This window comes from Somniosus microcephalus, unplaced genomic scaffold (genome assembly GCF_052327205.1).
Source record: "Somniosus microcephalus isolate GS21.2 unplaced genomic scaffold, FLI_Smic_1.0 unresolved_chr1, whole genome shotgun sequence".
Lineage (NCBI taxonomy): Eukaryota > Metazoa > Chordata > Chondrichthyes > Squaliformes > Somniosidae > Somniosus > Somniosus microcephalus.
Window position 1 is genome coordinate 136,530,130 of NW_028225179.1, and position 71,830 is coordinate 136,601,959.

A 71,830-nucleotide genomic window follows, 5' to 3' on the forward strand; every position below is an offset into this window, starting at 1 on the left:
AGAGAACAAATCCAGGGAACTACATTCCAGTTTGCTTAATGTTGGTGGTAGGAAAGATGATGGAATCTTTACTCAAGGATGTGGTAGAAGAAAACCTAGAAACCAAAATATAATAAAGAATAGTCAGCATAGATTTCAAAAGGGAAGGTCATGCTAGATGAACTTATTGAATTCTTTGAAGAAGTAACAGGAAGTGTAGACAAGGGTAAGGCAATAAACACTTCAATTTTCAAAAGGCCTTTGATAAGGTACCGCATGATAGTCTCATGACTAAGGTCAGAGCATGTGGAGTCAGGGGACAAGCAGCAGAATGGATAGTAAACTGACTACTTGAGCACGTAAATCTAGGCCGACACTCCCAGTGCAGTAGCACAATAGCAAAATACTGCGGATGCTGGAAATCCGAAATAACAACGGAAAATGCTGGAAAAACTCAGCAGGCCAGGCAACATCCCTGGAGAGAAAATAGAGTCAACGTTTCAAGTTAAACTCTTTATCAAGACTGGAAAGGCACAGGAAATGAAATCTATTGAGAGGCCAGGCTGGGAGAGAACAAAAGAGAAGAAGAGACATTAAGAGGTATTCAAAACGAGATGAGATGGTGATAGGTCTAGTGGAGACAAAAGACAGCTCTAGATTAGGTGCACTCGCAGTGCAGTGCTGAGGGAGTGCTGCACTGTCGGAGGTGCTGTCTTTCAGGTGAGATGTTAAAGCGAGGCACCATCTGCTCTCTCACATGGACGTAAAAGATCCCATGGCACTATTTCGAAGAACAGCAGGGGCGTTATCCCTGGTGTCCTGGCCAACATTTATCCCTCAATCAACATCACTAAAACAGATTATCTGGTCATTATCACATTGCTGTTTGTGGGAGCTTGCTGTGTGCAAATTGGCTGCTGCGATTGCTACATTACAATAGTGACTACACTCCAAAAGTGCTTCATTGGCTGTAAAGTGCTTTGAGATGTTCAGTGGTCATGAAAGGTGCTATATCAATGCAAATCTTTCTTTTACTAAACAGAAAACAGAGAGTAGGGGTTAAAGGTAGTTACTTAGGCTGGTAGGAAATGGGGTGTTCCACAGGGATCGATGCCGGGACCACTGTTGTTCACCATTTACGGAAATGATTTGGACTCGGGAATTGGAAGTACAATATTAGCATTTGCCGATATAGTTAATACTGAGGAGGACTGTGATAAAATACAAGAAGTCGTTAACAAGCTTGCAGAAACTTGTAAATGGCAAATGAATTTCAATATAGATAAGTGCGAGGTGGTGCATTTTGCTGGAAGCACTAAGGAGGCCACCTACACCTTGGAAAATAAGAGTCTAAATGGTGTAGTGGAGCAAAGGGATCTAGGGGTACAGATTCACAAACCATTAAAAGTAGCAATGCAGGTCCCCAAAGCCATAGAAATTGTAAATAAATCACTGGGGTTCATTTGTAGAGAACTAGAATTCAAAAGCAGGGAAGTTATGTTACACTTATATAGAACATTGGTTAGACCACACTTAGAGCACTGTGCTCAGTTCTGGTCTCCATATTATAAGAAGGATATAAAGGCACTGGAGAAGGTGCAAAAAAAATTACAATGGTAATACCAGAACTGAGATGTTCTCTATCAAGAAAGAAGGAATAAGCTGGGCGTCTTTTCTCTAGAAAGGAGAAGGCTGAGAGGTGACCTGGTAAGAGATCTTTAAAATGATGAAAGGGTTCGATAGAGTAGATGTCGAGAAGATGTTTCCACTTGTGGGGAGTCCAAAACTAGGGGCCATAAATATAAGATAGTCATTAATAAATCCAATAGGGAATTCAGGAGAAACTTCTCTCCCCAGAGATTGGTGAGATTGTGGAACTCGCTACCACAGGGAGTGGTTGAGGTGAATAACATAGCTGCATTTAAGGGGAAGCTGGATAAGTACACGAGGGAGAAAGGAATCGAAGGACGTGTTGATGGGGTGAGATGAAGTAAGGTGGGAGGAGGCTCGTGTGGAGTATAAACACCGGCAGCACCAGTTGGGCCGAATGGCCTGTTTCTGTGCTGTAAATACTATGTAACACTATGTACTATGTAATATTATGTGACAATAGGAACAGGAGGGGCCATTCAGGCCCTCAGGCCTGCTCCGCTATTCAATTAGATCATGGCTGATTTTTTTACCTCAACTCCATAGACCCGCCTTAGCTCCATATTCCCAACAAAAATCTATCTAGCTCAGTCCTAAAAGCTCCAATTCTCCCGGCATCCACAATCTTTTGGGGAAGAGGATTCCAGATTTCTACTACTTTTTGTGTGAAAAACTGCTTCCTGATTTCCCTCCTAAATGGCCAAGTTCTCATTTTAAGATTATGACCCCATGTTCTTGATTTCTCCCAGCAAAAAGACAGACTTCTATTTATACAACACCTTTCACGACCACCGGACATCCCAAAGCACTTTACAGCCACTTTACTTTTGGAGTGTAGTCACTGTTGTAATGTGGGAAACACAGCAGCCAATTTGCGCACAGCAAGCTCCCACAAACAGCAACGTGATAATGACCAGATAATCTGTTTGAGTGATATTGATTGAGGGGTAAGTATTGGCCAGGGCACCAGGGATAACCAATACAATAGCAAAATACTGCGGATGCTGGAAATCTGAAATAACAACAGAAAATGCTGGAAACACTCTGACATGAATCTTTTATTCATGAAAGAAAGAGTTATAAAATAATACTGAGTGGCATACGGGTGGCGCTGTCCAGGGAGAGTATAAATACTCGGGCACGGGCCCAGTTTGCGCAGGACATTCTTAACAGAAACTAGTGAAGGACACAACTAGACCTCCATGTTGTAAAACAGTTGATTAAAGCTTTGCTTAATGCTGAGACCAAGTGCCTAGTAGTTTTCTTACATCATACTCAGCAGGCCAGGCAGCATCTGTGGAGAGAGAAACAGAGTTAAGGTTTCAGGTCTGGGACTCTTCATCAGAACTGGAAAAAGCTGGAGATGTAGCAGATATTAAGCAGGTGCAGAGACAGGGTGGGAGGGGATGAAGGAATAAAAGTAATATACTGTGCTGAGGTAAGAGGCAGGAAAGATAAAATGTTGCTAAGGGGATGGCAACATCATACAGCATGCAAAATGGGAACAGGGGTTATAATTTGAAATTGTTGAACTCAATGTTGAGTCCAGAAGACTGTAAAGTGCCTGATCGAAAGATGAGGTGCTGTTCCTCGAGCTTACGTTGAGCTTCATTGGAACAATGCAATAGCCCGAGGACAGAGAGATCAGATTGGGAGTGGAGCGGAGAATTAAAGTGACAGGCGACAGGAAGCTCAGGGTCTCACTTATGGACTGAACGGAGGTGTTCCACAAAGCGGTCACCCAATCTGCTTTTGGTCTCCCCAATGTAGAGGAGACCGCATCGTGAGCAGCGAATACAGTATACTAAATTGTAAGAAGTACAAGTAAATCGCTGTTTCACCTGGAAGGGGTATTTGGGGTCCTGAACATTGGGAAGGGAGGAGGTAAAAGGGCAGGTGTTGCATCTCCTGTGCATGCACGGGAAGGTGTCGGGTGAAGGGGAAGAGCTGTTAGGGGTGATTGGGGAGTTCACCAGAGTGTCGCGGAGGGAGCGGTCCCTTCGGAATGCTGAAAGGGGAGGTGAGGGGAAGATACGTTTGGTGGTGGGATCACATTAGATGTGCCGGAAATGGCGGAGAATGATTCATTGAATGTGGACGCTGGTGGGGTAAAAGGTGATGCCAAGGGGAACCCTATCATGGTTCCGGGAGGGAGGGGAAGGGGTGAGAGCAGAAGTGCCGGAAATGGAACGGACGCAGTCAAGGGCCGTGTCAACCACAGTAGAGGGGAATCCTCGGTTGAGGAAAAAGGAAGACATGTCGGAAGCACTGGTATGGAAGGTGGCATCATCAGAACAGACGCGGCGGAGTTAGAGAATCTGGGAGAATGGAATAGAGTCCTTACAGGAAGCGGGGTGGGAGGAAGTGTAGTCCAGGTAGCTGTGGGAGTCAGTGGGCTTGTAGTAGATGTTTGTCGATAGCCGATCGCCAGAAATGGAGACAGAGAAATCAAGGAAGGGAAGAGATGAGTCGGAGATGGACCATGTGAAGGTGAGGGAAGGGTGGAAATTGGAAGTAAAGTGAATGAACTTTTCTAGTTCAGGGCGAGAGCAGGAAATGGCACAGATACAGTCATCGATGTACTGGAAAAAGAGGTGAGGGAGGGAGGGGACCTGAGTAGGACTGGAACAAAGAATGTTCCACATATCCCATGAAAAGGCAGGCATAGCTAGGGCCCATGTGGGTTCCCATAGCAACACCTTTAATTTGAAGGAAGTGAGTGGAGTCAGAGGAGAAGTTGTTCAAGGTGTAAGCATCAACGCAGGCCCCAAGGATTTTTGTTTTGTATCGGACATTTTGAATGACTGTTACTGCTGATTTGACCAACTGCCTGTTTGGAGACGATGGGAGGGGCCCAGGTGTTCGTGATGAACAGGAGATTCCAGCCAGGCCTATAAACTAATTATGGGAGAATGTCTGGGCAGACAGAATTCTCTGGAAAGACAATGGGTGACACATATGGTGACGAGTACCCAGATGAGATAGCCCCGAAAGGCGGGAACCAGACAAAAGAGGACCATTGTAAATTAATGGGAAGCCACTTAACCCAGGATCAGGTGAAAAGTGCGGCCCATCATCTGCCATTACCACCAGCACCTAAATGGAATAGCTCTGAAAGGTGGGAACCGGACAAAAGAGGACCATTGTAAATGAATGGGAAGCCACTTAACCCAGGATCAGGTGAAAAGTGCGGCCCATCATCTGCCATTAACACCAGCACCGAGATGAGCTAGCCCCGAAAGGCGGGAAGCCAGACAACGAAGACAAAGAATGGTGATTAAAAAGACATCACTGCAGCTACACAGACCTGAATGAACTTTCAGGATATCCAGAGAAGGCAGCTTTGGCCATTCGCTCTCTCTCTCGCTTGCTCTAAACCACCACGAGCGACAAGAGCCTTGCCTTGCTCTTCGACTGTAGGAACGAACCTCGAAACTGGGACTTGGACACTGCATCGGCGATACGGAACCAGGAGACATGTTCTACACAGGGAAGCAGCGAGCAAGAAACAGACAATCAGGGTGAGCATTGTCCAAGCCCACGCATCCTTAAGACCACCGGTATTGTGTGAGGGGGTGTTGCGTGTCCCAACCAATCCAGAGGGGTTTAGTGGGGAGGTTTTGTGTGTATTATATAGTGTATGTTCCGGGGTTTGTGGGACAAGTCCGTGTTATCATCATCGGCGACCACTCGAATTCGAGTATGGTATGTCCTTCATCAGTCATCTACTTGTGGGTCTTCAGGTGGCTGTGGAGGCCAATCCGAGATCCACAGACTCTACTACAGTGTGGACATGTAAGACTATTGGTAGTGACTGGAGTATGGGTCTTCTTAAGTTGTTGTCTCTCTTTACGGCGCTGGCATTTATCCTCAGCGGCACGCTGGAGATTCTTTTCATGTAGTGCGGCACCGTTGTGGATGCATTTTCTCCAATTGTCTCTGTCCAGTGCGATTTCCTCTCAGTTATTAATATCAATATGGAAATTTTTAAGGATTACTTTGATGTTATCTTTCACAGAATCACAGAAATCACAGAAACCCCACAGTGCAGATAGAGGCCATTTCGGCCCATCGAGCCTGCACCGACACATATCCCACCCGATCCCTGTAACCCCTACACCAACACATATCCCACCCTATCCCCGTAACCCCACGTATTTAATCCCCCTAACACTAAGGGTCAATTTATCATAGCCAATCAACCTAACCTGCACATCTTTGGACTGTGGGAGGAAACCGGAGCACCCGGAGAAAACCCACGCAAACACGGGGAGAATGTGCAAACTCCACACAGACAGTCACCCGAGGCCGGATTCGAACCCGGGTCCCTGGCGCTGTGAGGCAACAGTGCTAACCACTATGCCACACGAGGACAAGTGCGTTTTCAACACCACGCGCCTCTGCATACTAGGCAGCGTGGTGGAGAATGGGGAAATTGGACCAGACCCCGACCGATTGCGCCCCCTACGGGAGCTGCCCCTGCCCAACACTCCCAAAGCCCACTATCAGCGGCCTACCAATGAGGTGTACGCCAGGCACCTGCTTACTACCTGCACACAGCGACCCGGAGAGTTGTAACGCTTCTTTTGACCACCAGGAGACCTCTGCCCTTCCTTCAACTGGGAGTACAGAACCTGTTTTGGGAGACGTGAGTCTGACATGCGAATGACATGTCCAGTCCATCAGAGTTGATGCTGCATGATGAGCGTAGTGATGCTGTAGATATTGGCCTCTTCAAGTATACTCCAGTTGGTACGCTTGTCCTCCCAGCTGGCCCTCAGGATTTTGCGTAGAGAGCGTTGGTGGTATTGCTCTAAGGCTTTGAGATGTCTACTGTACGTAGTCCAGGTTTCAGCTCCATATAAAAGGGTGGGAAGGATGGTGGCTTTGTATACAAGAATTTTAGTTTGGACTTGGAGGTCATGATTTTCAAAGACTCTCCTCCTCAGTTTAGAAAAGGCTGTGCTTGCACAACTCAGGCGGTGATGGATTTCAGAATCAATGTCAGCTTTGGAGGATAAATGGCTACCAAGATATGGAAAGGGGTTGATATTTTCAAGGGTGTTATTATCAATCTTTATAGAGGGAGGAGTTGCAAGCTGATTAGGTGATGGCTGGTGGAGCACCTGGGTTTTCTTTATATTCATAGTGTATGTTCCGGGGTTTGTGGGACAAGTCCGTGTTATACTCTGTATAGCAGCACAGTGTGATTTTAGGCATCTTAATACGAGACAGGGGCCTGTTCAACGGGCCAAGTTGTATTATTGTGCTGTTTGTTTTTACGCCACCAGGCATTTTACGTACTGGAGATGGGTGTGTGTGTTAACCTTATTAAACACCGTACGGTTGAGTCTGAAAAGCTTGTCTGTGTCCCAATCCTGTTCACTGTAACTCCTGTCGTATAGAACTAAGTAGGAGGGGTGATTCGAAACACCAAGGCAAACCACCTACAAATGTGAGAACAAGTTCAGCCAGGCGGAGGAGGGTGGTGGTGGATGGGGACTGGTTGGGCCTCTGTTCAAGGAAGCAGCGGAGCGCCCTCAGGCCATCCTGGTGGGGGATGGAGGTGCAGAGGGATTGTATGTCCAAAGGTTGGGGCCCGGAAACTGGAAACTGTTGAAGTGGCGGAGGGCGTCGGAAGAGTTGCGAAAGTAGGTGGGAATAGACTGGACAAGGGGAGAAAAAATAGAGTTGAGATAGGAAGAGATAAGTTCTGTGGGGCAAGAATAGGCTGAAATGATGGGTCTACCAGGGCAGTCCTGTTTGTGGATCTTGGGAAGGAGGTAGAAGTGGACTATGCGGGGTTGGGGAACCATGAGTGTGGGGCCATGGAGGGAAGAGCTCCAGAGGAGATGAGGTCAGTGACAGTCTTGGAAACAATGGCCTGATGTTTGCTAGTGGGGTCATGGTCCAGGCAGAGGTAGGAGGAGGATTCGGAGAGTTGGCGTTCAGCTTCCGCATGGTAGAGGTCGGTTTGCCAAACAACAACAGCACCACCCTTGTCAGCGGGTTTAATGACAATGTCGGGGTTGGATCTGAGAGAATGGAGTGCTGCAAGTTCAGAGGGAGGTAGGTTGGAGTGAGTGAGGGGAGCAGAGAAATTGAGACAGCCGATGTCCCACCGGCAGTTAGCAATGAAAAGATCTAGAGAGGGTAAGAGGCCAGAGGGAGGGGTCCAGGTAGAGCGAGAATTCTGAAAATGGGAGAAAGGATCAGCCGTGCGGGGGGGGAAGACTGGCCAAAGAAGTGGGCACGGAAATAAAGGCGACGGAAAAAGAGCTCAACATCGTGCCGAGCTCGAAATTCATTGAGATGGGGGTGTAAGGGGATGAAGCTCAGGCCTTTGCTGAGGACTGATTGTTCGGGGTCAGAGAGAGGAAGGTCAGACAGAGGGGATAGTGAAAATACAGCAGGGGATGAAATTTGAAGGAGGGATGGGGTCAGAGGAAGGTGAAGGGGAAGAAGGTTCCAGAGGGGCATTGGTGTCCAAGAGTTGATGAAGCTTGCGACCCTTGACATCAGAAAGGAAAAAAAAAAGTTTGTTGTTGAAGTGTCAGATGAGTCGAAGGATGAAATGGAACTGTGGACCTGGACAGCTTTGAGAAAGAGTGCGTCGGTGCTGCTGAAGAGAAAGGTCGAGAGTGTTCATGTGGCAGCGCATGGCGTTGAGTGTGGATCTTGGGATGCGGCGAGAGCAGTAGGTTGAGGAACGTTGATTATCTTGGAGATGTTTGTAATCCTGGGTGGATATGAAACACAAAGGGTGAAAGTTCAGTTGGAATCCACGTGGAATAAGTCAGAACTGGAGACAGTTGCTGAGGAAAGAGATGTGGCTGTGAAACCGAGTCTTGGCAGATACCTGATCAGACACGAGAAGGGAAACTGAAAGCAATGAAGATGAACAAGGTTGAAGAGACAAACGGAAATCCCGTCGGAGAGAAGAGCAGAACTTCTTCAAGGTGGGCAGTCCTAGAAGAGAGGTGGCAGTGAACCAAACACTAATACAATAGCAAAATACTGCGGATGCTGGAAATCCGAAACAGCAACAGAAAACGCTGGAAGCGCCCAGCAGGCCAGACAGCATCCGTGGAAAGAGAAACAGAGTTAACATTTCAATTCTGGGACCCTTCATCAGAACTGGAAAAAGCTGCAGAGACAGGGTGGGAGGGGAGGAAGGAATTGAAGGAATATACTGTGCTGAGGTAAGAGGCAGGAAAGATAAAATAACTCCCCAGCTCTTCTTCAAATTAGTGGCATTGGAACTTTTACGTCCACCTGGGAGAGCAGACAGGTTTAAGATCTCATCTGAAAGATGACACCACTGACAGTGCAGCACTCCCTCAGCACTGCACTGGAGTGTCAGCCTAGATTTTTATGCTCAAGTCTCTGGAGTGGGACTTGAATCCATGACGTTCTGACTCAGAGGTGTGAGTGCTGCCCACTGAGCCACCGCTGACGCTTAAGGTGATAGTTTCTCTGTATCTACCCTATCAAATCCATTTAACATTTTAAACACCTCGATCAGGTCACCCCTCAATACTCGAGGGAATACAAGCCTAGTCTATGCAACCTCTGCTCATAATTTAACTCTCTGAGCCTTGGTATTGTTGTGGTGAATCTGTGCTGCACCTCCGCCAAGGTCAATATAGCCTTCATGAGGTGCGGAGCCCAGAACAGAGTGCAGTGCTCCAGGTGGGATCTGACCAAAGCCAATTCTCAATCTTTGTTTGGAAATGAATGTTGGGTCTGATATCATAACCTTGAACTTACTCCCTTATCTTAGAATGTTTTGACAAACAAGTAGGGTGAAATCAAACTTCGGTGACAGCGCAGAACAGGCCATAGCATTTCAGTAGCCTGTTTTGTATTCCAGGCTGATTTTCTTTTCCACTGAAGTCAATGTCTTTACCACACAATAGATGAAAGTTCTAGACAGGTTAAAGGGGCTCAAAACAAATAAATCCCCCCTTTATGAAACACCGGTTCGGACCCAGCTGCTATATTATGTTCAATTCTGCACAGCACACTTTATAGGAAGCATGCCAAGGCTTTAGAGAGGGTGGAGAAGAGATTTACTAGAATGGTACCAGGGATGACAGGCTTCAGTTATGTGGAAGAGATTGGAGTTGTGCACCTTACAGCAGAGATGGATTGATAGTGTTCAAAATCATGAAGTTTTGATAGATATGAATAAGGAGAAACTATATCCAGTGGCAAAAGGGTCAGTAACTAAAGGAAAGAGATTTAAGGTAATTGGCAAAAGAAATCAAGGATAAAGAAATTACACTGCGAGTCATAGTTATACAGCACTGAAAAAGGCCCTTCGGCCCATTGTGTCCGTGCCAGCCATCAAGCCCTGTCTATTCTAATCCCATTTTCCAACACTTGGTCCGTAGCCTTGTATGCTATGGCGTTTCAAGTGCTCATCTAAATGCTTCTTGAATGTTGTGAGGGTTCCTGCCTCTACCACCATTTCAGGCAGTGAGTTACAGATTCCAACCACCCTCTGGGGGAAAAGTTTTTCCTCAAATCCCCTCTAAACCTCCTACCCCTTACCTTAAAACTATGCCCCCTGGTTATTGACCCCTCTACTAAGGGGAAAAGTTCCTTTCTATCTACCCTATCTATGCCACTCATAATTTTGTACACCTCAATCAGGTCCCCCCTCAGCCTTCTCTGCTCGAAGGAAAACAACCCCAGCCTGTCCAGACTCTCTTCATAGCTGAAGCACTCCAGCCCAGGTAACATCCTGGTGAATCTCCTCTGCACCCTCTCCAATGCAATCACACCCTTCCTATAGTGTGGTGACCACAACTGCACACAGTATTCCAGCTGTGGCCTAACTAGTGTTTTGTACAGCTCCATCAGAACCTCCCTGCTCTTATATTCTATGCCTTGGCTAATGAAGGCAAGTATCCCATATGCCTTCTTAACCACCTTATCTACCTGTCCTGCTGCCTTCAGGGATCTATGTACATGCACACAAAGATCCCTCTGATCCTCTGTCCTTCCTAGGGTCCTACCATTCATCGTGTATTCCCTTGCCTTGTTAGTCCTCCCAAAATGCATCACCTCACACTTTTCAGAGTTAAATTCCATTTGCCACTGTTCTGCCCATCTAACCAACCCGTCTATATCGTCCTGTAGCCTGAGGCTTCCCTCCTCGCTATTTACCACTCCACCAATTTTCTTGTCATCTGTGAACTTACTGATCATACTTGCTACATTCCTATCTAAATCATTAATGTACACTACAAACAGCAAGGGACCCAGCTCCGATCCCTGCGGTACACCACTGGACACAGGCTTCCAGTCACAAAAACAACCTTCGACCATCATCCTCTGCCTCCTGCCACTAAGCCAATTTTGGATCCAATGTGCCAAATTGCCTTGGATCCCATGGGCTCTCACCTTCCTGACCAGTCTCCCATTCGGGACTTTGCCAAAAGCCTTACTGAAGTCCATGTAGACTACATCAACTGCACTACCCTCATCCAAACACCTAGTCACCCCCTCGAAAAATTCAATCAAATTGGGCAGACATGATCTCCCCGACAATGCTATGCTGATTATCCCTGATTAATCCTTGCCTCTCCAAGTGGAGACTAATCTGAAACGCACTGCCTGAAGGGGCGGTGGAAGCAGATTCAATAGTAACTTTCAAAAAGGGAATTGGATAAATACTTGAAGGGGGAAAAAAAAAACCACAGGAAAGAGCAGGGGAGTGGGAATAATTGCATAAATCTACCAAAGAGCAGGCACAGGTGCGATGGGCCGAATAGCCTTCTGTGCGGTTACCATTCTATGAGGAGAAAGTGAACATCAGACGTGTCGTAGAAGGGACGGCGAAAGCAACGCCAGCCGTGTTATGTCCCCGCCCAATGACAACTTTGCTGCTCAAAAAGGCAGCACTCAAATGTAAAGTCAATGTGTTATTTGTTTAATAAAGGAAACCCTCTAATCTTAGCTCGAAACACACGTCAGTAGTCGTCATCTGCTCGCAGAGACAGAAAAAACACAGCCACATCGACAAAAGTTTTTATAACAAGAGGGCAGTTTTCTTTTTAAATCCGTTTTATTACAATGATGAATAATTGTTCACAGAACATACTAGCATCAAAATGGAAGAGACACCTCGAGATACACGACTGGCTGATCCATTAACAACCCCAGACTTAGTTACAAAGTGAGTTTTCTTGTCCCACTGCAAGGCGAGATCTTCAACACAAACTGATACAGTAAGAGAGATACTTATAAAACAAGTCCTCTCCACACAATAAATAATATTAATTAAAAATTGCCCCAAGTCTTCCACACAATAAATAGTATTAATTTAAAATTGCCATAACACTTCTACATTAAATATTAATTTAAAATTGCCATAAATAAAGGAATCATCAATAAATATACAAGTTTTCATAATCCGTTTCAACAATATTGCATTCAAGGTAATTAGTATTGAGGTAACCACTACAGAATCAATTATCGGGGTTTTAAGATATTACTACAGCCGAAAATTGGAGTCCTTCGGTCTTCCCTTGAAGGTGGAAGGCCCGCTCCCCACCCTTCTCATGTCTGCCTGTGGGAAACACAGGTCCAGGTATCGCTGGGTGGGGGTTCCCCCCATTACATTTGCATCCACTTGCCACAGGCAGCAACCCTGCGTGGAGCTCTGGGCAGTTCACGCTGGAGACCGTTCCGACAACGACCATCGTTATCATTTTACGGTTTCACATCCTACAGGATCGGACGACTCTGGTGATCTGGAGCGAGTCTCCTGCTGCAGGCTGCTGGGTGCAGTTGGTTTCAGCTCCCGGAGCCGTGAGGAGTAACACGACGGAGGGAGCGGCGGCGGCGAAGCCCGACGAGGAAGGGGCCTGGACAGACGCCGAGACTAGTTGTGCAACGGCGCCCAGATCCGTCGAGGGGAGGCTCAGCTCCTCTTCAGTCGCACTGTAGACCTGGAAGAGGACGACCGAGACTAAAAGCAGCAGCATCCGCTTAGCCATGTCCTTCTCCGTAGGAAGTGACCTTCTAACCTAGAGAGACAGAAGAGAGAGAGCAGGTTAAACGAGCGATCCAATGCTTTATACGACTAGAAATTAATACAATGTGAACTCGGTTTTATTTTTGCAGTAATATTGACAGATTGCTACCTGGCCAGGTGGATAGAGAACTTTAAGAGTGCGTCTCTTGCGTCGAATAGGTTTCTTACTTTCCCGGATGGGTTCGAAAGTGAAGACCTGGGGCATTGTCGGCTTGCGGCCGGCGAACCCCATGGCCTGCCGTTCGGAGATAGCCTGCTGGCTCAATTCGCAGCCCGCGGTGAAGGACATGGTTCTTGTAGTGTAAATGATGTCCATTGCTGTTGTTGATTTTATGAATGAATCTCAATCGCCATGCCGCTCGTTCTTTTATGCCCGTCTCCGGGCCTCCGGCCCCGTTCCGATTGGCCAGCTCTAACCGACGTCACAATGCCAAGGCCCGCCCCCACCCACTCGTTTAATCACGCCGCTTGTGATTGGTTAGAAAGAGCTGCTTATTGGCTCAGAGTTCGCCGCCCAAGATTTTAATAGTTGAGTGAAAGGGTAAGGAGGAAGCGGTAGGAAAATTCCCAAATTGTGCACTTTTTTTAGATGCAACTGCGTAGGTGGGAGAGAGAGAGAGAGGGAAAAATACCAGCTCTTCTCTCTTCTATCCTATAGGAAAATATATTAAAGCGAAGCAACTTTGAAAATGAAACATCAACTGGAAATAAAAGTTGGACAAAAAATAAAGCAATAAAACAAATACTGCAGGAAATCTGAAACCGATAAACTAGAAAAGGGGGGGGGATAATTGATCAACTAATCAAACTTAGAGAGGATAAAATCCCTGGTCTGGATGGATTGCACCAGTGCATACTAAAATAAACTACAACAACTTGTATTTATATAGCGCCTTGAAAAAGAAAGACTTGCATTTACATAGAAACATAGAAGATAGGAGCAGAAGTAGGCCATTCGAGCCTGCTCCTCCATTCAATGAGATCATGGCTGATCATCGAAATTCAGTACCCTGTCCCTGCCTTCTCCCCATATCCATTGATCCCTTAAGCCTTAAGAAATATTTCTAACTCCTTCTTGAATATATTTAATGAATTGGCCTCAACTGCTTCTGTGGTAGAGAATTCCACAGGTTCACCACTCTCTGGGTGAAGAAATTCCTCCTCATCTCAGTCCTAAATGGCTTACCTTAGACTGTGACCCCTGGTTCTGGACTCCCTGGCCATCGGGAACATCCTTCCTGCATCAATCTGTCTAGTCCTGTTATGCAAATTCTTTCATGACCACCAGCCATCTCAAAATGCTTTACAGCCAATGAGGTACTTTTTGAAGTGGAGTCACTGTTGTAATGTGGGAAACGCTGCAGCCAATTTGCACGCAGCAAGGTCCCACAAACAGCAATGCGATAATGGCTAGATAATCTGTTGTTCTTATTTTGGTTGAGGGATAAATATTGGTCAGGACACCAAGGGTAACTCCCCTGCTCTTCTTCGAAATAGTCCCAGGGGATCTTTTATATCCACCTGAGAGAGCAGACGGTGCCTCGGTTTAACGACTCATCTGAAAGACGGCACCTCCGACAGTGCAGCGCTCCCTCAGCACTGCTCTGGAGTGTCGGCCTAGATTTGATGTGCTCAAGTCCCTGAAGTGGGACTTGAACCCACAACCTTCTGACACAGAGGTGGGTGTGCTACCAACTGATCCACAGCTAACACTTAATGCAGTAAAACATCCCAAGGTGATTCATAGGAATATAATAAGACCATAAAATTTGACACCGAGCCACATAAGGAGATATTAGGGCAGATGACCAAAAGCTTGGTCAAAGAGGTAGGTTTTAAGGAGCGTCTTAATGGAGGGAAGAGGTAGAGAGGCAGAGAGGTTTAGGCAGGGAATTCCAGGGCTTAGGGCCTAGGCATCAGAAGGCAAGGCTGCCAAAGGTTGAGCGATTATAATCAGGGATGCTCAAGAGGGCAGAATTAGAGGAGCACAGATATCTCTGGGGGTTGTGGGGCTGAAGGAGATTACAGAGATAGGGAGGGGCAAGGCCAAGGAGGGATTTGAAAACAAGAATGAGAACTAGGGAAGAGATGGCAGAGGCATTATGATATATTTGTACAAATTAATTGGAAATGGGAATAATTCCAGAGGAATGGCGGACAGCTAATGTTGGTCGTGTATTTAAAAAGGGAGAGAACAAATCCAGGGAACTACATTCCAGTTTGCTTAATGTTGGTGGTAGGAAAGATGATGGAATCTTTACTCAAGGATGTGGTAGAAGAAAACCTAGAAACCAAAATATAATAAAGAATAGTCAGCATAGATTTCAAAAGGGAAGGTCATGCTAGATGAACTTATTGAATTCTTTGAAGAAGTAACAGGAAGTGTAGACAAGGGTAAGGCAATAAACACTTCAATTTTCAAAAGGCCTTTGATAAGGTACCGCATGATAGTCTCATGACTAAGGTCAGAGCATGTGGAGTCAGGGGACAAGCAGCAGAATGGATAGTAAACTGACTACTTGAGCACGTAAATCTAGGCCGACACTCCCAGTGCAGTAGCACAATAGCAAAATACTGCGGATGCTGGAAATCCGAAATAACAACGGAAAATGCTGGAAAAACTCAGCAGGCCAGGCAACATCCCTGGAGAGAAAATAGAGTCAACGTTTCAAGTTAAACTCTTTATCAAGACTGGAAAGGCACAGGAAATGAAATCTATTGAGAGGCCAGGCTGGGAGAGAACAAAAGAGAAGAAGAGACATTAAGAGGTATTCAAAACGAGATGAGATGGTGATAGGTCTAGTGGAGACAAAAGACAGCTCTAGATTAGGTGCACTCGCAGTGCAGTGCTGAGGGAGTGCTGCACTGTCGGAGGTGCTGTCTTTCAGGTGAGATGTTAAAGCGAGGCACCATCTGCTCTCTCACATGGACGTAAAAGATCCCATGGCACTATTTCGAAGAACAGCAGGGGCGTTATCCCTGGTGTCCTGGCCAACATTTATCCCTCAATCAACATCACTAAAACAGATTATCTGGTCATTATCACATTGCTGTTTGTGGGAGCTTGCTGTGTGCAAATTGGCTGCTGCGATTGCTACATTACAATAGTGACTACACTCCAAAAGTGCTTCATTGGCTGTAAAGTGCTTTGAGATGTTCAGTGGTCATGAAAGGTGCTATATCAATGCAAATCTTTCTTTTACTAAACAGAAAACAGAGAGTAGGGGTTAAAGGTAGTTACTTAGGCTGGTAGGAAATGGGGTGTTCCACAGGGATCGATGCCGGGACCACTGTTGTTCACCATTTACGGAAATGATTTGGACTCGGGAATTGGAAGTACAATATTAGCATTTGCCGATATAGTTAATACTGAGGAGGACTGTGATAAAATACAAGAAGTCGTTAACAAGCTTGCAGAAACTTGTAAATGGCAAATGAATTTCAATATAGATAAGTGCGAGGTGGTGCATTTTCCTGGAAGCACTAAGGAGGCCACCTACACCTTGGAAAATAAGAGTCTAAATGGTGTAGTGGAGCAAAGGGATCTAGGGGTACAGATTCACAAACCATTAAAAGTAGCAATGCAGGTCCCCAAAGCCATAGAAATTGTAAATAAATCACTGGGGTTCATTTGTAGAGAACTAGAATTCAAAAGCAGGGAAGTTATGTTACACTTATATAGAACATTGGTTAGACCACACTTAGAGCACTGTGCTCAGTTCTGGTCTCCATATTATAAGAAGGATATAAAGGCACTGGAGAAGGTGCAAAAAAAATTACAATGGTAATACCAGAACTGAGATGTTCTCTATCAAGAAAGAAGGAATAAGCTGGGCGTCTTTTCTCTAGAAAGGAGAAGGCTGAGAGGTGACCTGGTAAGAGATCTTTAAAATGATGAAAGGGTTCGATAGAGTAGATGTCGAGAAGATGTTTCCACTTGTGGGGAGTCCAAAACTAGGGGCCATAAATATAAGATAGTCATTAATAAATCCAATAGGGAATTCAGGAGAAACTTCTCTCCCCAGAGATTGGTGAGATTGTGGAACTCGCTACCACAGGGAGTGGTTGAGGTGAATAACATAGCTGCATTTAAGGGGAAGCTGGATAAGTACACGAGGGAGAAAGGAATCGAAGGACGTGTTGATGGGGTGAGATGAAGTAAGGTGGGAGGAGGCTCGTGTGGAGTATAAACACCGGCAGCACCAGTTGGGCCGAATGGCCTGTTTCTGTGCTGTAAATACTATGTAACACTATGTACTATGTAATATTATGTGACAATAGGAACAGGAGGGGCCATTCAGGCCCTCAGGCCTGCTCCGCTATTCAATTAGATCATGGCTGATTTTTTTACCTCAACTCCATAGACCCGCCTTAGCTCCATATTCCCAACAAAAATCTATCTAGCTCAGTCCTAAAAGCTCCAATTCTCCCGGCATCCACAATCTTTTGGGGAAGAGGATTCCAGATTTCTACTACTTTTTGTGTGAAAAACTGCTTCCTGATTTCCCTCCTAAATGGCCAAGTTCTCATTTTAAGATTATGACCCCATGTTCTTGATTTCTCCCAGCAAAAAGACAGACTTCTATTTATACAACACCTTTCACGACCACCGGACATCCCAAAGCACTTTACAGCCACTTTACTTTTGGAGTGTAGTCACTGTTGTAATGTGGGAAACACAGCAGCCAATTTGCGCACAGCAAGCTCCCACAAACAGCAACGTGATAATGACCAGATAATCTGTTTGAGTGATATTGATTGAGGGGTAAGTATTGGCCAGGGCACCAGGGATAACCAATACAATAGCAAAATACTGCGGATGCTGGAAATCTGAAATAACAACAGAAAATGCTGGAAACACTCTGACATGAATCTTTTATTCATGAAAGAAAGAGTTATAAAATAATACTGAGTGGCATACGGGTGGCGCTGTCCAGGGAGAGTATAAATACTCGGGCACGGGCCCAGTTTGCGCAGGACATTCTTAACAGAAACTAGTGAAGGACACAACTAGACCTCCATGTTGTAAAACAGTTGATTAAAGCTTTGCTTAATGCTGAGACCAAGTGCCTAGTAGTTTTCTTACATCATACTCAGCAGGCCAGGCAGCATCTGTGGAGAGAGAAACAGAGTTAAGGTTTCAGGTCTGGGACTCTTCATCAGAACTGGAAAAAGCTGGAGATGTAGCAGATATTAAGCAGGTGCAGAGACAGGGTGGGAGGGGATGAAGGAATAAAAGTAATATACTGTGCTGAGGTAAGAGGCAGGAAAGATAAAATGTTGCTAAGGGGATGGCAACATCATACAGCATGCAAAATGGGAACAGGGGTTATAATTTGAAATTGTTGAACTCAATGTTGAGTCCAGAAGACTGTAAAGTGCCTGATCGAAAGATGAGGTGCTGTTCCTCGAGCTTACGTTGAGCTTCATTGGAACAATGCAATAGCCCGAGGACAGAGAGATCAGATTGGGAGTGGAGCGGAGAATTAAAGTGACAGGCGACAGGAAGCTCAGGGTCTCACTTATGGACTGAACGGAGGTGTTCCACAAAGCGGTCACCCAATCTGCTTTTGGTCTCCCCAATGTAGAGGAGACCGCATCGTGAGCAGCGAATACAGTATACTAAATTGTAAGAAGTACAAGTAAATCGCTGTTTCACCTGGAAGGGGTATTTGGGGTCCTGAACATTGGGAAGGGAGGAGGTAAAAGGGCAGGTGTTGCATCTCCTGTGCTTGCACGGGAAGGTGTCGGGTGAAGGGGAAGAGCTGTTAGGGGTGATTGGGGAGTTCACCAGAGTGTCGCGGAGGGAGCGGTCCCTTCGGAATGCTGAAAGGGGAGGTGAGGGGAAGATACGTTTGGTGGTGGGATCACATTAGATGTGCCGGAAATGGCGGAGAATGATTCATTGAATGTGGACGCTGGTGGGGTAAAAGGTGATGCCAAGGGGAACCCTATCATGGTTCCGGGAGGGAGGGGAAGGGGTGAGAGCAGAAGTGCCGGAAATGGAACGGACGCAGTCAAGGGCCGTGTCAACCACAGTAGAGGGGAATCCTCGGTTGAGGAAAAAGGAAGACATGTCGGAAGCACTGGTATGGAAGGTGGCATCATCAGAACAGACGCGGCGGAGTTAGAGAATCTGGGAGAATGGAATAGAGTCCTTACAGGAAGCGGGGTGGGAGGAAGTGTAGTCCAGGTAGCTGTGGGAGTCAGTGGGCTTGTAGTAGATGTTTGTCGATAGCCGATCGCCAGAAATGGAGACAGAGAAATCAAGGAAGGGAAGAGATGAGTCGGAGATGGACCATGTGAAGGTGAGGGAAGGGTGGAAATTGGAAGTAAAGTGAATGAACTTTTCTAGTTCAGGGCGAGAGCAGGAAATGGCACAGATACAGTCATCGATGTACTGGAAAAAGAGGTGAGGGAGGGAGGGGACCTGAGTAGGACTGGAACAAAGAATGTTCCACATATCCCATGAAAAGGCAGGCATAGCTAGGGCCCATGTGGGTTCCCATAGCAACACCTTTAATTTGAAGGAAGTGAGTGGAGTCAGAGGAGAAGTTGTTCAAGGTGTAAGCATCAACGCAGGCCCCAAGGATTTTTGTTTTGTATCGGACATTTTGAATGACTGTTACTGCTGATTTGACCAACTGCCTGTTTGGAGACGATGGGAGGGGCCCAGGTGTTCGTGATGAACAGGAGATTCCAGCCAGGCCTATAAACTAATTATGGGAGAATGTCTGGGCAGACAGAATTCTCTGGAAAGACAATGGGTGACACATATGGTGACGAGTACCCAGATGAGATAGCCCCGAAAGGCGGGAACCAGACAAAAGAGGACCATTGTAAATGAATGGGAAGCCACTTAACCCAGGATCAGGTGAAAAGTGCGGCCCATCATCTGCCATTAACACCAGCACCGAGATGAGCTAGCCCCGAAAGGCGGGAAGCCAGACAACGAAGACAAAGAATGGTGATTAAAAAGACATCACTGCAGCTACACAGACCTGAATGAACTTTCAGGATATCCAGAGAAGGCAGCTTTGGCCATTCGCTCTCTCTCTCGCTTGCTCTAAACCACCACGAGCGACAAGAGCCTTGCCTTGCTCTTCGACTGTAGGAACGAACCTCGAAACTGGGACTTGGACACTGCATCGGCGATACGGAACCAGGAGACATGTTCTACACAGGGAAGCAGCGAGCAAGAAACAGACAATCAGGGTGAGCATTGTCCAAGCCCACGCATCCTTAAGACCACCGGTATTGTGTGAGGGGGTGTTGCGTGTCCCAACCAATCCAGAGGGGTTTAGTGGGGAGGTTTTGTGTGTATTATATAGTGTATGTTCCGGGGTTTGTGGGACAAGTCCGTGTTATCATCATCGGCGACCACTCGAATTCGAGTATGGTATGTCCTTCATCAGTCATCTACTTGTGGGTCTTCAGGTGGCTGTGGAGGCCAATCCGAGATCCACAGACTCTACTACAGTGTGGACATGTAAGACTATTGGTAGTGACTGGAGTATGGGTCTTCTTAAGTTGTTGTCTCTCTTTACGGCGCTGGCATTTATCCTCAGCGGCACGCTGGAGATTCTTTTCATGTAGTGCGGCACCGTTGTGGATGCATTTTCTCCAATTGTCTCTGTCCAGTGCGATTTCCTCTCAGTTATTAATATCAATATGGAAATTTTTAAGGATTACTTTGATGTTATCTTTCACAGAATCACAGAAATCACAGAAACCCCACAGTGCAGATAGAGGCCATTTCGGCCCATCGAGCCTGCACCGACACATATCCCACCCGATCCCTGTAACCCCTACACCAACACATATCCCACCCTATCCCCGTAACCCCACGTATTTAATCCCCCTAACACTAAGGGTCAATTTATCATAGCCAATCAACCTAACCTGCACATCTTTGGACTGTGGGAGGAAACCGGAGCACCCGGAGAAAACCCACGCAAACACGGGGAGAATGTGCAAACTCCACACAGACAGTCACCCGAGGCCGGATTCGAACCCGGGTCCCTGGCGCTGTGAGGCAACAGTGCTAACCACTATGCCACACGAGGACAAGTGCGTTTTCAACACCACGCGCCTCTGCATACTAGGCAGCGTGGTGGAGAATGGGGAAATTGGACCAGACCCCGACCGATTGCGCCCCCTACGGGAGCTGCCCCTGCCCAACACTCCCAAAGCCCACTATCAGCGGCCTACCAATGAGGTGTACGCCAGGCACCTGCTTACTACCTGCACACAGCGACCCGGAGAGTTGTAACGCTTCTTTTGACCACCAGGAGACCTCTGCCCTTCCTTCAACTGGGAGTACAGAACCTGTTTTGGGAGACGTGAGTCTGACATGCGAATGACATGTCCAGTCCATCAGAGTTGATGCTGCATGATGAGCGTAGTGATGCTGTAGATATTGGCCTCTTCAAGTATACTCCAGTTGGTACGCTTGTCCTCCCAGCTGGCCCTCAGGATTTTGCGTAGAGAGCGTTGGTGGTATTGCTCTAAGGCTTTGAGATGTCTACTGTACGTAGTCCAGGTTTCAGCTCCATATAAAAGGGTGGGAAGGATGGTGGCTTTGTATACAAGAATTTTAGTTTGGACTTGGAGGTCATGATTTTCAAAGACTCTCCTCCTCAGTTTAGAAAAGGCTGTGCTTGCACAACTCAGGCGGTGATGGATTTCAGAATCAATGTCAGCTTTGGAGGATAAATGGCTACCAAGATATGGAAAGGGGTTGATATTTTCAAGGGTGTTATTATCAATCTTTATAGAGGGAGGAGTTGCAAGCTGATTAGGTGATGGCTGGTGGAGCACCTGGGTTTTCTTTATATTCATAGTGTATGTTCCGGGGTTTGTGGGACAAGTCCGTGTTATACTCTGTATAGCAGCACAGTGTGATTTTAGGCATCTTAATACGAGACAGGGGCCTGTTCAACGGGCCAAGTTGTATTATTGTGCTGTTTGTTTTTACGCCACCAGGCATTTTACGTACTGGAGATGGGTGTGTGTGTTAACCTTATTAAACACCGTACGGTTGAGTCTGAAAAGCTTGTCTGTGTCCCAATCCTGTTCACTGTAACTCCTGTCGTATAGAACTAAGTAGGAGGGGTGATTCGAAACACCAAGGCAAACCACCTACAAATGTGAGAACAAGTTCAGCCAGGCGGAGGAGGGTGGTGGTGGATGGGGACTGGTTGGGCCTCTGTTCAAGGAAGCAGCGGAGCGCCCTCAGGCCATCCTGGTGGGGGATGGAGGTGCAGAGGGATTGTATGTCCAAAGGTTGGGGCCCGGAAACTGGAAACTGTTGAAGTGGCGGAGGGCGTCGGAAGAGTTGCGAAAGTAGGTGGGAATAGACTGGACAAGGGGAGAAAAAATAGAGTTGAGATAGGAAGAGATAAGTTCTGTGGGGCAAGAATAGGCTGAAATGATGGGTCTACCAGGGCAGTCCTGTTTGTGGATCTTGGGAAGGAGGTAGAAGTGGACTATGCGGGGTTGGGGAACCATGAGTGTGGGGCCATGGAGGGAAGAGCTCCAGAGGAGATGAGGTCAGTGACAGTCTTGGAAACAATGGCCTGATGTTTGCTAGTGGGGTCATGGTCCAGGCAGAGGTAGGAGGAGGATTCGGAGAGTTGGCGTTCAGCTTCCGCATGGTAGAGGTCGGTTTGCCAAACAACAACAGCACCACCCTTGTCAGCGGGTTTAATGACAATGTCGGGGTTGGATCTGAGAGAATGGAGTGCTGCAAGTTCAGAGGGAGGTAGGTTGGAGTGAGTGAGGGGAGCAGAGAAATTGAGACAGCCGATGTCCCACCGGCAGTTAGCAATGAAAAGATCTAGAGAGGGTAAGAGGCCAGAGGGAGGGGTCCAGGTAGAGCGAGAATTCTGAAAATGGGAGAAAGGATCAGCCGTGCGGGGGGGGAAGACTGGCCAAAGAAGTGGGCACGGAAATAAAGGCGACGGAAAAAGAGCTCAACATCGTGCCGAGCTCGAAATTCATTGAGATGGGGGTGTAAGGGGATGAAGCTCAGGCCTTTGCTGAGGACTGATTGTTCGGGGTCAGAGAGAGGAAGGTCAGACAGAGGGGATAGTGAAAATACAGCAGGGGATGAAATTTGAAGGAGGGATGGGGTCAGAGGAAGGTGAAGGGGAAGAAGGTTCCAGAGGGGCATTGGTGTCCAAGAGTTGATGAAGCTTGCGACCCTTGACATCAGAAAGGAAAAAAAAAAGTTTGTTGTTGAAGTGTCAGATGAGTCGAAGGATGAAATGGAACTGTGGACCTGGACAGCTTTGAGAAAGAGTGCGTCGGTGCTGCTGAAGAGAAAGGTCGAGAGTGTTCATGTGGCAGCGCATGGCGTTGAGTGTGGATCTTGGGATGCGGCGAGAGCAGTAGGTTGAGGAACGTTGATTATCTTGGAGATGTTTGTAATCCTGGGTGGATATGAAACACAAAGGGTGAAAGTTCAGTTGGAATCCACGTGGAATAAGTCAGAACTGGAGACAGTTGCTGAGGAAAGAGATGTGGCTGTGAAACCGAGTCTTGGCAGATACCTGATCAGACACGAGAAGGGAAACTGAAAGCAATGAAGATGAACAAGGTTGAAGAGACAAACGGAAATCCCGTCGGAGAGAAGAGCAGAACTTCTTCAAGGTGGGCAGTCCTAGAAGAGAGGTGGCAGTGAACCAAACACTAATACAATAGCAAAATACTGCGGATGCTGGAAATCCGAAACAGCAACAGAAAACGCTGGAAGCGCCCAGCAGGCCAGACAGCATCCGTGGAAAGAGAAACAGAGTTAACATTTCAATTCTGGGACCCTTCATCAGAACTGGAAAAAGCTGCAGAGACAGGGTGGGAGGGGAGGAAGGAATTGAAGGAATATACTGTGCTGAGGTAAGAGGCAGGAAAGATAAAATAACTCCCCAGCTCTTCTTCAAATTAGTGGCATTGGAACTTTTACGTCCACCTGGGAGAGCAGACAGGTTTAAGATCTCATCTGAAAGATGACACCACTGACAGTGCAGCACTCCCTCAGCACTGCACTGGAGTGTCAGCCTAGATTTTTATGCTCAAGTCTCTGGAGTGGGACTTGAATCCATGACGTTCTGACTCAGAGGTGTGAGTGCTGCCCACTGAGCCACCGCTGACGCTTAAGGTGATAGTTTCTCTGTATCTACCCTATCAAATCCATTTAACATTTTAAACACCTCGATCAGGTCACCCCTCAATACTCGAGGGAATACAAGCCTAGTCTATGCAACCTCTGCTCATAATTTAACTCTCTGAGCCTTGGTATTGTTGTGGTGAATCTGTGCTGCACCTCCGCCAAGGTCAATATAGCCTTCATGAGGTGCGGAGCCCAGAACAGAGTGCAGTGCTCCAGGTGGGATCTGACCAAAGCCAATTCTCAATCTTTGTTTGGAAATGAATGTTGGGTCTGATATCATAACCTTGAACTTACTCCCTTATCTTAGAATGTTTTGACAAACAAGTAGGGTGAAATCAAACTTCGGTGACAGCGCAGAACAGGCCATAGCATTTCAGTAGCCTGTTTTGTATTCCAGGCTGATTTTCTTTTCCACTGAAGTCAATGTCTTTACCACACAATAGATGAAAGTTCTAGACAGGTTAAAGGGGCTCAAAACAAATAAATCCCCCCTTTATGAAACACCGGTTCGGACCCAGCTGCTATATTATGTTCAATTCTGCACAGCACACTTTATAGGAAGCATGCCAAGGCTTTAGAGAGGGTGGAGAAGAGATTTACTAGAATGGTACCAGGGATGACAGGCTTCAGTTATGTGGAAGAGATTGGAGTTGTGCACCTTACAGCAGAGATGGATTGATAGTGTTCAAAATCATGAAGTTTTGATAGATATGAATAAGGAGAAACTATATCCAGTGGCAAAAGGGTCAGTAACTAAAGGAAAGAGATTTAAGGTAATTGGCAAAAGAAATCAAGGATAAAGAAATTACACTGCGAGTCATAGTTATACAGCACTGAAAAAGGCCCTTCGGCCCATTGTGTCCGTGCCAGCCATCAAGCCCTGTCTATTCTAATCCCATTTTCCAACACTTGGTCCGTAGCCTTGTATGCTATGGCGTTTCAAGTGCTCATCTAAATGCTTCTTGAATGTTGTGAGGGTTCCTGCCTCTACCACCATTTCAGGCAGTGAGTTACAGATTCCAACCACCCTCTGGGGGAAAAGTTTTTCCTCAAATCCCCTCTAAACCTCCTACCCCTTACCTTAAAACTATGCCCCCTGGTTATTGACCCCTCTACTAAGGGGAAAAGTTCCTTTCTATCTACCCTATCTATGCCACTCATAATTTTGTACACCTCAATCAGGTCCCCCCTCAGCCTTCTCTGCTCGAAGGAAAACAACCCCAGCCTGTCCAGACTCTCTTCATAGCTGAAGCACTCCAGCCCAGGTAACATCCTGGTGAATCTCCTCTGCACCCTCTCCAATGCAATCACACCCTTCCTATAGTGTGGTGACCACAACTGCACACAGTATTCCAGCTGTGGCCTAACTAGTGTTTTGTACAGCTCCATCAGAACCTCCCTGCTCTTATATTCTATGCCTTGGCTAATGAAGGCAAGTATCCCATATGCCTTCTTAACCACCTTATCTACCTGTCCTGCTGCCTTCAGGGATCTATGTACATGCACACAAAGATCCCTCTGATCCTCTGTCCTTCCTAGGGTCCTACCATTCATCGTGTATTCCCTTGCCTTGTTAGTCCTCCCAAAATGCATCACCTCACACTTTTCAGAGTTAAATTCCATTTGCCACTGTTCTGCCCATCTAACCAACCCGTCTATATCGTCCTGTAGCCTGAGGCTTCCCTCCTCGCTATTTACCACTCCACCAATTTTCTTGTCATCTGTGAACTTACTGATCATACTTGCTACATTCCTATCTAAATCATTAATGTACACTACAAACAGCAAGGGACCCAGCTCCGATCCCTGCGGTACACCACTGGACACAGGCTTCCAGTCACAAAAACAACCTTCGACCATCATCCTCTGCCTCCTGCCACTAAGCCAATTTTGGATCCAATGTGCCAAATTGCCTTGGATCCCATGGGCTCTCACCTTCCTGACCAGTCTCCCATTCGGGACTTTGCCAAAAGCCTTACTGAAGTCCATGTAGACTACATCAACTGCACTACCCTCATCCAAACACCTAGTCACCCCCTCGAAAAATTCAATCAAATTGGGCAGACATGATCTCCCCGACAATGCTATGCTGATTATCCCTGATTAATCCTTGCCTCTCCAAGTGGAGACTAATCTGAAACGCACTGCCTGAAGGGGCGGTGGAAGCAGATTCAATAGTAACTTTCAAAAAGGGAATTGGATAAATACTTGAAGGGGGAAAAAAAACCCACAGGAAAGAGCAGGGGAGTGGGAATAATTGCATAAATCTACCAAAGAGCAGGCACAGGTGCGATGGGCCGAATAGCCTTCTGTGCGGTTACCATTCTATGAGGAGAAAGTGAACATCAGACGTGTCGTAGAAGGGACGGCGAAAGCAACGCCAGCCGTGTTATGTCCCCGCCCAATGACAACTTTGCTGCTCAAAAAGGCAGCACTCAAATGTAAAGTCAATGTGTTATTTGTTTAATAAAGGAAACCCTCTAATCTTAGCTCGAAACACACGTCAGTAGTCGTCATCTGCTCGCAGAGACAGAAAAAACACAGCCACATCGACAAAAGTTTTTATAACAAGAGGGCAGTTTTCTTTTTAAATCCGTTTTATTACAATGATGAATAATTGTTCACAGAACATACTAGCATCAAAATGGAAGAGACACCTCGAGATACACGACTGGCTGATCCATTAACAACCCCAGACTTAGTTACAAAGTGAGTTTTCTTGTCCCACTGCAAGGCGAGATCTTCAACACAAACTGATACAGTAAGAGAGATACTTATAAAACAAGTCCTCTCCACACAATAAATAATATTAATTAAAAATTGCCCCAAGTCTTCCACACAATAAATAGTATTAATTTAAAATTGCCATAACACTTCTACATTAAATATTAATTTAAAATTGCCATAAATAAAGGAATCATCAATAAATATACAAGTTTTCATAATCCGTTTCAACAATATTGCATTCAAGGTAATTAGTATTGAGGTAACCACTACAGAATCAATTATCGGGGTTTTAAGATATTACTACAGCCGAAAATTGGAGTCCTTCGGTCTTCCCTTGAAGGTGGAAGGCCCGCTCCCCACCCTTCTCATGTCTGCCTGTGGGAAACACAGGTCCAGGTATCGCTGGGTGGGGGTTCCCCCCATTACATTTGCATCCACTTGCCACAGGCAGCAACCCTGCGTGGAGCTCTGGGCAGTTCACGCTGGAGACCGTTCCGACAACGACCATCGTTATCATTTTACAGTTTCACATCCTGCAGGATCGGACGACTCTGGTGATCTGGAGCGAGTCTCCTACTGCAGGCTGCTGGGTGCAGTTGGTTTCAGCTCCCGGAGCCGTGAGGAGTAACACGACGGAGGGAGCGGCGGCGGCGAAGCCCGACGAGGAAGGGGCCTGGACAGACGCCGAGACTAGTTGTGCAACGGCGCCTAGATCCGTCGAGGGGAGGCTCAGCTCCTCTTCAGTCGCACTGTAGACCTGGAAGAGGACGACCGAGACTAAAAGCAGCAGCATCCGCTTAGCCATGTCCTTCTCTGTAGGAAGTGACCTCCTAACCTAGAGAGAAGAAAGAGAGCGAGCAGGTTAAACGAGATTCAATGCTGTACACGACTAGAAATTAACAATACAATGTGAACTCGGTTTTATTTTTGCAGTAATATTGACAGATTGCTACCTGGCCAGGTGGATAGAGAACTTTAAGAGTGCGTCTCTTGCGTCGAATAGGTTTCTTACTTTCCCGGATGGGCTCGAAAGTGAAGACCTGGGGCATTGTCGGCTTGCGGCCGGCGAACCCCATGGCCTGCCGCTCGGAGATAGCCTGCTGGCTCAATTCGCAGCCCGCGGTGAAGGACATGCTTCTTGTAGTGTAAATGATGTCCATTGTTGTTGCTGATTTTGTGAATGAATCTCAATCGCTCTTCCGCTCGCACTTTTATGCCCGTCTCCGGGCCTCCGGCCCCGTTCCGATTGGCCAGCTCTAACAGACGCCCCCACCCACTCGTTCAATCACGCCGCTTGTGATTGGTTAGAAAGAGCTGCTTATTGGCTCAGAGTTCGCCGCCCAAGATTTTAATAACTGAGTGACAGGGTAAGGAGGAGGCGATAGGAAAATTCCCAAATTGTGTATTTTTTTAGATGCAACTGCGTAGGTGGGGGAGAGAGAGGGAAAAATACCAGCTCTTCTCTCTTCTATCCTATAGGAAAATATATTAAAGCGAAGCAACTTTGAAAATGAAACATCAACTGGAAATAAAAGTTGGACAAAAAAAAGCAAAAAAACAAATACTTTAGGAAATCTGAAACCGATAAGCTAGAAAAGGGGAGAGATAATTGATCAACTAATCAAACTTAGAGAGGATAAATTCCCTGGTCTGGATGGATTGCACCAGTGCATACTAAAATAAACTACAACAACTTGTATTTATATAGCGCCTTGAAAAAGAAAGACTTGCATTTATGCAACTCTTTTCACGACCACCAGACATCTCAAAGTGCTTTACAGCCAATGAGGTAGGAGTCACTGTTGTAATGTGGGAAACGCAGCAGCCAATTTGCGCACAGCAAGCTCCCACAAACAGCAATGTGATAATGACCAGATAATCTGTTTTTGTTATTTTGGTTGAGGGATAAATATTGGTCAGGACACCAAGGGTAACTCCCCTGCTCTTCTTCGAAATAGTCCCAGGGGATCTTTTATATCCACCTGAGAGCGCAGACGGTGCCTCGGTTTAACGACTCATCTGAAAGATGGCACCTCCGAAAGTGCAGCACTCCCTCAGCACTGCTCTGGAGCAACAGCCTAGATTTGATGTGCTCAAGGTCCTGAAGTGGGTCTTGAAGCACACGAACTTCTGACTCAGAGGCAGGTGTGCTACCAACTGAGCCACAGCTAACACTTAATGCAGTAAAACATCCCAACGCGATTCACAGGAATATAATAAGACCACAAAATTTGACACCGAGCCACATAAGGAGATATTAGGGCAGATGACCAAAAGCTTGGTCAAAGAGGTAGGTTTTAAGGAGCGTCTTAATGGAGGAAAGAGGTAGAGAGGCGGAGAGGTTTAGGCAGGGAATTCCAGAGCTTAGGGCCTAGGCATCAGAAGGCAAGGCCGCCAATGGTTGAGCGATTATAATCAGGGATGCTCAAGAGGGCAGAATTAGAGGAGCGCAGATATCTCTGGGGGTTGTGGGGCTGAAGGAGATTACAGAGATAGGGAGGGGTGAGTGATTTGAAAACAAGGATGCGAACTAGGGAAGAGATAGCAGAGGCATTATGATATATTTATAGTGTGGAGATGCCGGAGTTGGACTGGGGTGGACAAATGTAAGAAGTCACACAACACCAGGTTACAGTCCAACAGCTTTATTTGAAATCACAAGCTTTCGGAGCACTGCTCCTTCTTCAGGTGAAGTGGAGAAATGCATAAAGACACAGCTTATATAGTCAGAGAATCATGTCAGATGTTTACAGGTAACCTTTCCAACTGCCATTTGTCACATTCTCTGACTATATAAGCTGTGTCTTTATGCATTTCTCCACTTCACCTGAAGAAGGAGCAGCGCTCCGAAAGCTTGTGATTTCAAATAAAGCTGTTGGACTATAACCTGGCGTTGTGTGATTTCTTAGATATATTTATACAAATTAATTGGAAATGGGAATAATTCCAGAGGAATGGCGGACAGCTAATGTTGGTCGTGTATTTAAAAAGGGAGAGAACAAATCCAGGGAACTATATTCCAGTTTGCTTAATGTTGGTGGTAGGAAAGATGATGGAATCTTTACTCAAGGATGTGATCGAAGAAAACCTAGAAACCAAAATATAATAAAGAATAGTCAGCATAGATTTCAAAAGGGAAGGTCATGCTAGATGAACCTTATTGAATTCTTTGAAGAAGTAACAGGAAGTGTAGACAAGGGTAATGAAATAGTGCACTTCGATTTTCAAAAGGCCTTTGATAAGGTACCGCATGATAGTCTCATGACTAAGGTCAGAGCATGTGGAGTCAGGGGACAAGCAGCAGAATGGATAGCAAACTGACTACTTGAGCACATAAATCTAGGCCGAAACTCGCAGTGCGGTGCTGAGGGAGTGCTGCACTGTCAGAGGTGCTGTCTTTCGGGTGTGATGTTAAACCGAGGCACCATCTGCTCTCTCACGTGGACGTAAAAGACCCCATGGCACTATTTCAAAGAAGAGCAAGGGAGGTATCCCTGGTGTCCTGGCCAATATTTATCCCTCAATTAACATCACGAAAACAGATTATCTGGTCATTATCACATTGCTGTTTGTGGGAACTTGCTGTGCGCAAATTGGCTGCTGCGTTTCCCACATTACAACAGTGGCTACACTCCAAAAGTAGTTCATTGGCTGCAAAGCGCTTTGAGACGTTCAGTGATCGTGAAAGGTGCTATATAAATGCAAGTCTTTCTTTTACTAAACAGAAAACAGAGAGTAGGGGTTAAAGGTAGTTACTTAGACTGGTAGGAAGTGGGGTGTTCCACAGGGATCGATGCCGGGACCACTGTTGTTCACCATTTACAGAAATGATTTGGACTCGGGAATTGGAAGTACAATATTAGCATTTGCCGATATAGTTAATACTGAGGAGGACTGTGATAAAATACAAGAAGTCGTTAACAAGCTTGCAGAAACTTGCAGAAACTTGTAAATGGCAAATGAATTTCAATATAGATAAGTGCGAGGTGGTGCATTTTGCTGGAAGCACTAAGGAGGCCACCTACACCTTGGAAAATAAGAGTCTAAATGGTGTAGTGGAGCAAAGGGATCTAGGGGTACAGATTCACAAACCATTAAAAGTAGCAATGCAGGTCAACAAAGCCATAGAAATTGTAAATAAATCACTGGGGTTCATTTGTAGAGAACTAGAATTCAAAAGCAGAGAAGTTATGTTACACTTATATAGAACATTGGTTAGACCACACTTAGAGCACTGTGCTCAGTTCTGGTCTCCATATTATAAGAAGGATATAAAGGCACTGGAGAAGGTGCAAAAAAAATGACAAAGATAATACCAGAACTGAGATGTTCTCTATCAAGAAAGAAGGAATAAGCTGGGCGTCTTTTCTCTAGAAAGGAGAAGGCTGAGAGGTGACCTGGTAAGAGAGCTATAAAATTATGAAAGGGTTCGATAGCGTAGATGTAGAGAAGATGTTTCCACTTGTGGGGAGTCCAAAACTAGGGGCCATAAATATAAGATAGTCATTAATAAATCCAATAGGGAATTCAGGAGAAACTTCTCTCCCCAGAGATTGGTGAGATTGTGGAACTCGCTACCACATGGGAGTGGTTGAGGTGAATAACATAGCTGCATTTAAGGGGAAGCTGGATAAGTACACGAGGGAGAAAGGAATCGAAGGACGTGTTGATAGGGTGAGATGAAGTAAGGTGGGAGGAGGCTCGTGTGGAGTATAAACACCGGCAGCACCAGTTGGGCCGAATGGCCTGTTTCTGTGCTGTAAATACTATGTAACACTATGTACTATGTAATATTATGTGACAATAGGAACAGGAGGGGGCCATTCAGGCCCTCGGGTCTGCTCCGCTATTCAATTAGATCATGGCTGATTTTTTACCTCAACTCCATAGACCCGCTTTAGCTCCATATTCCCAGCAAAAATCTATCTATCTCAGTCCTAAAAGCTCCAATTCTCCCGGCATCCACAATCTTTTGGGGAAGTGGATTCCAGATTTCTACTACCTTTTGTGTGAAAAACTGCTTCCTGATTTCCCTCCTAAATGGCCAAGTTCTCATTTTAAGATTAGGACCCCACGTTCTTGATTTTTCCCAGCAAAAAGACAGACTTGCATTTATATAGCACCTTTCACAACCACCGGACATCCCAAAGCACTTTACAGCCAATGAAGTACTTTCGAAGTGTAGTCACTGTTGTAATGTGGGAAACACAGCACAGCTAGCTCCCACAAACAGCAAGGTGATAATGATCAGATAATCTGTTTTACTGAGTTGATTGAGGGATAAATATTGGCCAGGACACTAGAGATATCTCCCCCACTCTTCTTCCAAATAGTGCTATAGGATCTTTTACGTCCAGCTGAGAGAGCGGGTAGTCAAAACTGCCCAACGCATTACCGGCACCCGGCTACCGACCATAGAGCACATATACCAGAAACGCTGTTTACGGAGGTCACGGTACAATCATCAAAGACCCTACCCACCCCAGCCACAGTCTGTTCGCCCTCCTGCCATCTGGGAGACGCTACAGATGCATTCGCACCCATACGACCAGACTTAGGAACAGCTTCTTTCCCAGGGCTGTCATCCTACTGAACTCCACAAATAAACTCTAAAACCTGCACATCTGCCAATGCACTTTATTATGGTTATGTTTATGTTAATGTATTACAAGCCAAATGTATGTTGAATGTTTAAATGTCTTAATCTAAATGTACACTCTCGGGAGCCGCAAGCCTACATTTCGTTGTACTGCACTTGTGCACTAACAATGACAATAAAAGTTGATTTGATTTGATTTGAAATTTAAAATCTCATCCGAAAGACAGCACCTCCTCAGCACTGCACTGGAGTGTCAGCCTAGATTTTTGTGCTCAAGCCCCTGGAGGGGGACTTGAACCCACGACCTATCTGACTCAGAAGTGGGAGTGCTGCCCACATTTTTTTTAATAAATATACTTTATTGAACATTAAGAACATTTACAACATCTTGATCATTTCATTGTATGATACAAATCAATTCCGCCGCTCTGCATAGCCATTCCGCCACCACATTTTAACATCAAAACCTGAAGTTTAATTTGTCTCCTGTAACATATATTAATCGATTGTACTTTAAAAATTGGTTGTAAATTACTATCCTTAAATTCCTTTCTGAATAAAACATCCACAGAGCCTTATAATGATCTTTTAGCTTATATTTAAAATACTCTTTTAGATTGATTATCCTCCCCTTAAAAAACAGCGCATTCCTTCTTTGCACAATCACGAATCTAGCCAAACTGAACATTAAATTAATTGCCGCTCCGCTAGACTCGGGCAGACTCTCCTGCAATCCCCATCTCAAAATTGAGTCTCACGGGATTCCCATTCTCGCTCTTCGGTCCCCACCCAGCAAAAAAGCTTCACACAACTGTTGAACATAGTACTTAAAGTAATTTAACTGCGGACATAACACCAGTAAATGGGACAGAGTCTTATCCCGTGCCCCATACACTGGGCAAGTTGCCGCCTCCACTCGCCCAATCTTGCACAAGACCGTCATGGTAAAAATCCGGTTACGAGCCAATTTGAAATCCAATTCAATCCACTCTGGACATTTAAAATTTGCCCACACTCCTTTCCAAATTCTGTTGAAGTCCAGCTGTGGGTATATACTCTGCCAAAACTCCTGACCAGCAGGTGTCTTGAATCTCCATTCTCTAAATACCTCATAGAAATCTCAAGTATTACAGTTGTCAAATTGGACCAGCTCTCCCCCTTTCTCCAGTACAACGCTTGGAAAAGCAGGACGCATTTTACTTCCTTTGGAGATTTGTGCATTTATTTCTTCCATCCAATCCTGTGGCATTGCCCTCACAATCTTCTCATACATAATTCCTATTGCTTTTTCCTCTACCTCCTGATCCTCATCCCACACCATGTCCCTCACTATCGCTTCCGGCAACCAACCTGGAATCACCTCGTATAATACATCTTTCACAGATATAATCCCAGCTTTTATAAAAGCTTGATTAAATAAAACCTCTCCTTCGATGTTGACCCACCTGTCCAAAAATAAGGGCTGTTCTAAAAAATTCCTCAGCCCCCTTGGGCATAAACTGCACACTTTTTAAAAATTGGGCCCAAGTCTCTACAACCCCCTTATAAAACCTAGGGAGAAGTTTAATCGATTTCAAAAACATATTATTGTATTCCATATACAATATCCCCTGCCCTCCTATCCCACTTCGTTTTTAAAAATGCTCAAAACAACTCTTCCAAAAACTTGTATTTGACTTCTGAAGAAATCTCTTCACCCATTTGATTCTAAAGGATTTTTTCTTCAAATCAATATCTGGGAAATTGAGTCCTCCCTGATTTCTCCGTCCAATGATGGTATTGTAAGCCACCAAGGCTGGTTTCCCTTCCCATAAAAATCTCACACAAGCCTCTCGGATGGACTTTTCCGCCCACTCAGGAATATCTTCCACCACCAATAAGTACCATAGCTTAGATAGCAGGAGAGCAGACACCACTGTCGCTCTTCCTTGCACTTTCAACCACCTTCTTTCCCATCTTCCCAAAATCTTTTTAATTTTCATAACCTTCGGTTCCCAATTTAATCGATCCACTTCATCCCTGTCTTTCTTGCACCCCATATGCACCCCCAGAACTTCCAAAACCTCCACCACCTTAAAGGGACATTCCCCCAACCATTCCCCCCTACCCCTCCCTGCAACTAGGCATTGGGACTTATTATAATTCACTCTGGCTCCTGAAGCTCTACAATATTCCTCCACTACATCCATAGCTTTCCTCACTGACTCCCGATTTCTCAATGTTGAGGTTGTGTCATCTGCATATTGGTGTATCACCGACACCAGCCCGGAACTGGGTACCACAATCCCAACTACACCTTGTTTCTTTCGCATCATGTAACCTAATGGTTCTGCTACCAATGTGTACAACAATGGGGACAGGGGACAACCCTGTCTCACTGATCTCTGTATCGGAAAATACTTGGATAAAAAACCATTACATTTAACACAGCTAAATATGTTTGAATAAAAAATCCTTATCCACTGAATGAAATTTTCCTTGAAACCAAATGCTTCCAAAACCTTCAATAAAAACTCATGAAAGACCCTATCAAAGGCTTTCTCTTGATCTATCTTTAATACATAAGCCTCCTTCCCACTCTCTTCCATGAGCTCTATCGCATCTCGGATTGAGACCACAGAGTCTACGATGTCCCGGCCTATGACTCCATAGGACTGAGAGGGCCAAACTATCTGCGGTAACAGCTCCTTCAAACGATTTGCCATAACCCTCGCCAAGATCTTATAATCAACATTTAATAATGTGATGGGCCTCCAATTCTTCAGATCCCGTCTATCCCCTTTATTTTTATAAGCTAAGCTTATGATCCCTCTCCTCATAGATGGGGCCAGACTTCCCTCAATTTTAACTTCCTTAAAAACTTCTAAGAGCAATGGACTTAAAATCTTGCAAAATTCTTTATAAAATTCTGCACTTAGTCCATCGGACCCTGGGCTTTTCCCCCACTTCATTCCACTTATTGCTACTTTTATTTCCGCTAATCCTACTTCTTTGTCACACATGCTTCTCTCATCCGCCTTTAAACCCTCTTCAATAAAAGCAGTAACCTTCTCCATCGCCAAATTGGAAATGTCTTCTTTAGTATATAACTCTTGATAAAAGCTGCTAGCCGCCTCTAAAATCTCCCCACTTTCATGAATAATCTTCTCCCCGACTTTCAACTCTTCAATTAACGATAATCTCTGTCGCAGCTTTTCTTGCTCTAGAAAATATCTAGTGCATCTTTCGCCCTCCAATGTATCTCTAGCCTTTGCACGGAGAATGGCCCCCTTGCATTTTTCAGCTTGCAATAATTCCCACTCTTCCTTTAGCACCCGGAACTTAGTCTCTGCTCCCTTATCCCCTCCGTCAACTGCTTTACAGACATCCGTAAACCTTTTATTTATATTCTCTTCTCGACGCTGGCTAGCTGCCGCCCTCTTTTTCCCATAACGTACCGAAAAAACTTTTACCTCATATTTGAAATTATCCCACCAAACTCTTCTTTCTTTCAAGAACAAAGGTTCCTTCCGAGCATCCTTTATTATATTTATAATCCCTTCTTTATAAGCAATTTCTTTCAGGTATTGATTGTTTAAAATCCACACCCCTGAACCGATCTTAACTCTGCTGTTCCTAATTCTAAGAACCAAAGCCGAGTGATCACTAAAAAGTACTTTTTTATAATAAATCTCCATCACCTCAGAACTTACCCCTTCCCGCATTAACACAAAATCTATTCGGCTCTGTTTTAAAACATCACCCACCCAACCTGATCTGGAGAACTCCCTTTTTATGGGGTTCCGGTCCCTCCATAAGTCTCTCAAATTTAAATTTGCCATCATTTTTACAATCATCCCTCTGGAGTTATCATCCTTAAAGGTCATCTGGGCTGAAATGTCCATCTGAGATAAAAATACATTAAAATCCCCCACTATACAAGGATTTTCCACCTCTGCCGCTTCAGTGAATAACCCCCGAAAAAACTCGCGATGCTTGCAATGTTTGTTCGGTGCATAGATATTAAAGAGATCGCAATTAAATCCCTCCATTTTTACCCTTAGCCGTAAAAATCTCCCCTCAGTGTCCTTGTCCATCAAGGCAACGTTCTCTTTCATGGACGGACTCACCAAAACAGCCACCCCTCTACGGTTATCACAGAAATCACAGAAACCCCACAGTGCAGATAGAGGCCATTTCGGCCCATCGAGCCTGCACCGACACATATCCCACCCGATCCCCATAACCCCTACACCAACACATATCCCACCCTATCCCCGTAACCCCACGTATTTAATCCCCCTAACACTAAGGATCAATTTATCATAGCCAATCAACCTAACCTGCACATCTTTGGACTGTGGGAGGAAACCGGAGCACCCGGAGTAAACCCACGCAAACACGGGGAGAATGTGCAAACTCCACACAGACAGTCGCCCGAGGCCGGATTCGAACCCGGGTCCCTGGCGCTGTGAGGCAACAGTGCTAACCACTATGCCACCGTGCACAACTTGCAAACACCTCTCCCTTCCAAACCTTCTGAACTCTTTCTAGGATATCCTCATCCCAAAAGGTTTCTTGCAGACACAACAAGTCCATACCTTTAAAACCCTGCAATAACTGCTGCAATTTCTTCTCACCAATGTAATCATGGCTCCAAAGAAGGGAAATATGCCTGATAAGCTCCCCATCATTTAATCTCTGGCCCTTCCCTCCTCACATGCTCCTTCCCAACTTCTCGGGCAGCTGTTGTTTTTTCCTGCAGCCTCCGACTCTTTTTCCCCTCCTGTTTAAACTTTCCCTGCTGTTTCAGCCTCTTCCTTGCATTAAGTTTGGGCCCAGGAGGTGCCCTTCCTCCCTCCTTCTGCCCCTCACTAACCTTTCCCTTTCCACATGATGCCACCCCACCCCCAACTTCCATGTCTCTGTCCCCCTCTAATTCCTCACACTCAAGCTCTTCTGCAACCCCCTGTGCCTGCTCCCCGTCAGATACATAAACCTGCTCCCCGTCAGATATTTCATCTCCCACAGAAAGTCTTCCTGCTATCGCAGTTTCTCCCACTGTGCCGCTCCCTTCGACCACATCTCCACCTCTGACCCTTGCACCCTGTTCCCTCTCTCCATGGGACAATGGCACACCTAAATTCTTCCCTTCTGATGTCTCTATCTCGCCGATCCCATCCTGCTGTCCCTTTAAGGCTCCTGCCTCTTGCTCTCTCTCCCCATCCTGCCCCCTCCCTCTCACCAAGATATCCGACTCCCCGCCTCTCCCCGGAGCACCCACATCCACCACACACCCCGCTCCCACCTCCTCTCCCCCCGCAGCCACCAGACTCCCCAGGGGGAGCCGAACCTCACTAAGGCTCGGGTCTGCACGCAACCCTCGCTGCCCGCTGCTGTCTTTGTTCCCCTCCACAGCACTCGGCGTGTTTTCCGCCATCTCCATCCCGTCCTCCGTGCCGCCATCCTCTACCTCTTCCTGTGCTCCTTTCTCCTTCATTTTACCGGCTGTGACCTCTGACCGCACCGCTCCTCCGGCCGTTCCACTTTCATCTCCTTCTCCCATCTCATCACTCATATCGCTCCCTGCTGCCACACACTCACAGCGGGTGGGGCCTTTGTGACACACCCCACAGCTCTCCGCCTTGCAGCTCTGAGCGATATGTCCCGACTCACCGCCATTGTAACAATACAAATCTGGACAGTTTCTTAGGAGATGGTCATGTCCCAGACAATAATAGCGCACCTTTACTTGGTTATCGTGCAGCACACAAAAGTACTGCACTCCTTCCAGTGTCTCGAACTTCATACTGTACGGCAAAGACCTCACCCACTCTGGGAACCGCACCTTTACATACCGGGTTCCGTCTGCTACCCGTGTTCCCGGATAGTACCTCCTCTTTATTTCAGAACAGATTTTAATGTCCCACGACTCCAACTTTTTGCTCAGCACTTCGTCCTCAATGTACACTGGCAAGTTCAAAAATGAAACCACCACCTCCACTGAATATAGCAGAGACCCCTCCCAGAATTTCTCACCAACTTTCAGACTGAGTAGCAGTTTTTCCACCTCCTCACGGCCACTGACCGTCACCTCAAATTTCACATTCGGCTTTGGTCGGCAGGCAAAGCAGCTTCCCTCGCCACAGTCCTCATGAACCTCCTGGATTATATCCCAGGCTCGAATCTTCTTATCCTCACACTGCACCACCACCGTGTTGTCTTCACCAAACCTCCTGGGGTCCCGGCCCAAATCTTTGGGCCTTCTTTTTTCCTTTCCCACCACAGTTTCTTCCCTAATTAAATTCCTCTCGGGAACACTGTCCTCTGAGGGGCCCGGCTCTCTGGACCCCTCAGCAGCCATCTGGCTGTTTTTTGTGGGCCAAAAAGGCCCTAAAACCTGAAAACAAAACCCTAAAACCCACCACCAACTTTTTACAGAACTCCCAGCTGCAATCAAGCAACCAGTCACACCTGGCTCACTCCTAGCCCCTCCCACCTAGAGAGTGCTGCCCACTGAGCCACAGCTGACACTTAAGGAGATAGTTTCTCTGTATCTACCCTATCGAATCCTTTTAACATTTTAAACACCTCGATCAGGTCACCCCTCGCATGTTTGTTCTGCAGTCTGGAGGAGTCCGTGTTTCATATTTATATAGAGTGTGAGAGGTTGCAGCCCCTCTTTCATTATTTGAAGGGGCTGCTCCTCAAGTTTTGGTTGCACTTCAGTCCCACGCTCTTGATCTACGGTCACCCGGTGCGGAGGGGAGCGGGCAGGTCGGAGGACCTCCTCGTGGGTCTGCTCCTGGGCCTGGCGAAGAAGGCCATTAATTGGTCCAGGCAGCGGGCGGTCGAGGGGGTCGTCCGGCCGGATTGCCTCCCTCTCTTCCGTGGCCATGTTCGCGCCCGGGTGGCCCTAGAGCTGGAGCACGCGGTGTCCGCCGGCGCGCTAGATCACTTTCGTGACCGGTGGGCGCCGCGGGGACTGGAGTGCTTAATTGGGCTGGAGAACCAAATTTTAATTTGATTATTAAGGTTTATTTGAAGTTTTATTGGTTTATTACAGTTTGATTGGTTTATTTACAGTTTTAATGGTTTATTTACAGTTTTTATGTGTCTAAATTTATGGTTTTACCAAAAGAGGATCAGGTCACCCCTCAATACTCGAGGGAATACAAGCCTAGTCTATGCAACCTCTGCTCATAATTTAACTCTCTGAGCCTTGGTATTGTTGTGGTGAATCTGTGCTGCACCTCCGCCAAGGTCAATATAGCCTTCATGAGGTGCGGAGCCCAGAACAGAGTGCAGTGCTCCAGGTGGGATCTGACCAAAGCCAATTCTCAATCTTTGTTTGGAAATGAATGTTGGGTCTGATATCATAACCTTGAACTTACTCCCTTATCTTAGAATGTTTTGACAAACAAGTAGGGTGAAATCAAACTTCGGTGACAGCGCAGAACAGGCCATAGCATTTCAGTAGCCTGTTTTGTATTCCAGGCTGATTTTCTTTTCCACTGAAGTCAATGGGCTAAAAATTCGATGGGTAGCGCCACCAGTTAACACCTAAAGAGGGCAGTCAGTGGCTGTAGCACCACTGGCTGCGCCTCCCGCGATATTTGTCGGGGGCGCTAATGGCGGCGTTAGCCTGTAGCACTGCGCCGCCACCGATGACATTTTCGGTGTGCGCAGCGCCCCGCTACCGCCCCGATCACGATATTTCTTTGCGACCGCCTCCGTTAATCTGGCCGCTAATCGCGCCTGGTTCACGGGGCCTACCTGTGGCGGGAGTGGCGCAAATTAAGGTGGAGGTGCGGGGCGGCCGTTTTTTTTTGGCGGCCGCATGCCAGCACCTCCGTCCCCAGCCTCCTGATCTCCCCCCGCGGCAGTGCCGGCTGTTTTCCGAGAGCCCGGCACTTCTCTTCGGTGCCGGGCTCTTTTACCGGCACTCGCGATCTCTGATCGCGCTGGTGCACGCCCCTCCCCCTTAAGAATGGGAGGAAGGCCTGCAGTACCGCAGTGCGCCGTGCCACAGCCTGTGGCGCTGCGGCACGTTGCGCTGCGATATTCAGTTTCAGCGCCCTAAGAGGGACGCGGAGCGCCTCGAGCAGCGCCCCGTGTCCCTCTTGTGGTGCACAAACCGAATTTCCGGCGAGCGCAAGCGGCTCCGTGCACAGTGCTAATTCCGGCGCCCAGGCAAGCTTGGCGCCCCAAAACGGGGCGCCACCGAATTTTTAGCCCATTTGTCTTTACCACACAAGAGATGAAAGATCTAGGCAGGTTAAAGGGACTCAAAACAAATCAATCCCCCCAGGGGGGATAGATGGTGTTTTCCCCAGTGGGCTGAAAGCGAGTAGGGAGGAGATTTGTGAGGCAGTGACCATCGTTATGAGGGAGTCAGTAGATTGAGAACAGGATAAGAACATAAGAAATAGGAGCAGGATTCAGCCATTCGGCCCTATGAGCCTGCTCCGCCATTCAATGAGATCATGGCTGATCTTCTGCCTCAACTCCATTCACTGGCCCTATCACCATATCCCTTGATGCCCTTACTAGTCAGAAATCTATCAACTTCTGTTTTGAATATACCCAATGACTGAGCCGCCACAGCCCACTGAGGTCGAGAATTCCAAAGATTCACCACCCTCTGTGTGAAGAAATTTCTTCTCATCTCAGTCCTGAATGGCCTACCCTTTATCCTGAGGCTGTGGCCCCTGGTTCTAGACTCCCCAGCCAAGGGAAACATTCTCCCATCATCCACCCTATTAAGCCCTGTAATAATTTTGTATGCTTCAATGAGATCCCCTCTCATTCTTCTGAATTCAAGAGAATACAGGCCTAGTTTACTCAATCTCTTCTCATACGGGATAATTTAGTGTCCATGTGACAGAGACTGTAGGTCCCGCATTGGACACATTAGTCACCTAAGAACTCATTTTTAGTGTGGAAGCAAGTCATCCTCGGGCCCGAGGGATTGCCTAAGAAGAGAAGAAGAAGAAGAAAGGGTGACAAAAATGTCTCAGGAAAGAGCCAGCGCAGACTCGATGGGCCGAATGGCCCCATTCTGTGCTGTACTATTCTATGATTCTACAGTAAAGGCTATGAACTAAACTCAAAGCTGTGTAGATATAGGGTAAACCCTGGGAATGGCTAAGAAACTGGCTGAAAGGGTGGAAAACAATGGGTAGTTGTTAGAGGAGTTGTGTCAGACCGGGGAAGGGGGGCAGGGTGGGGAGTACTGAGTGGGGGGTACCTCAGGGCCCAGTGATGTGGCCAGTGTTGTTTTTTGAATATGCATAAATGGCCTGGAGTGAGAAACTCGATGCAAAGTGAATGAGTTGGATAAAATAGGTATGTGGGCAGAACAATAAGAGATTAAATTTAATACCGGTGTAAAGTGTTACACGCAGGATGGAAAACTAGCTGCCATGTATACTCCATGAACGGTGTTGCAAATGAAGTTGGGATAGATCTAGGAATCTTAGTAGACTCAACGCTAAATACGTCCGTCCAAGGCAGAGTAGCAAGCAGCAAAGCTAATCGGATGTTGAGCTGCCCTCTCGGCCCCTGCCTCAGCTCATCCGCTGCTGAAACCTTCATCCATGCCTTTGTTACCTCTAGACTTGACTAGTCCAATGCACTCCTGGCCGGGCTCATATTTTTCACACTCCATAGACTTTAGCTCATTCAAAGCTTTGCTGCTCGTATCCTAACACGCATCAAGTCCCGTTCACTCATCACCCATGTGCTCGCTGACCTACATTGGCTCCCCAGTCTGACAACGCCTCGATTTAAAAATTCTCATCCTTGTTTTCAAATCCCTCCATGGCCTCCCCCCACCCCTTCCCTATCTCTGTAACCTCCTCCAGTCCAACAACCTTCCGAGATCTCTGCGCTCCTCTAACTCCTCTTGCGTTTCCCCGATTTTCATCGCTCCACCATTGGCGGCCATGCCTTCAGCTGCCTGGGCCTTAAGTGCTGGAATTCCCTCCCTAAAGCTTTCTGCCTCCCTACCTCTCTCTCCTTTAATGCGCTACTTAAAACCTACCTCTTTCACCACGCTTTTGGTCACCTGTCCTAATAGCTCCTTATGTGGCTGGTTGTGAAATTTTGTCTGATAACACTCCTGTGTAGCACCTTGGGGGTGCTTTACTACGTTAACGGCGCTATATAAATGCAAGTTGTTGTTTTTGTTGTAGTGCACTGGACTTGCTTTTAGAAGGGTTCATCTGTCAATCACTCCTTGATGTAGGGGCATAGGAACAGGAGGAGGCCATTCAGCCCCTCGAGTCTGTTCCACCATTCAATTAGCTCCTGGTTGATCTGTATGTTAACTCAATCTACCCGCCTTGGTGCCATCCCTTAACATATCTCTTGCCGAACCAAAATCTATCAATATCGGTTTTGAAATTTTCAATTGACCCCCTAGCCTCAACCGCTACTTGGAAAGCGTGTTCCAGATTTCCACTACCCTTTGTGTGAAGGCGCTCTCATTTTAACCTCAGCCCCTATCGTATATATTTATATTTTTTATCCACACCTTTTGTCTGTGTCTTTATTCTTCTCTCCCACATGGCAGCTGTCTTCCATTCTGCCAGCACAATTTACGCTTCATCTAGAGCCATCCTTTGTCTCTTAACCTCTCCCATTACCATCTCCTTTTGCCTTGAATATCTCTTAATGTCTCTTAACCTCTCCTGCCTTCTATCCTATCACAGACCTTCCCTTTTTGTTCTTTCATCCCCTCCCCCCTTTCCCAGCCCCTAAACTTGCTTAAAAATCTGTTCCATCTCCTGCTTTTTTCCAGTTCTGACGAAAGGTCATCGACCTGAAACGTTAACTCTGTTTCACTCTCTTCACAGATGCTGCCTGGCCTGCTGAGTATCTCCAGCATTTTCTGTTTTTATTTCGCTCTAATTTTAAGTTATGCCCTCTTGTTCTGGACTCCCCGGCCAAAGGAAATAGTTTCTCTCTCTCTACCCTATCAAATCCTTTAACCATCTTAAACACCACCTCTTAATCTTCTATACTCGAGGGAATACAAGCCCAGTCTATGTAGCATGTCCTCATTAATTTAACCCTATTAGCCCCGGTATCATCCTGGTGAATCTGCGCTGCACCCCCTCCGAGGCCAATATATCGGTCCTGAGGTGCGGTGCCCAGCACTGAATGCAGTTATTCTAGGTGGGGTCTGACCAGAGCTCAGTACAGCCGCAGCATAACTGCCACCCCTTTATATTCCAGACCCCCCGTGACACAAAGGCCAACATTGCATTAATACAAATTGATGATGGGATGGATTTTTCTTTCTGTCACCTGGGTGCTAAGCATTGCCTGGGGTGAATACAGAGAGATAAGTCTGCTGGAGAGGATGATGGGTCAGTAAATTAATAGTAAATTAATGGTCTACAGAGCAGCAGTGATACCCGCCCTGCTGTATGCCTCAGAGACATGGACCATGTACAGCAGACTGGAAAGCACTGGAGAGGTACCACCAACGCTGCCTCCGCAAGATCCGGCAAATCCATTGGCAGGATAGGCGCACCAACATCAGTGTTCTTGCTCAGGCCAACATCCCCAGCATCAAAGCTTTGACCACTCTCGATCGGATCCGATGGATGGGTCACATCGTTCGCATGCCCGATACGAGACTCCCACAACAAGTGTTCTACTCGGAGCTCTGACATGGCAAGAGAGCCCCAGGTGGGCAGAGGAAACGCTTCAAGGACACCCTCAAAGCCTCCTTGAAAAAGTGCAACATCCCCACCGACACCTGGGAATCCCTGGCCCAAGACCGCACAAAGTGGAGGAGAAGCATCCGGGAAGGCGCCGAACACCTCGAGTCTCTTCGCCGGGAGCAAGCGGAAGCCAAGCGCAAGCAGCACAACATAGAAACATAGAAGATAGGAGCAGGAGTAGGCCATTCGGCCCTTCGAGCCTGCTCCACCATTCAATGAGATCATGGCTGATCATCCAAACCCTAGCACCCGGTCCCTACACCGACAGCCATCCCACCCAAGCCCTATCCCCGTAACCCCGTAACCCCACGTATTTAATCCCCCCTAACACTAAGGGTCAATTTTTTTATCATGGCCAATCAACCTAACCTGCACATCTTTGGACTGTGGAAGGAAATCAGAGCACCCGGAGGAAACCCACGCAAACACGGGGAGAATGTGCAAACTCCACACAGTCACCTGAGGCCAGATTTGAACCCGGGTCCCTGGCGCTGTGAGGCAACAGTGCTAACCACTATGCCACCGTGCTAACCACTATGCCACAAGGAACGCACGTCAACCCAAGCACCCCACCCACCCGCCCCTTCAACTACCATCTGCCCCACCTGTGACAGAGACTGTAGGTCCCGCATTGGACTCATCAGTCAACCTGAGAACTCATTTTTAATGTGGAAGCAAGTCATCCTCGGTTCCAAGGGACTGCCTAAGAAGAAGAAGAAGGAAAATCCATCAGATTCTGCAAGGAACGTGCAATCCATCCCGGGTAGGTTTGCCAACTCTGGTTGGAAGTATCCCTGGAGGTTTTGTCACATGACCTCCCGCCTCCAACCGTTTTCCATGTTGTTCTCTGCTCCAGAGATACTCAACGCCCAGGCTGCAAGCATGGAAATCTGCTTCGATATTGTCAAATTGGCTCGAGTCTCAGTTGCCAGGAGTTGAAAAGAACCAGTTTTAACGAGGAAACAAAACCCCCCTGGAGGGCCCCCGGTGCCTTGTCTCAACCTCCTCGCGCAGCAGAACTGGGCGGTTCCCAGCTAGGGTGATGCAGCCGCTCTCACGAGCATGTCATGAGCTCCTCCATCTCCTGGAACAGTGTTGGTTTTTTTACTTCAGGACTTAATTTGAAAGAAAGCTGATCAGAGACAGACCCTGGTGTCGGAGCTGCAACCAGTCTCAGCGTTTCCCCCCCCTCCCCCCCCGACCCCGGAGAGGGTCAGGAAAGGAATATAGTTAGGGTTCTCACCACTAATTGGGGTACAGTGCAAGCCTTGGCTGTACAAGCAGACCCCAACCCCCTTCCTTTCCCACCCCTGGGGCCCCCTCTAAATGGACATCCTTGACTTTTAAAATTCACACACGTACAAAAAAACACACACACATATATAGACACACACACATACACATAGACACACACACATACATATAAAGATACACACACATATTTAAACACACATACATATCGACACACACACATACATATAGACACACACACATACATATAAAGATACACACACACATATTTAAACACACACACACAAAGAAACACACACACACATATAAACACACACACATACATATAAAGATACACACACATATATAAACACACATACATATAAACACACACACATACATATAAAGATACACACACATAGATAAACACACACATACACATATATAAACACACACACACACACATATATAAACACACACACATACATATAAAGATACACACACACATATAAAGATACACACAATGTGTCACACTGTCAGCTGTGGCTCAATGGCTAGCACGCACTCGCTTCTTAATCCGAAGGTTGTGGGTTCAAGTCCCACTCCAGGGACTTGAGCACATAAAACTAGGCTGACACTCCAATGCATGCTGAGGGAGTGACGCACTGTCGGAGGTGCCGTCTTTCGGATGAGACGTTAAACCGAGGTCCCGTCTGCTCTCTTAGGTGGACGTAAAAGATCCCAGGGCACTATTTTGAAGAAGAGCAGGGGAGTTCTCCCTGGTGTCTTGGGCCACTATTTCTCCCTCAACCAACATAACAAAAACAGATTATCTGGTCATTATCACTGACATGAATCTTGTCGTTCATGTGAAAATGACTTGTGAAATAATACTGGGCGGCCTGCTGGTGGCGCTGTCCAGGGAGAATATAAATACTCGGGCACGGGCCCAGCTTGCTCAGGACATTCTTTAACAGGAACTAGTGAAGGACACAACTAGATCTCCATGTTGAAAAACAGTTGATTAAAGCTTTGTTTAACGCTTAGACCAAGTGCCTAGTAGTTTTCTTACATCAATCACATTGCTGTTTGTGGGAGCTTGCTGTGTGGAAATTGGCTGCCACCTTTCCCACATTACAACAGTGACTCCACTTCAAAAAGTACTTCATTGGCTGTAAAGCGCTTTGACATGTCCGGTGGTCATGAAAGGTGCTATATAAATGCAAGTCTTTCTTTCTTTCACACATGCAAGCACATAGATGCAAAGATGCACACACACATGCAAAGATATACACACACAGATATATACAGATCAATGTTCCCTGTAATTTTCCTTTGTGCACAGTCCCTTTAACTGATTGCGCGGCCCATTCAAATTTTTGTGCATGCGTGGTTATTTCCATTGAAAATCTGTGAGTGGCCTGCACGGGACCTCCAGACCGCTGCAGCTTAGCGGAAAGTTGTCTAGATGTACACACACAACCTTTGTTTGATTGATTCCTGGGATGAGAGGGTTGTCCTATGAGGAGAGATTGAGTAGACTGGGCCTATACTCTCTGGCGTTTAGAAGAATGAGAGGTGATCTCGTTGAAACATACAAGATTCTGAGGGATTGACAGGGTAGATGCCGGAAGGATGTTTCCCCTGACTGGAGTGTCTAGAACCAGGGGGCACAGTCTCAGGATAAGAGGTCGGCCATTTGAGACTGAGATGAGGAGGAATTTCTTCACTCAGAGGATTGTGAATCTTTGGAATTCTCTACCCCAAAGAGCTGTGGAGGCTCAGTCGTTGAGTATATTCAAGGCAGAGATCGATAGATTTTTGGACTCTCGAGGAATCAAGGGATATGGGGATTGGGCAGGAAAGTGAAGTTGAGGTCAAAGATCAGCCATGATCTTGTTGAATGGTGGAGCAAGCTCGAAGGGCCGAATGGCCGACTCCTGCCCCTAGTTCTTATGATCTTGCGTTCTTATGTTTGCTGCTGTTGCTCTTTGTCCTTCTGAAAGCTGAAAGAGTGTCACTACAGGACTAGAACAGAACAGAGAATCACTCCAGCACTAGAACAGGACGGAGTATCACTCCAGCACTAGAACAGGACGGAGTATCACTCCAGTACTAGAACAGGACAGAGTGTTGCCCAATATGTTAGTCATTGGCCACATGCATTTCTGATTAGCAAACAATAAATAATCACAGCGCGTGTGATCTCAATACACATGTTCGCATGGTGTGTGCACCTGCACTTTAATTTTTAAACATTGTTGGTGAAATAGAGGAAAATGAGAGTGTGTGAGTATTTCTTGATTGTTGAATGCTTTACCCCCTTGGTATTGACAATAACAACAACTTGTACTTATATAGAGCTTTCAACATAGTAAAAGGTGCTTCACAGGAGCATTGACAAACAATCTGGCACCCAACCACAACAGGAGATTTTTTTTTTATATTCGTTCATGGAATGTGGGCGTCGCTGGCAAGGCCAGCATTTATTGCCCATCCCTAATTGTCCTTGAGAAGGTGGTGGTGAGCCACCTTCTTGAACCGCTGCAGTCTGTGTGGTGATGGTACTCCCACAGTGCTGTTAAGGAGGGAGTTCCAGGATTTTGACCCAGTGACGATGAAGGAACAGTCGATATATTGCCAAGCCAGGATGGTGTGTGACTTGGAGGGGAACTTGGAGGTGGTGCTGTTCCCAGGCACCCGCTTCCCTTGTCCTTCTAGGTGGAAGAGGTCGCGAGTTTGGGAGATGCTGCCGAAGAAGCCTTGGCGAGTTGCTGCAGTGCATCTTTTAGATGGTACACACTGCAGCCACGGTATGCCGGTGGTGGAGGGAGTGAATGTTTAAGGTGGTGGATGGGGTGCCAATCAAGCGGGCCGCTTTGTCCTGGATGGTGTTGAGCTTTTTGAGTGTTGTTGGAGCTGCACTCATTGTGACAAGTGACCAAAAACTTGGTCAAAGAGGTAGGTTTTATGGAGGAACTTAAAGGAGGAGAGAGGGGTAGAGAGGCTTAGGGAGGGAATTCCAGAGCTTAGGGCCTAAACAGCTGAAGGCACGGCCGGCAATGGGGGAGCGATGAAAATCGGGGATGTGCAAGAGGACAGAATTGGGGGAGCGCTGAGATCTCGGAGGGTTGTGATCTGAAAGGCCGTGGAATTGTTATGCCTGGTAAAAGCAGGAGTAAGGCCTGCTTTTACCAGCATAAGAGTTTTAAAAAACAGAAAAATAAAATTATATCACTGATTTATACATAAAGGTAAGTTTATTTTTAGCCCCATAGAAACATTGGCCTAGAAATTCAGTGGGCTTTGCGCCCAGTTACCGGCCAAATAGGGTTTCTGCGCCAGTGTAAGAGGGTGCGCTGATATTCAGCGCTGCGGTAATGGCGGCGGTAGCCGGTAGCGCTGCGCCGACACCGATGACGTCATCGGTGTGCGCAGTGCCCCGGTTCCGCCCCGCTTCCGGCCCAAACCCCATATTTAGTTGCAGCCGCCTCTTCTGCAGCGGCCGCAAACAGCGATTGAAAAACGGGGCCGTACTGCTGCGCTGCTGGAACGCTTTAAGGTGGAGGTGCGGCCGGCCGCTTTTTCGGCGGCCGCCTGCCCGCACCTCCTTCCCCGGCCTCCTCCACCCCCCCCCCCCCCGCGGCATTGCCGGCTGCTTTCCGCGAGCCCGGCACTTCTCCGTGGTGCCAGGCTCATTTGCCGGCACAATCCAGCGGCGATCTCGCTGTTGCAGGCACCTCCCCCTTAAGAGAAGGAGGAGGCCTGCAGTACCGCAGCCTGCCGCTCCGCAGCGGGTGGCGCAGCGGGGCCTACAGCGCAGAAATTCAGTTTCAGCGCCCCAAGCGGGGGCGGGCACACCCTGGAATAGCGCCCGGTTTCGACTTGGGGCGCAAAAGCCGAATATCTGACGGGCGCACCTGGCTCCGCGCGCAGCGCTAACTTTTGGGCGTTAGCCTGCTGGCGGGCCTTAACTGAATTTCTAGGCCTTTATTTTTTTCTCCAAAACATAAAATTTTTGTTTAAAATATTTAATTAAATGGAATTTTAATTAATTTTAAATATGCAATTAAAAAAAACTATTTCATGTGTTGGTGTAATTTTTAAGTCATCTCCATTCATGCTTTTGACAGTTCCGTACATACAGAACTATCAAAAGTATGAATGGGGATTCCCTTCTTTTATTGGTTGGGCCGGCCCACGTGATCCCAGGGGCCTCTACCCGCGCCGACCCGGAGAGGCCCAGGATCGCAAGCCTCCGTACCTCCCGGGCCACCAGGTACTTTTATGGACATTTTGCAGGTCGGAGGCGTCCGCCCGCGGGAAGCCTCCGATCGCAAATGTTGGCCCATTAATAGGAAAGCTTTTCAAACCAGAATTACTAACCTGTTCTTTCAGAACATTCTTACAACATTGACAGCACTAGTGATCAGGTGACATCTAGCCACCAAGATCCCTGCGCTCCTCCAATTCTGGCCTCTTGAGCATCCCCTATTTTAATCGCTCCACCATTGGTGGCAGTGCTCTCAGCTGCCTGGGCCCTAAGCTCTGGAATTCCCTCCCTAAACTTCTCTGCCTCTCTCTCCTCCTTTAAGGCGATGTAGACTTGACTATTCCAACGCTCTCCTGACCGGCCTCCCATTTTCCACCCTCCATAAACTTGAGCTCATCCAAACTCTGCTGCCCGTATCCTAACTCGCACCAAGTCCCGTTCCCCCATCACCCTCTGTGCTCGCTGATCTACACTGGCTCCCGGTCCGGCAAAACCTTGATTTTTAAACTTGCATCCTTGTTTTAAAACCCCTCCGTGGCCTCACCCCTCCCCATCTCTGTAACCTCCTCCAGCCCCCACAACCCCCCACGATCTCTGCGCTCCTCCAATTCTGGCCTCCTGCGCATCCTCGATTTCCATCGCTCCAACATTGGCGGCCGTGCCTTCAACTGCCTGGGCCCTGAGCTCTGGAATTTCCTCCCTAAACTGCTCCGCCTCTCAACCTCCCTCTCTCACCTCCTTTAAGACGCTCCTTAAAACCTACCTCTTTTCATCTGCCTTAATATCTCCTTATTAGAAGAATGAGAGGTGATCTTATTGAAACATATGGGCTCGAAATTCGGCTGTTAGCGCCACCGATTAATGCCTAAAGAGGCCGAGAAGTGGGGCGCTAGCCAATTTCCGGGCGGGCGCAGGGCGCCTAGTGCCTCGCCCCATATTGAGCATGCATTTAGCGCCGGCGCTCAATCTTAGCGCCCGCTCATGGGCGCAGGCAGATTATGACGTCATTTGAGTGTGCAACGCCTTTTGGGCGCCCCGGACCGGAAATTCAGTGGCGCCCCCCTCCGTAGCGCCTGGCGCTAATAGTGACAGCTCACCTGGAACCTTACCAAGTCGCTCTCGGGCTGGAGGAGCGTTATTTAAAGGGGACTGGTGTGGTTTAAAAGCGGCAGCCATTTTTGTAGCACAACTTCCTCGAGAGCTACAAAGAGTTGCTGAGCTGCACACTGAGAGCCATTTGACCACTGAGCCAGCGCAGGCAGAGGAACTTCAGCCTTCTGACCATCACCTTGCTGTTGGTGAGCCTTAACAACGGGTAAACTTCCTGTGCGCACTTCTTATGGGGGCTGCATTGGAGGGGAACGTCCTGCTGCTGAATCATCTGGAAAGGGCACTGAGACACTGGGAGAGGGGGGCGGGCATGGCCAGATGGAGGAGGGCCAACAGACGTCACCACAGCAGACCTTACGCTGGCAGGGTTTTCCGACAGCAGTTTTCCTACATGAACATGTCGGAGGAGCAGTGTGTCAGAAGGCTGCGATTTAGAAACGAGGTGGTGACTGAGCTGTGCCAGCTGCTTCAGCCAGATCTGCAGCCTCAGATAAGGTGCAGGACATCTCTGTCGGTGGCTGAGAAGATGCCTGCTGGCCTGAACTCCTACGCGAGCAGCTGTTCTCAGGCTGCGCGTCAGAGGCTGATCAGAAGTAGCTTCTCGGCCCCTCTCATGGAATGCTTGCTGCCATTCCAAGAACAGGAATGGAACTGGTCTGATACCCCCAAGCCTGTGAAGGGCAAGATGCATGTAAATAGCAGACATGGCCATTGTATAGCAGACATGGCCATTGTAAATGAAGAAAGTGTTTCATTATACAAAATGTGGTTCCTTCAAACATGAGAAAGCTATGGCAACAGAAAGCAAAACTAATACACTGACACATAACTGCCTCTCACACCCGGGAGACTGTCCAAAACATAAATCACATTCCGACCATCTTCCTTGGCCTTGATTCCACTGCACCAACCAAAGCATCCAATGCCCCATCAGTGAGGCGTTCCGCCCTTTGTCTCACCCTTTCCATGTCTTGCTAGGCTGGTGCGCCACAGGTAGGCTCCCACCGATTTGAAGGCCTACAAGGCAGTGAGTGTGTCTGGTGATGCCAATTGACCTGCCCCTTTAAGAGCTGGCCGGCGCCAGTGTGTCTCAGGGAAAGTGATTATTGACAGCACCTGCGCTGCGCCCCGCCGCCACGAAATTGGGTTGCGCCGCCGGGTTAGCGCCTTAGGAGTCTCGTGCAGTGCCTGATTTAGCGCCGCAATCACCTTCAGGGGCGCTGCAACCCAATATCGCGCTAGGTGGCGCTAAATTGCGCCTGGCGCTAAACTTTGCGCATCGCCAGGACTAGCGCCCCAAACGCGGCTATACCGAATTTCTAGCCCATAAGATTCTGAGGGGGCTTGACAGGGTGAATGCTGAGAGGATGTTTCCCCTCGTGGGGGAATCTAGAACTAGGGGGCATAGTTTCAGGATAAAGTGTCGCCCATTTAATACGGAGATGAGGAGGAATTTCTTCTCTCAGAGGGTCGTGAAACTTTGGAATCCTCTACGCCAGAGAGCTGCGGAAGCTGGGTCAGTGAATATATTCAAGGCAGAGATAGACAGATATTTGAGCTACAGGAGAGTCAATGGCAATGGGGAAGTGGAGTTGAGGCCAAGATCAGATCAGCCATGATCTCATTGAATGGCGGAGCAGGCTCGAGGGGCCAAATGGCTTAATCTTGCTCCTATTTCTTATGTTCTTATGTGGCTTGGTGTCAAATTTTGTTTAATAATTGCTCCTGTGAAGCACCTTGGGATGTTTCACTGTGTTAAAGGTACTATATAAATGCAACTTGTTGTTGTTGAGTCGACAATGTCACTAACACACAGCGACTGGAGGAATCCTTCTCCCGAACATGTCGCTGTGAAGAACCGGCAGAATCCTAGGGGTTGACAAAATGAAACATAACAGTCCCAAGAATAAGAACATAAGAAATAGGAGTAGGAATAGGCCACTTGGTCCCTCGAGCCTGCTACGCCATTCAGTAAGATAATGGCTGATCTTGGGCTCAAAGCCACTTCCCCGCCCGCTCCCCATAACCCTTCACTCCCTTATCTTGTAAAAATCTGTCTATCTCCACCTTAAATGTACTTAATGACCCAGCCTCCACAGCTCTCTGCGGCAGAGAATTCCACAGATTTACGACCCTCTGAGAGAAGAAATTCTTCCTCATCTCAGTTCTAAAAGGGCGACCCTTTATTCTGAAACTATGCCCCCGAGTTCTAGATTTCCCCACGAGAGGAAACATCCTCTCTGCATCTACCTTGTTGAGCCCCCTCAGTATCTTATATGTTTCAATAAGATCCCCTCTCATTCTTCTAAACTCCAATGAGTATCGGCCCAGCCTGCTCAACCGTTCATCATAAGTCAACCTCTTCATCTCAGGAATCAACTGAGTGAATCATCTCTGAACTGCCTCCAATGCAAGTATACCCTTCCTTAAATAAGGAGACCAAAACTACATGCAGTACTCCAACCCCCTTGCAATAAAGGCCAACATTCTATTTGCCTTTTTGATTGCATGCTGTACCTGCACGCTAACTTTTTGTGTTTCATGCACAAGGATCCCCAGGTCCCTCTGAACTGTAGCATTTTGTAATCTCTCTCCATTTAAATAGTAATTTGCTTTTTTATTTTTCCTGCCAAAGTGGATAACCTCGCACTTTCCCACATTATACTCCATCTGCCAAATGTTTGCCCACTCACCTAGCCTGTCTATATCCCTTTGCAGAGTCTTTGAGTCCTCTGCGCAACTTGCTTTCCCACCTATCTTTATAGGAGGGAACTGGGCGAGGGAACGAGTCATGTACCATGTACAGCGAACGGAGCAGTGCAAGGATGTGTGCTTGCTGGCAGGAATCTAGACATTCCTGTCAGTCTCTCCTCTGTAACATACACCAGCTGCACGGGCAAAGAAATCCAGCCCATCCCCGCCCTTCCAGCACACAGAGAGAGCGAGAGAGAGAGAGTACGAGCCTTTAAGCAGGCTCCCACCCAGGATTTATCTCCGTTTGTGGACGCCCCCTAAGAGGCCAGGGCACCCCCCCCGACTTCCCTCCCTCCCACCACACCCCACCTGAGAAAGGAAACCGAGCCTTCTGAGGCCTGTCTGCCACCAGTGGGAAGTTCCGCCAGCCAGTTGGAAAGGCCGGTGATAACTCAGCATGCGTAGGTCTGGATCGTCTTCAGGCTGTTATCAGCAGTGAACGCACACTGCCCCATCACCACGGTCCACATCTGTTGTAATTCGTGCATAGGATGGGCAGAGAGTTATCTCCCCGGGTGGAGGCCAACTCGCTGACTCTCCCATTTTCCCTCCCACACGTCCCTACTACCACGCATTGGCAGGGCGGTTATCACAGAATCACAGAAACCCCACAGTGCAGATAGAGGCCATTTCGGCCCATCGAGCCTGCACCGACACATATCCCACCTGATCCCCGTAACCCCACGTATTTAATCCCCCTAACACGAAGGGTCAATTTATCATAGCCAATCAACCTAACCCGCACATCTTTGGACTGTGGGAGGAAACCGGAGCACCCGGAGAAAACCCACGCAAACACGGGGAGAATGTGCAAACTCCACACAGACAGTCACCCGAGGCCGGATTCAAACCCGGGTCCCTGGCGCTGTGAGGCAACAGTGCTAACCACTATGCCACCGTACTCCAGTGTGCAGTGCTTCCCACTGACATCTGAGACAGTCTCTAAAGTGATAACCCTGGCACCATGATTCATCCTCAGGTTTGAAAAAAAAACAAATTCTGCCCTGCTAGGACATAAATGTTCTGAGAATTAGGGTTGCCAACTCTGGCTGGCCATATACTTGGAGGTTTCTTAAATTCCCCTATGATTTTCCCCCCCCTAACTGAAGCAGTGTCAGCCGTGGCTCAGTTGGTAGCACCCTCACCTCTGACTCAGAAAGGTCATGGGTTCAAAGTCCCACTTCCAGGGACCTGAGCGCAAAATCCAGGCTGACACTCCGGCGCAGTGCTGAGGGCCTACGGCACTGTCAGAGGTGCCGTCTTGAAGGGAATATTACTAGTCCTAGCCTCTTTAGGGCTACCCCAGATCAGGCATATTCCCCAGATGTTCACTTTCAACTAAAGTTTGAGGTAGCCGAATCCTAAAGATGCTTAATTGGGTCTAAAGGTCCGGACTATCTCTCCCTAAAGGAAAGGAACAACCTGAAGATGTTACCGTCCTCCAGGTAGCACTTTTAATAAGTTTAGCTAGACTGTAACATTCCAGATATTATGAGGGTCCGGAAAACTCCCCCACAATTCTGCAACTCCTCCCCAAAGAGTGTACAGAGATTGAGTTCACGAGTTTGATACAGAAGTACTATGTGAGACAATTCTAAAAATATATAGATTTATTAAAGAACCGACATGTAATTTACAGTTGGTGATTCAATCGCAACATTAACAGTTACAAATACAAAAAACTTACAATTGTATTATCAGAGATCCTAATTCTCAAATCTTAACTTCACTAGTTTTACAGTTCTTAGTTTATTCCAGGATATCCACCAAAGTCAAGTACCTTTGATACTTTTGATCCCCAAGGTACAAAGAGTTGAAGACTTACAGAGCTTGCCTCTGAAGCCGAGAATCACTTAGCCCCTTTACAGTGAATCTATCTTCCCATTTGAAAGTTCAATTTTTATACCCTTTCTCAGTGGTATTTCCTTTGAAGTTTTCTGCTGATGTAAGTTAATTATCTCTAGTCATTTTTCTGTTGACCCTGCTATTTTTACAATTAGATCAGCTTGTAGCATTAAGAATTATGTCTCTACCTTTAGGTGTTCGAAGCTTATAATAAAAAACGGTGTGGAGCAGGTGTATCTATTTGATGTCATTCTTACCAAAGTCTTCTGTTTGTGTCTCTTTATGACGTGTAAATTAAAAACACCTTAACCGGGTGCACCATTGTCTTCTTAGTTACCTCAACTGGTTGTAACACAGACTCGTGTCTCCCGTGTTTCATTTGATGTCATTTTTACAAAGGCATATGTTTCTTTAATTTTCTGTGATTCTTTCCAAAGTTTTGGTTTAAGACACCTTAACAGGGTATACCATTGCGTTCTTTCCCAGGCTTCAGACTATCAGGAACCTCCAACCTCCTGTTTCAATAAGGTTAATGATTCAGTGTCAACAACTTATCTTATCTTAATAGCCTGCATGCTGTTTACAGCTTTTCCATTGTTAGGTTTTTAGATTTTCAGACCTAGTAGGTCATGTTTTAATATAGTCAGAATTCTTTTATAGAATGGTGTATTTTTCTGAATAGGTATATTGCTTATTCCTTCACAGTCTTTTGAATGAGACGTTAAATCAAAGCCCCATCTGCCCTCTCAGGTGGACGTAAAAGACCCTACAGCCACTATTCAAAGAAAAGCAGGGGGGAGTTCTCCCCGGTGTCCTGGCCTATATTTATCCCTCAACCAACATGACCAAAAACAGATGATCCGGTAATTATCACTTTGCTGTTTGTGGGAGATTGCTGTGCGCAAATTGGCTGCTGCGTTTCCCACATTACAACACTTCAAAAAGTACTTCATTGTGCTTTGGGATGCTCCGGTGGTTGTGTAAGGTGCTATATAAATGCAAGTCTATCTTTTTTTATTCACCTGACCTCCTGCCTCCAACTGCCCTGGCCTGTCAAACAGCCATTTATTTTAATCTCCAATACTTTTTTTAAGACTAACAAACAAAAGTGTTCAAAGAAAATGAAAAAAAAATAAAAGCACTTTTATGTAAAATTCCCCCATGATTTTTCTCCTGGTTTCCTTGCAGCTGTTTCCACGAACATAGGAGCATTTGACCCCTCGATCCATTCCATTGGATCATGGCTGCTCTCATAGAGTCATAGAGTTATACAGCACAGAAAGAGGCCCTTCGGCCCATCGTGTCCGCGCCGGCCATCAAGCCCTGTCTATTCTAATCCCATTTTCCAGCACTTGGTCCGTATCCTTGTATGCTATTGTGGCGGAACCACCAGAGGATTACGGACAATTGTATATAATTACTTTTACAGCAATGTAGTACAGCTGGGGGCTGCACCTTTAATGTATCTGTTAACTGTACTAGGGCTACTTTCCTGTACTCCGCGTGATGACGTCATGCCATCCGTCATGTGATCTCTCAACGGCGGGAAGAACGTGATGACGTCATGACATCAGAGCTCGGAACCTTCTAGCAGTAGAGCTCGGAACCTGCTAGCAGTTGAGCTCGGAACCTGCTAGCAGTTGAGCTCGGAACCTTCTAGCAGTTTTCCAGAGAGGCTTTCAAGCAGACCAGACCTATTTGCATTGTATCCTACAGTTTCCTGTACAGCTTCGTTTGTTCATTAAATTGTATTGTTTTTGATTTTCTGAGTCGATCTCAATTCTTCGGCTAGGAACCCCAGTTCCTACATTGGTGACCCCGATTTCTTCAAAAAGGGCAGTAGACAGAAGGCTGGAAACTATAGACCGGTTAGCCTAACATCTGTGGTAGGTAAAATTTTGGAGTCCATTATTAAGGAGACAGTAACAGGACATTTGGATAATCATAATTTAATAGGACAAAGTCAGCATGGCTTTATGAAGGGGAAGTCATGTTTGACAAATTTGCTGGAGTTCTTTGAGGAAGTAACATATAGGGTGGATAAAGGGGAACCAGTAGACGTAGTGTATTTAGACTTCCAAAAGGCATTTGACAAGGTGCCACACAAAAGATTATTGCTTAAGATAAAAAATCACAGGATTGGGGGTAATATTCTGGCATGGATAGAGGATTGGCTATCTAACAGAAGGCAGAGAGTTGGGAGAAATGGTTCATTCTCAGACTGGCAATCAGTAACTAGTGGTGTTCCGCAGGGGTCAGTGCTGGGTCCCCAACTCTTTACAATCTATATTAACGATTTGGAGGAGGGGACCGAGTGTAACATATCAAAGTTTGCAGATGATACTAAGATGGGAGGGAAAGTAGTGAGTGAGGAGGACATAAGAAACCTGCAAGTGGACATAGACAGGCTAAGTAAGTGGGCAGAGATTTGGCAGATGGAATACAATACTGGAAAGTGTGAGGTTATGCACTTTGGCAGGAAAAATCGTAGAGCAAGTTATTATCTTAATGGCAAGAAACTGGAAAGTACTGAAGTACAAAGGGATCTGGGGGTCCTGCTGCACGAAACTCAAAAGGTTAGCATGCAGGTGCAGCAAGTGATTAAGAAGGCCAATGGAATGTTGGCTTTCATTGCTAGGGGGATAGAATATAAAAATAGGGAGGTATTGCTTCAGTTATACAAGGAATTGGTGAGATCGCACCTGGAATACTGCATACAGTTTTGGTGTCCATACTTAAGGAAAGACATATGTAAGAATTCGCAATAATTTACAGTTCTGAAGATCAATTTTTTTGATTAAAGAATCCCTGGGCGTTGTGCTTTTAAATTTCCAGGGATAAAAATGGCTGTCACCACATGGCCGAAGACAAAGGACAATGCTTTGTTTACAAAGCAATTGAATGCTATTAGCATTTGTTTGTATATCGAGTGGATACATCTAAACTGCAGAAGAGACTTTTGTACCTTGAACGGGAAACGTTTAACAATTGAATGGGTTTTAAATCACCCAGCACTGGACAATAGGGCTGTTGCATTCTTTTGTTTCAGCCCAGGGAGCTCCAGAAGACACATTAACCCAGTCTAACCACTTTGAGTTAGCCAATCACAGCTTTCTCTTGTGTATTGGACCCTTTGGGTGGGGAATTTTGCACACAGCCCTTGCAAGGCAGAACGGCAGGGGCCTCACCAGGTATAAAGATAGTGGCTGAGAAGCTATCGCTCTCTTACTTCGCTGGACCACAGGTGAGCAGGGTGTTCTGACTCCTCAACAAGGCAACCTAGCAGGAGTTTGGGGTGGTGATTTGAGGGTAAGTGCTAAGATTGTTTAAATAACATTGTAGCCATTGTATCCCTCATTTTCGCCATCTGCAACCCCCCTGTTATATAGTTTTAATGTAATTACTGTGTTCGTGTGGTATAGTTTATTCTTTTGATTATAGTTTCTTTTAGTTAATAAAACTTGATTTTTTTCTCTCATCCAAACTACGTGTCTGTTTTAATATCAATAATTATAAGCCCTGCAGTCAGAACTGGAAGGTGGGGTAGCGATTCGAAACCGCTGTTTTAAAATTGGTTTTATTGGAATTGGTCTGAGTGCAGGCAAAGGTTGCAAGACCAGGAAAATTACTTTAAACCAGTTTAAAGAAGCCCCTACCCTTACACATACTTGCTCTCAAGTCAGTACAAAGAAGGTTCACTCAGTTAATCCCGGGGATGAGGGGATGGACATATGAGGAGAGGTTGAGTAGATTGGAACTCTACTCATTGGAGTTCAGAAGAATGAGAGGCGATCTTATTGAAACATATAAGATTGTGAAGGGGTTGGATCGGGTGGATGCAGGGAGGATGTTCCCGATGATGGGTGAAACTAGAACTAGGGGGCATAGTCTTAGAATAAGGGGCTGCTCTTTCAAAACTGAGATGAGGAGGAACTACTTCACTCAGAGGGTGGTAGGTCCATGGAATATGCTGCCCCAAAAAGCTGTGGAAGCTACATCATTACATAAATTTAAAACAGAAATAGACAGTTTCCTAGAAGTAAAGGGAATTAAGGGTTACGGGGAGCGGGCAGGAATTTGGACATGAGTCTAGGTTCGGATCGGACATGGCCCTGTGGGTAGCGGAGCGGGCCCAGGGGCCGTGTAGCCTGATCCTGCTCCTATTTCATGTGTCTAACTCTGTTAGATTCAGGAGATGGTTCTGTGATAGTAGATTGGCGGTTAGGATCAGATCAGCCATGGCCTTGGTAAGTGGCGGAGTGGGCTCGAGGGGCCGATTGGCCTACTCCTGCTCCTATTTCTTATGTTCTTATGTTCTTCTTATGAACAATTTTCGTTGAAGTTACATCATGGACACGAACGCCGTCACCCTCAAACTGCCGCAATTTTGGGAGCAACAACCGGCCGCATGGTTTTTCCAGGCGGAAGCCCAATTTGCAATCCGGGGAGTAGCAGCGGATTTGACCCGTTATTATTACGCGGTCTCCGCCCTCGACAGCGCCACGACCTCACGGGTCGTCAGCCTCCTCGAGAGTCCACCGAACGATGGCAAGTACGAAGCTTTAAAAGCACGTTTACTGCAGATTTTTGGTCTGTCCAAGTCGGAGCGCGCTCGCAGACTTATCTCCATGCCCGGCCTCGGGGATTCAAATCCCTCAGAGCTCATGAGCCAAATGCTCACGCTTTTGGGCTCGGAATTGCAATGTTTTCTGTTCCGCGTACAGTACAGACGGCCTTGGCCAATTCCGTGATCACGGATTGTGCTGAACTCGCCGCGGAAGCGGATAAAATATTCACCGTCTCACAACAATCTTGTGCAGCTACGAGGCGCCCATCCCACACAAGAGCGAATCCGACTCCCCCTCCTGCAGGCTGGTGTGCATACCACGCTCGTTTCGGCACGAAGGCCAGAAATTGCCGTCCGCCCTGCAGTTTCTCACCAAAGAAAATACCTACGTTAAAGCAACGGTTTTTGAGAAGATCAATAAGGCCTAAGGGACGCGCCGGAGTTGCGATGGCTGTCGGATCCGCATGGAAACTCCTATACATTACAGACTCCCTGTCAGGGCGACGTTTTCTCTGTGATACTGGCTCCCAGTGCAGTATCCTACCAGCGTCGAAGCTAGATCTTTAATCCGGCGGTCAAGGTCCCCCCCTTTGAGGCAGCCAATGGTGCGGCCATTTGCACGTTTGGAAAGCGTAGGGTCCAGTTGAGTTTTGGCGGCCAACGTTTTGTTTGGGAGTTCATCACGGAGAAAGTCTCACAGGCCATCCTGGGGGCAGATATCTTCTGCGCAAACGGGTTTCTCGTCGACGTCCGACACTGCCGGCTAATCAGTGCCTCCACTTTTCACTCGGTCCCCTGCCACCGAAGCACCGTGATGTCTTGGTCAGTTGCCTGTGCAGTCCCATCTCCAAATGAGTTCTCTCATCTTCTCAGTGAGTTCCCTGAGCTCACCAGGCCCACATTTTCTTCTTCAGTCGCGAGGCACGCTGTGGCGCATCACATTACCACGATAGGATCCCCCGTTTATGCGAGAGCTCGAAGGCTGGAAACCGGTAAACTCGCGGCCGCCAAGGCAGAGTTCCATACAATGGAACGCCTGGGTATTATTCAACGTTCGAATAGTCCTTGGTCCTTGCCATTACACATTGTTCCTAAGCCGGGCGGCGGATGGTGACCATGCGGCGACTACAGATGCCTGAATGAGGCTACCACACCGGATCGGTACCCAATTCCTCACATTCAGGATTTTTCGGCCCATCTGGCAGGGAATTCCATCTTTTCCAAAGTAGACCTCATCCGAGGCTATGATCAAGGGCCCGTGCATCCTCAGGACGTCCCCAAAACTGCCGTCATCACACCTTTCAGGCTCTTTGAGTTCCTTCGTATGCCGTTTGGGCTGAAGAATGCAGCACAAGCCTTCCAATGTCTCATGGATTCCGTGTTGCGCGATCTGCCGTTCATATTCGTCTACCTAGACGACATCCTTATTGCCAGTAACAGCACGAAAGAACACATTACGCACTTGCGTACCCTTTTTTCTCGTCTCAGCCAACATGGCCTTATTATCAACCCGGCCAAGTGCCAGTTTGGGTTGCACAGCATTGATTTCCCGGGACACAGAATCACCTCAGAAGGCGCCGTCCCGCTGGCCACGAAGGTGGAAGCGGTCACCTCGTTCCCTCTTCCTCAGACTGTCAGGGCCCTCCAGAAATTTCTGGGAATGGTCAATTTTTATCATCGGTTCGTCCCCAAGGCGGCATTGTTGATGCAACCTTTGTACGAGGCCCTCAGAGGTAAATCGGGCAAAGACCCGATCGATTGGACACCCCAGATGGACCAGGCTTTCCTCGACACTAAGAACGCTTTGGCTGCTGCGACCATGTTGGCACATCCCCTTCCAGGCGCAACCATTGCCCTTACCACCGACACATCTGATTATGCCATCGGGGCAGTACAGGAGCAGTGGGTCGACGGCACATGACAACCACTGGCTTTCTTCAGCCGCCAATTGCAGAAGAACGAACGCAAGTATAGTACTTTTGATAGGGAGTTGTTGGCATTGTTTCTGGCCATCCGCCATTTTCGCTTCCTACTGGAAGGACGCCCATTCACGGCTTTTGTAGACCACAAGCCACTTACTTTTGCGATGGCCAGGACAGCGGAACCATGGTCGGCACGGCAACGACGTCATCTTACGTACATATCTGAATTTACAACCGACATACAACATGACTCGGGCAAAGACAACCTGGTGGCGGATTGTCTCTCCCACGCCCAGCTCCACGCAGTACACCTGGGAGTCGACTATGTTGGTTTGGCAAAAGAACAGAAGGCAGACCCTGAAGTGCAGGCATACCGGACCGCACCTTCCAGCTTACAAGTGGCTGATGTCAGTTTCCAGGCCACAGGGACCACACTCCTGTGTGACATCTCGATGGGCGTCCCACGTCCAATCGTTCCAGTCGAATGGCGCAGGAGAATTTTCGACACTATCCACGGGTTGTCACACCCTGGCATGAGAACGTCACAACGACTCATGGCAAAGAATTTCGTCTGGAAGGGCATGCATCTCGACGTCCGTGACTGGACCAATACCTGCGTGAGTTGCCAGAAGTCCAAGATACAATGCCATGTTAAGGCCCCAGTCGCCACTTTTCCGGTTCCGGAGCGTCGATTCGACCATGTGCACGTGGACCTGGTTGGTCCTCTCCCTTCCTCTCGCAGGTACACTCACCTCCTCACCGTGGTAGACCACACCACCAGGTGGCCAGAGGCAATTCCTTTGGTTGCCACCACAGCGGCAGACGTCTCCAGAGCCTTCATCTCGTCGTGGGTAGCTCGGTTCGGGGTGCCGGCTGACATCTCCTCTGACCGGGGGCCTCAATTTACCTCTGAGCTCAAGGTTTGGGCACCAAGCTTCATCGTACCACCGCCTACCATCCACAGGCGAACGGTCTGTGTGAAAGATTCCACAGGTCTCTTAAAGCCGCACTGCGTGCTAGTCTCCGTGGGCCTAGTTGGGTGGACAGGCTCCCTTGGGTGCTGCTAGGTCTTCGCACGGCGCCTAAGGACGACCTGCATTCTTCTTCAGCAGAGCTGGTTTACGGCCAACCACTCAGAGTGCCTGGCGATTTTCTTCCTCCTCACACGGAACCCTGGTCCCCAGCTCAGCAGCTCGTCAGCCACCAGGAAGCGGCTAGGAATTTCATCCCAGTGCCTACGTCGCATCATGACCTGCAGCGCTCCCTTGTCCCGGTGAATCTTAAGAGCGCAGAATACGTGTTCATTCGGCAGGATGCTCGCAAAAACCCGCTCAAACCGCCTTACACAGGTCCGTTCCGCGTCATCTCGTCAGGTGACAAGTCATTCACAGTCGACGTCGGCTGTAAGCCTGACCACATCTCCATCGACCGGTTGAAACCAGTGCATCTGGATCTGAGCAAACCAGTCGTCACTGCTCAGCCGCCTCGTCATGGTCGGCCACCGTCGACTGCCGTTCCAGTACAGCCACAGTCATCCGCCGAGTCGCCAGTGCCCGCCTCACCGGGTCGACCACAGCCGGCCTCTTCTTCTCCTCCGCCTGCGGCATCATCCCAACCACGGCCAACGGCCAGTTCGACTTCTAGCGCTCCGTTCCAGCTGCCGGGGTATCGCAGTCGGTTGGACAGACTCGTCAGACCCCCTTCTCGCCTTACCTTCTCTGTTAAAAGCAATTCTGGGGGGGCGCATGCGGCAGAACCACCAGAGGATTACGGACAATTGTATATAATTCCTTTTACAGCAATGTAGTACTGCTGGGGGCTGCACCTTTAATGTATCTGTTAACTGTACTAGGGCTTCTTTCCTGTACTCCGCGTGATGACGTCATGCCGTCCGTCACGTGATCTCTCAACGGCGGGAAGAATGTGATGACGCGATGACGTCAGAGCTCGGAACCTTCTAGCAGTAGAGCTCAGAACCTGCTAGCAGTTGAGCTCGGAACCTGCTAGCAGTTGAGCTCGGAACCTTCTAGCAGTTTTCCAGAGAGGCTTTCAAGCAGACCAGACCTATTTGCATTGTATCCTACAGTTTCCTGTACAGCTTCGTTTGTTCACTAAATTTTGTTGTTTTTGATTTTCTGAGTCGATCTCAATTCTTTGGTTAGGAACCCCAGTTCCTACACTATGGTGTTTCAAGTGCTCATCTAAATGCTTCTTGAATGTTGTGAGAGTTCCTGCCTCTACCACCCTTTCAGGCAGTGTGTTCCAGATTCCAACCACCCTCTGGGTGAAAAAGTTTTTCCTCAAATCCCCTCTAAACCTCCTGCCCCTTACCTTGAAACTATGTCCCCTGGTTATTGACCCCTCTACTAAGAGGAAAAGTTCCTTTCTATCTACCCTATCTATGCCCCTCATAATTTTGTACACCTCAATCAGGTCCCCCCTCAGCCTTCTCTGCTCTAAGGAAAACAACCCCAGCCTGTCCAGTCTCTCTTCATAGCTGTAACGCTCCAGCCCAGGTAACATCCTGGTGAATCTCCTCTGCACCCTCTCCAAAGCAATCACATCCTCCCTATAGTGTGGCGACCAGAACTGCACCCAGTATTCCAGCTGTGGCCTAATTAGCATTTTGTACAGCTCCATCATAACCTCCCCGCTCTTATATTCTATGCCTCGGCTAATGAAGGCAAGTATCCCATATGCGTTTTTAACCACCTTATCTACCTGTCCTGCTGCCTTCATGGATCTATATACATGCACACCAAGGTCCCTCTGTATCTGGGTGGGAATGTAAGTTGTGAGGAGGATGCAAGGGCATATAGACAGGCTAAGAGGGTGGGCAAGAACATGGCAAATGGAATATAATGTGGAGAAATGTGAAGTTATCCACTTTGGTAGGAAAATTAGAAAAGCAGAATATTTTTTAAATGGTGAGAGATTGGGAAATGTTGGTGTTCAGAGGGACCTGGGTGTCCTTGTACAAGAATCATTGAAAGTTAACATGCAGGTACAGTAAGCAATTAGGAAAGCAAATGGTATGTTGGCCTTTATTACAAGAGGATCTGAGTATAAGAGTAAAGACATAGAAACATAGAAGATAGGAGCAGGAGTAGGCCATTCGGCCCCTCAAGCCTGCTCCGCCATTCAATGCGATCATGGCTGATCATCCAAATTCAGTACCCTGTCCCTGCTTTCTCCCCATACCCCTTGATACCTTTAGTCTTGAGAAATATATCCAACTCCTTCTTGAATATATTTAATGAATTGGTCTCTACTGCCTTCTGTGGTAGAGAATTCCACAGGTTCACCACTCTCTGGGTGAAGAAATTCCTTCTCATTTCTGTCCTAAATGGCTTACCCCTTATCCTTAGACTGTGACCCCTGGTTCTGGACTCCCCGACCATCGGGAACATCCTTCCAGCATCTAGTCTGTCTAGTCCGGTTAGAATTTTATAAGTTTCGATGAGATCCCCTCTCATTCTTCTAAACTCCAGCGAGTACAAGCCCAATCGATCCAATCTCTCCTCATATGTCATTCCTGCCATCCCAGGTATCAGCCTGGTGATTCTTCGCTGAACTCCTTCCATGGCAAGAACATCCTTCCTCAGATAAGGCGACCAATACTGCACACAATACTCAAGATGTGGTCTCACCAAGGCCCTGTACAACTGCAGCAGGACATCCTTGTTCCTGTACTCAAACCCTCTCGCTACGAAGGCCAACATACCATTTGCCTTCTTAACCACCTGCTGCACCTGCATGCTTACCTTCAGCGACTGGTGCACAAGGATACCCAGGTCTCGTTGCACTTCCCCTTCTCCCAATCTATTGCCATTCAGATAATAATCTGCCTTCCTGTTTTTGCTACCAAAGTGGATAACCTCACATTTATCCACGTTGTATTGCATCTGCCATGCTTCTGCCCAATCACCCAACCTGTCCAAATCATCCTGGAGTTTCTTGGCATCCTCCTCACAGCACACACGCCCACCCAGCTTTGTGTCGTCTGCAAATTTGGAGATATTACATCTAGTTCCCTTGTCTAGATCATTAATATATATTGTGAATAGCTGGGGTCCAAGGACCGATCCCTGCGGTACCCCACTAGTCACTGCCTGCCACTCGGAAAAAGACCCGTTTATTCCAACTCTTTGCTTTCTGTCTGCCAACCAGTTCTCTATCCAAATCAGTACCTTGCCCCCAATCCCATGTGCCTTAACTTTACACGCTAATCTCTTATGCGGGACCTTATCGAAAGCCTTCTGAAAGTCCAAATACACCACATCCACTGGTTCTCCCTTATCTATTTTACCAGTTACATCCGCAAAAAATTCCAGTAGTGAAGCACAATTTACCCTTTGTAAATCCATGTTGACTTTGTCCGATCCTGTCACTGTTTTCCAAGTGCACTGCTATTACATCTTTTATAATGGACTCTAGCATTTTCCCCACTACCGATGTCAGGCTTACCGGTCTGCAATTCCCCGTTTTCTCCCTACCACCTTTTTTGAATAGTGGGGTACCATTAGCTACCCTCCAATCCATGTCTTACTGCAATTATATCGGGCCCTGGTGAGACCACACCTGGAATATTATGTACAGTTTTGGTCTCCTTACCTAAGCAAGGATATAATTGCCATAGAGGGAGTGCAACGAAGGTTCACCAGACTGGTTCCTGGGATGGGTGGATTGTCCTATGAGGAGCGATTGAGTGGACTAGGCCTATATTCTCTGGAGTTTAGAAGAATGAGAGGTGATCTCATTGAAACATATGAAATTCTTACAGGGCTTGACAGGGTGGATGCAGGGAGGATGTTTCCCCTGGCTGGGGAGTCTCGAACCAGTGGTCACAGTCTCAGAATAAGGAGTCGGCAATTTAGGACTGAGATGAGGAGAAATTTCTTCACTCAGAGGGTGGTGAATCTTTGGAATTCTCTGCCCCAGAGGGCGGTGGAGGCTCAGTCATTGAGTATATTCAAGGCTGAGGTCGATAGATTTTTGAATATTAAGGGAATCAAGGGATATGGGGATTACACCCTTATGTCAGGCTATGGGTTGCCAAGGGTTGCGAATCCTCCAGGATTGTCCCTGAGCCTCCAGGAATTGAAGAATAATCTATTTTTGTTAGGCATGGGGATTAAGGGTTAGGGAACCAAGGCAGGTAAATGGGGAGTAAGACCATAACATCCTTCTTAGGCAGTCCCTCGGCACCCAGGATGACTTGCTTCCACATTAAAAATGAGTTCGCAGGTGACTGATGAGTCCAATGCGGGACCTACAGCCTCTGTCACAGGTGGGTGAAAGGGCGGGTGGGTGGGATGCTTGGGTTGACGTGCGCTCCTTCCGCTGCCTGCGCTTGGCTTCCGCTTGCTACCGGGGAAGAGACTCGAGGTGTTCGCCGCCTTCCCGGATGCTTCTCCTCCACTTTGTGCGGTCTTGGGCCAGGGATTCCCAGGTGTCAGTGGGGATGTTACACTTTTTCAAGGAGGCTTTGAGGGTGTCCTTGAAGCATTTCCTCTGCCCACCTGGAGCTCTCTTGCCGTGCCGGAGCTGCGAGTAGAGCACTTGTTTTGGGAGTCTCGTATCGGGCATGCGGACGATGTGACCCGTCCATCAGAGCTGATTGAGCGTGGTCAAAGCTTCAATGCTGGGGATGTTGGCCTGAGCAAGAGCACTGACGTTGGTGCGCCTATCCTGCCAATGGATTTGCAGGATCTTGCAGAGGCAGCGTTGGTGGTACCTCTCCAGTGCTTTGAGGTGCCTGCTGTACATGGTCCATGTCTCTGAGGCATACAGCAGGGCAGGTATCACTGCTGCTCTGTAGACCATGAGCTTAGTGCCGGGTTTGAGGTCCTGGTCTTCAAACACTCTCTTCCTCAGGTGACCGAAGGCTGCACTGGCACACTGAAGGCGGTGTTGGACTTCATCGTCGACGTCTACCCTTGTTGACTGTAGGCTCCCGAGGTATGGAAAGTGGTCCACGTGTCCAAGGCCTTGTCGTGGATTTTGATGATCTTCATTGCACGCCAATTACAAGAGAAATGCAGGGAACAGCAACAACCGCTTTACATGGCCTTCTTTGATCTCACTAAGGCCTTCGACACTGTCAACCATGAGGGATTATGGAGTGACCTCCTCAAATTTGGCTGCCCTCAAAAGTTTGTCACCATCCTCCACCTGCTTCATGAAAACGTGCAAGTCGTGATCCTGACCAACGGTTCCACCACAGGCCCAATTCATGTACGAATTATGGTCAAGCAAGGCTGTGTCATCGCACCAACATGCTGCTCGATCTTCCTTGCTGCAATGCTCCATCTCACCCTCAGTAAGCTCCCCGCTGGAGTGGAGCTAATTTACAGAACAAACGGGAAACTGTTCAACCTCCGTCGCCTCCAGTCCAGATCCAAGTTTGTCCCATCCTCTGTCGTCAAATTACAGTATGCAGACGATGCTTGTGTCTGCGCTCACTCAGAGGTTGAACTTGAAACCATCGTTAACACCTTCACCGAAGCATACGAGAGCATGGGCCTTACACTAAACATCCGTAAGACAAAGGTCCTCTACCAACCTGCCCCCGCCACACAATACTGCCCCCCGATTAAAACATAAGAACATAAGAAATAGGAGCAGGAGTAGGCCATTTGGCCTTCGAGCCTCAATAAGATCATTCAATGAGATCATGGCTGATCTTCTTCCTCATCTCCACTTTCCTGCACTATTTCCATATCCCTTGATTCTCTTAATATTCAAAATCTATTGACCTCAGCCTTGAATATACTCAATGACTGAGCCTCCACAGCCCTCTGGGGTAGAGAATTCCAAAGATTCACCACCCTCTGAGTGAAGAAATTCCTCCTCATCTCAGTCCTTAATGGCCGACTCCTTATCCTGAGACTGTGCCCGCCCTAGTTCTAGACTCGCCAGCCAGAGGAAAGCAGCCTCTCAGCATCTACCCTGTCAATCCCCTTCAGAATCTTGTATGTTTCAATGAGATCACCTCTCATTCTTCTAAACTCCGGACAGTATAGGCCCATTCTATGCAATTTCATCATAGGACAGCCCAATACAGAAAGCCCCCACCCCCACCCAAAAACCATGTGACCTCCTGGGAGAGCTGAGAAATCAGTTACACACCCAGGCCAATCGGGTGGGGGGGGAGGTGAAAAAAATCTGGGAAATCCCTCTCCAAGCCCCTTTGGCCATCAAAACTAATCCAGGAGATCATTCGGGTTCTGATAATTCTACTCAGCACCTACCTTCTGTACGAGGTGATCTCCATCCCAGCCAGAAACAGGTCCAGCTCTCGCTTGAAGGAATTCAGTGAATCGACATTCACCGCATGACCGTGAGCCAGAGGTCCACTCTTCTCTGGGACAAGAACCACATCCTCACGTCTAACCTAGAATCTGGCCTTGCACAACTTATTTTGAAGTGTAGTCACTGCTGTAATGTAGAAAACGCGGCAGCCAATTAGCGCACAGCAAGCTCCCACAATGTGTTAATGTCCTGCTAATGCTCAGTGATGTTGGTTGAGGGATAAAGATTGGCCCAGGACACCGGGGATTACTCCCCTGCACTTCTTCGAAATAGTGCCGTGGGATCTTTTACGTCCACCTGAGAGAGCAGAGTTTAATGTCTCGTCTGAAAGACGGCTCCTCCGACAGTGCAGCATTCCCTCAGTACCGCACTGGGAGTGTCAGCCTAGATTTTTGTGTTCAAGCTCCTGGGGTGGGACTTGAACCCGCGACCTTCTGATGCAGAGGTGAGGGTGCCACCCACCGAGCCACAGCTGAAACCACAAAGAAAAGAAAGTTAAAGCTTCGGAATGTGGGTTTCATTGTTCCTCACATCTTAGGACAATACACTCCCAACTCTCGCACATATCTTGGTACCATCCCCAAACTTGCAGATCCCTCTCTCTCTTAGGCCAGTGTGAAATTGGGGGATGTGCAAGAGGCCAGAATTGGAGGAGCACAGAGATTTCGGAGGGTTGGAGGAGGTTAGAGAGATAGGGAGGGCAGGAGGAGGGTGAAGCCATGGAAGAATTTGAACACAAGGAAGAGAATTTTAAACTCGAGGTGTTTGTGGACTGGTCACGTCATCTGCATGCCCGATACGAGACTCCCAAAACAAGCGCTCTACTCGGAACACCGACATGGCAAGAGAGCCCCAGGTGGGCAGAGGAAACGCTTCAAGGACACCCTCAAAGCCTCCTTGAAAAAGTGTAACATCCCCACCGACACCTGGGAATCCCTGGCCCAAGACCGCACAAAGTGGAGGAAGGCGCCGAACACCTCGAGACTCTTCACCGGGAGCAAGCAGAAGCCAAGCGGAAGGAGCGCACGTCAACCCAAGCACCCCACCCACCCGCCCCTTCAACCACCGTCTGCCCCACCTGTGACAGAGACTGTAGGTCCCGCATTGAACTCATCAGTCACCTGAGAACTCATTTATAATGTGGAAGCAAGTCATCCTCGGTACCGAGGGACTGCCTAAGAGGGAGAGATGGAGGCTGAATGCAGAACACACACCACTCATGGAACAGTGGGACAAGCCCAAGAGAATAATGGGCAGGGAGGAGGAAGAACAGGTTTGGTATCAATTAAACATTGCAGTAGATTTTGCTTTGTGGTGCCAAGGTGTCAAGTATCACCTGGAAGGAGATCAGAAAATCTGGCAGGAAGAGTTGAACGCCCCTTTACATAGCCTGAGGGAAGTTTCTATCATTCATTTCAATCTTCTTCTCCTTAGGCAATCCCTCGGAACCGAGGATGACTTGCTTTCACATTAAAAATGAGTTCTCAGGTGACTGATGAGTCTAATGTGGGACCTACAGTCTCTGTCACAGGTGGGGCAGACGGTGGTTGAAGGGGCGGGTGGGTGGGGTGCTTGGGTTGACGTGCACTCCTTGTGCTGTCTGCACTTGCCTTCCGCTTGCTCCCGGCAAAGAGACTCGAGGTGTTTGGCGCCTTCCCGGATGCTTCTCCTCCAATTGGTGCGGTCTTGGGCCAGGGATTCCCAGGTGTCGGTGGGGATGTTGCACTTTTTCAAGGAGGCTTTGAGGGTGTCCTTGAAGCATTTCCTCTGCCCACTTGGGGCTCTCTTGCCATGCCAGAGCTCCGAGTAGAGCACTTGTTTTGGGAGTCTCGTATCGAGCATGCGGACAATGTGACCCGTCCATTGGAGCTGATTGAGCGTGGTCAAAGCTTCGATGCTGGGGATGTTGGCCTGAGCAAGAACACTGGTGTTGGTGCGCCTATCCTGCCAATTAATTTGCAGGATCTTGCGGAGGCAGCGTTGGTGGTACCTCTCCAGTGCTTTGAGGTGCCTGCTGTACATGGTCCATGTCTCTGAGGCATACAGCAGGGCGGGTATCACTGCTGCGCTGTAGACCATGAGCTTAGTGCCGGGTTTGAGGTCCTGGTCTTCAAACACTCTCTTCCTCAGGTGACCGAAGGCTGCACTGGCAAACTGAAGGCGGTGTTGGACTTCATTGTCGACGTCTGCCCTTGTTGACAGTAGGCTCCCGAGGTATGGAAAGTGGTCCACGTTGTCCAAGGCCTTGTCTTGGATTTTGATAATCGGGGGGCAGTACTGTGTGGTGGGGGCAGGTTGGTAGAGGACCTTTGTCTTACGGATGTTTAGTGTAAGGCCCATGCTCTTGTACGCTTCGGTGAAGGTGTTGACGATGGTTTGGAGTTCGACCTCCGAGTGAGCGCAGAAGCAAATGTAGTCTGCATACTGTAATTCAACAACAGAGGATGGGACAACCTTGGATCTGGACTGGAGGTGACGGAGGTTGAACGGTTTCCCGTTTGTTCTGTAAATTAGCTCCACACCAGTGGGGAGCTTAGTAAGGGTGAGATGGAGCATTGCAGCAAGGAAGATCGAGAAGAGTGTTGGTGCGATGACACAGCCTTGTTTGACCCCGGTTCGTACGTCAATTGGGTCTGTGGTGGAGCCGTTGGTCAGGATCACGGCTTGCATGTCGTCGTGAAGCAGGCAGAGGATGGTGACAAACCTTTGAGGGCAGCCGAATTTGAGGTGGACACTGCATAATCTCTCACAGTTGACAGTGTCAAAGGCCTTTGTGAGATCAAAGAAGGCCATGTACAGCGGTTGGTGCTGTTCCCTGCATTTCTCTTGTAATTGACGTGCGGTGAAGAGCGGGGAGGAGCTCTTTGGCCACTGGGAGAAGGCGATTTAAGAGGATTCTTGCGCTGACTTTCCCTGTGGCAGACAGCAG

General features: G+C 47.5%; 2 protein-coding genes and 1 long non-coding RNA gene across 3 annotated transcripts; 1 reads left to right on the plus strand and 2 right to left on the minus strand.

The window, feature by feature from the left end:
* Positions 1-11,685: 11,685 nt before the first annotated feature.
* On the minus strand, positions 11,686-13,077 carry LOC147095973 (uncharacterized). Its single transcript, XM_085974933.1, has 2 exons — positions 12,786-13,077; positions 11,686-12,668 (listed from the first exon to the last, which is right to left on the minus strand). The coding sequence occupies exons 1-2, from the start codon at positions 12,990-12,992 to the stop codon at positions 12,360-12,362; spliced, it is 516 nt and encodes a 171-aa protein (XP_085831059.1). The 5' UTR covers positions 12,993-13,077; the 3' UTR covers positions 11,686-12,359.
* A 2,683-nt stretch (positions 13,078-15,760) lies between these two features.
* On the plus strand, positions 15,761-56,859 carry LOC147095974 (uncharacterized). The gene is made up of 2 exons (XR_015074842.1): positions 15,761-19,891; positions 56,581-56,859. It is a non-coding gene; the product is annotated as an uncharacterized LOC147095974 (long non-coding RNA).
* Positions 26,426-27,780, minus strand: LOC147095975 (uncharacterized). The gene is made up of 2 exons (XM_085974934.1): positions 27,527-27,780; positions 26,426-27,408 (listed from the first exon to the last, which is right to left on the minus strand). Exons 1-2 carry the CDS (start codon positions 27,731-27,733, stop codon positions 27,100-27,102), a joined length of 516 nt encoding a protein of 171 aa, XP_085831060.1. The 5' UTR covers positions 27,734-27,780; the 3' UTR covers positions 26,426-27,099.
* Positions 56,860-71,830: the final 14,971 nt, after the last annotated feature.

Excerpts from the sequence above, each read along its gene's own strand:
- LOC147095973 (XM_085974933.1), bottom strand. The coding sequence starts at position 12,992 with ATGGACATCATTTACACTACAAGAACCATGTCCTTCACCGCGGGCTGC. Across the intron at positions 12,669-12,785 it reads TTCTCTATCCACCTGGCCAG|GTTAGAAGGTCACTTCCTAC; the intron begins GTAGCAATCTGT and ends CTGTCTCTCTAG.
- LOC147095975 (XM_085974934.1), bottom strand. The coding sequence starts at position 27,733 with ATGGACATCATTTACACTACAAGAAGCATGTCCTTCACCGCGGGCTGC. Across the intron at positions 27,409-27,526 it reads TTCTCTATCCACCTGGCCAG|GTTAGGAGGTCACTTCCTAC; the intron begins GTAGCAATCTGT and ends TCTTCTCTCTAG.